This window comes from Triticum dicoccoides, chromosome 1B (assembly GCF_002162155.2).
Source record: "Triticum dicoccoides isolate Atlit2015 ecotype Zavitan chromosome 1B, WEW_v2.0, whole genome shotgun sequence".
NCBI classification, from domain to species: Eukaryota; Viridiplantae; Streptophyta; class Magnoliopsida; order Poales; family Poaceae; genus Triticum; species Triticum dicoccoides.
The window spans coordinates 652,393,038-652,464,921 of record NC_041381.1 but is presented as its reverse complement, the minus strand read 5'-3'; the positions used below and the strand labels follow the sequence as shown (position 1 = coordinate 652,464,921).

At 43.5% G+C, this 71,884-nt stretch overlaps 3 protein-coding genes across 6 annotated transcripts; 1 reads left to right on the top strand and 2 right to left on the bottom strand.

The window, feature by feature from the left end:
• The first annotated feature begins 21,443 nt into the window (after positions 1–21,443).
• On the top strand, positions 21,444–25,801 carry LOC119349404 (sulfhydryl oxidase 1-like). Of its 2 annotated transcripts, none has more exons than XM_037617435.1 (12): positions 21,444–21,728; positions 22,476–22,500; positions 22,590–22,682; positions 23,040–23,221; positions 23,459–23,531; positions 23,649–23,717; positions 23,805–23,878; positions 23,964–24,117; positions 24,453–24,493; positions 24,653–24,799; positions 24,882–25,386; positions 25,472–25,801. In XM_037617435.1, the coding sequence occupies exons 1-11, from the start codon at positions 21,508–21,510 to the stop codon at positions 25,369–25,371; spliced, it is 1,569 nt and encodes a 522-aa protein (XP_037473332.1). In that variant the 5' UTR covers positions 21,444–21,507; the 3' UTR covers positions 25,372–25,386; positions 25,472–25,801. The 2 variants fall into 2 exon arrangements, with proteins under 2 accessions (XP_037473332.1, XP_037473333.1); XM_037617436.1 differs by having other exon boundaries at positions 21,449–21,728; positions 24,882–25,334.
• Positions 25,802–25,940: 139 nt separating this feature from the next.
• On the bottom strand, positions 25,941–27,644 carry LOC119349405 (E3 ubiquitin-protein ligase MARCHF2-like). The gene is made up of 7 exons (XM_037617437.1): positions 27,385–27,644; positions 27,228–27,299; positions 27,011–27,078; positions 26,814–26,931; positions 26,644–26,724; positions 26,432–26,524; positions 25,941–26,353 (listed from the first exon to the last, which is right to left on the bottom strand). The coding sequence occupies exons 1-7, from the start codon at positions 27,625–27,627 to the stop codon at positions 26,255–26,257; spliced, it is 774 nt and encodes a 257-aa protein (XP_037473334.1). The 5' UTR covers positions 27,628–27,644; the 3' UTR covers positions 25,941–26,254.
• A 4,966-nt stretch (positions 27,645–32,610) lies between these two features.
• LOC119349403 lies at positions 32,611–35,207 on the bottom strand. 3 transcript variants are annotated; one of them, XR_005169415.1, is made up of 4 exons: positions 34,785–35,207; positions 34,298–34,679; positions 33,727–34,185; positions 32,611–33,549 (listed from the first exon to the last, which is right to left on the bottom strand). XR_005169415.1 is itself a non-coding variant. In XM_037617434.1 (3 exons), exons 1-3 carry the CDS (start codon positions 34,871–34,873, stop codon positions 33,357–33,359), a joined length of 486 nt encoding a protein of 161 aa, XP_037473331.1. In that variant the 5' UTR covers positions 34,874–35,207; the 3' UTR covers positions 32,611–33,356. The 3 variants fall into 3 exon arrangements, 1 of the variants encoding a protein (XP_037473331.1); XR_005169414.1 differs by lacking the exon at positions 34,298–34,679 and having other exon boundaries at positions 34,785–35,204; XM_037617434.1 differs by lacking the exon at positions 34,298–34,679 and having other exon boundaries at positions 33,982–34,185.
• Positions 35,208–71,884: the final 36,677 nt, after the last annotated feature.

The window sequence follows — 71,884 nt, the reverse complement described above, 5'->3', positions numbered from 1 at the left end:
CATCCCGACTTGTGAGGGAATCATAGTCTCCATCATCCTTTCCTCACTTGGGATAGTGCTCTAATAATCAAGATCATCACACTTTTATTTACTTACAACTCAAGATTACAACTCGATACTTAGAACAAAATATGACTCTATGAATGCCTCCGGCGGTGTACCGGGATATGCAATGAATCAAGAGTGACATGTATGGAAGAATTGTGAAGGTGGCTTTGCCACAAATACGATGTCAACTACATGATCATGCGAAGAGCAATATGCCAATGATGATGTGCGTCATAATAAACAGAATGGTGGAAAGTTGCATGGCAATATATCTCGGAATGGCTATGGAAATGCCATAATAGGTAGGTATGGTGGCTGTTTTGAGGAAAGTATATGGTGGGTGTATGGTACCGACGAAAGTTGTGCGGCACAAGAGAGGCTAGAAATGGTGGAAGGGTGAGAGTGCGTATAATCCATGGACTCAACATTAGTCATAAAGAACTCATATACTTATTGCAAAAATCTACAAGTCATTGAAAACAAAGTACTACGTGCATGCTCCTAGGGGGATAGATTGGTAGGAAAAGACCATCGCTCATCCCCAACCGCCACTCATAAGGAAGACAATCAATAAATAAATTATGCTCCAACTTCATCACAAAGCGGTTCACCATACGTGCATGTTGCGGGAATCACAAACTTCAACACAAGTATTCCTCAAATTCATAATTACTCCACTAGCATGACTCTAATATCACCATCCTCATATCTCAAAAAAATTATCAAGCATCAAATTGATCACAACATCCAATTCACTTTCTATGATAGTTTTTATTATACCCAACTTGGATGCCCATCATTCTAGGACCAATTTTATAACCATAGAAAATACCATGCTGTTTTATAAGACTCTCAAAATAATATAAGTGAAGCATGAGAGATCAAAATTTCTACAAAATTAAACCACCGCCATGCTCTAAAATATATAAGTGAAGTACTAGAACAAAAATTATCTAGCTGAAAAGATATAAGTGAAGCACATAGAGTATTCTAATAAATTCCAAATCAAGTGTGTCTCTCCCAAAAGGTGTGTACATCAAGGATGATGGTGGTAAACTAAAAAACAAAGACTCATATCATACAAGACGCTCCAAGCAAAACACATATCATGTGGCAAATGAAAATATAGCTCCAAGTAAAGTTACCGATAGACGAAGACGAAAGAGGGGATGCCTTCCGGGGCATCACCAAGCTTAGGATTTTGGTTGTACTTGAATATCTTGGGGTGTCATGGGCATCCCCAAGCTTTGGCTCTTGTCAATCCTTATTCCATAGCCCATCAAATCTTTACCCAAAACTTGAAAACTTCACAACACAAAACTCAACAGGAAATCTCATAAGCGACGTTAGTGCAAGAAAGAAAAACCACCACTTAAGGTACTGTAATGAACTCATTCTTTATTTATATTGGTGTTAAACCTACTGTATTCCAACTTCTCTATGGTTCATACCCCCCGATACTAGCCATGGATGCATCAAAATAAGCAATCAACACGCGGAAAACAGAATCTGTCAAAAACAGAACAGTCTGTAGCAATCTGTAACTTTATAATACTTATGGAACTCTAAAACTCCTACAAAAATAGGAAGTCCTAGGAAATTTGTCTATTGATCTACATCAAAAGGAATCAACGCAAAAGCACGTTTCTGTGATTTATTGAATTTGTTTTCGTGAGCGCAAAAGTTTCTGTTTTTCAGCAGAATCAAATTAACTATTCCCGTAGGTTATCCTATAGGTTCTACTTGGCACAAACACTAATTAAAACATAAAACCACATCTAAACAGAGGCTAAATAAATTATTTATTACTAAACAGAATCAAAAAGCAAGGAACAAAAATAAAATTGGGTTGCCTCCCAACAAGCGCTATCGTTTTACGCCCCTAGCTAGGCATAAAAGCGAGAATAGATCTAAGTATTTCCATCCTTTGCATTGGGAAAGGAAAGAGAAAATTTCTTATCTATAGCATTTATCCTTATATTTTGTGAAAGCACATGGCCATTAATGGAGGAAGAAAGATTAAGCACGTTACGGAAATTTGCATCTATGCTAGCCTTCATTTCTTTGATAATTTCATTTTGATAAAAGCATAAGAGAGTGGTGGATTCAACCTTATCATTCATGGGGTGCCCAAATATAGTTTTCATTTTTTCATAAGTATCTATAGCATCCCCCTCAAGAAAACCTTCTTCAAAAATAGAATCTAAAACTTGCTTAAACGAAGAGGGTAAGCTGACATAAAAGCTTTTTAGGTATATCTCAATTTGATATAGTGGCACATAGCTAGCTTGAATCCTTAATAGCCTATCCCAAGCATATTTTAAAGACTCATCAAGTAAATAACGAAAAATTCTGGAATCATCTTCATCAAAATTATTCGAATTCTCATTGGTAACACTGGTAGGTATTTCCATAGCATCATTATGTATGAGCTTAGAGAGGATAGAGGGACTATCCAAGGTACTAAAACCCTGGAAAGGACCCTTAGTTCTTTTTGATTCGGCCATGATAACGGAAGGCAAATGGTAAAAAGAGGGCAAATAAGATGGCAAGGGTGAAGTGGGGGAGAGGAAAACGACAGGCAAAAGGCAAATAATGTAATGCGAGGGAGATGAGTTTGTGATGGGTACTTGGTATGTCTTCACTTGAGCGAAGACCTCCCCGGCAACGGCGCCAGAAATCCTTCTCGCTACCTCTTGAGCATGTGTTGGTTTTTCCCTTGAAGAGGAAAGGGTGATGCAGCAAAGTAGCATAAGTATTTCCCTGGGTTTTTGAGAACGAAGGTATCAATCCAGTAGGAGGCTCCTCAAAAGTCCCTCCTACCTACACAAACATGCAAGAACCTCACAACCAACGCGATAAAGGTGTTGTCAATCCCTTCACGGTAACTTGCGAAAGTGAAACTGATAGAGATAATAAGATAAGATAAATATTTTTGGTATTTTTATGATATAGATTGGAAAGTAAAAGATGCAAATAAAAGTAGATGGAAAACTTATATAATAAAAGATAGACCCGGGGGCCATAGGTTTCACTAGTGGCTTCTCTCAAGATAGCATAAGTATTACGATGGTGAACAAATTACTATCGAGCAATTGATAGAAAAGTGCATAGTTATGAGATTATCTAGGCATGATCATGTATATAGGCATCATGTCCGCAACAAGTAGATCGAAACGATTCTGCATCTACTACTATTACTCCACACATCGACCGACTCCTGCCTGCATCTAGAGTATTAAGTTCATAAGAACAGAGTAACGCATTAAGCAAGATGACATGATGTAGAGGGATAAACTCAAGCAATATGATATAAACCCCATCTTTTTATCCTTGATGGCAACAATACAATACATGCCTTGCTGCCCCTGCTGTCATTGGGAAAGGACACCGCAAGATTGAACCCAAAGCTAAGCACTTCTCCCATTGCAAGAAAGATCAATCTAGTAGGCCAAACCAAACTAATAATTCGAAGAGACTTGCAAAGATAACCAATCACACATAAAAGAATTCAGAGAAGATTCAATTATTCCTCATAGATAAACTTGATCATAAACCCACAATTCGTCGGATCTCGACAAACACACCACAAAAAGAGTTATGTCGAATAGATCTCCAAGAAGATCGAGGAGAACATTGTATTGAGATTCAAAGAGAGAGAAGAAGCCATCTAGCTAATAACTATGGACCCGAAGGTTGTGGTAAACTACTCACAACTCATCGGAGAGGCCTTGGAGATGATGTAGAGGCCCTCCATGGTCGATTCCCCCTCCAACGGAGCGCCGGCGAAGGCTCCAAGATGGTATCTCGCGGATACAGAAAGTTGCAGCGGTGGAAATAGTTTTTCGTGGTGCTCCTGGATGTTTTCGGTGTACATGGATATATAGGAGGAAGAAGTACGTCGGTGGAGCCACGAGGGGCCCACGAGGCAGGGGGTGCGCCCACCCCCTTAGGGCGCGCCGGCCATCCTCGTGGCCTCCTCGGCTGCTTCTTGACGTCCACTCCAAGACTCATGGATTGCGTTTGTTCCAAAAAGATCGCTCCCGAAGGTTTCATTCCGTTTGGACTTCATTTGATATTCCTTTCCTGTGATATACTGAAATAGGCAAAAAACAGCAATTCGGGCTGGGCCTCTTGTTAGTAGGTTAGTCCCAAAAAATGATATAAAAGTGTAAAGTGAAGCCCATAGACATCCAAAACAGGTAATATAATAGCATGGAACAATCAAAAATTATAGATACGTTGGAGACGTATCATCCCCATTGGTAGTTTACTTATTTTTAAGACTTTGGGCATGCTCCTGTTTGTTTGGGGACTCCTTGGGAATCGCCTATAGGGTTGTCATCATTTTTTATTTACTAGCAAAGGTTATATGCAATCATACACTGCAAATAGCTCTATCAAGATATTTGACCATATGTTTTGATGCCCTTTGTTAAGATATTTAATTATTATTAAGATATAAACAATCACACACTCATATATAACTACAATTCATCTAAGTGGTGCAAACTAATTTGTGAGTATATGCATTCTATAAACTTCTCTAGCCTAGAGAATTTCAAGTTAATGAAAGGTTTTAATGTTTTTTACAATAAACATCTAACATGAATTTCCTTGCGCAACAATTTTAAGTTTTGTGCAGATGGACGGATAGTAGAGTTCTAATGAACATATTTTATACTAATATTTATGACTCTTTGTTACATGACTAAAATTGCCCAATTTAATATAATATATATAATTGTGAAGATGGTATGTTGAGAGAATGAGTATAAAAAATAAATAAGTTCAATATAAATAAGTAAAACCATTTATTTTGGCCCTCCCTAGTCTTGAAATTACTTTGATTTTGTTGGTTACAATGATTAGGATGAGACAAACAAAAGCTATGTGGCATTTCCTATCACTGAGTTCCATGAAACTCATTGTTGGGGATATTCCCCATGAATAAGACCCGGAATTAGTGTGACTCAGCTTTGAGCTTGTATGCTCTTGGAGTCACACCACCTTCGGGTCGTGATGAAGCTAAATAAGAGGAAAGACCGAAGGCCCAAAATGAGACCCGACATGTGGGTGCAGACTCTCACATGAGCTTTGTGGGCCGATTCTCAAAGAGACGCAGGAGAGACTTTCCTAACTAGATACGATTTAAGAGTACGACCGACCCAGAATCTTCTGTATAGTCAGGGACTCGTCTTATTATATAAAGGAGAATTCCTAGAACCCAAAGGGGAGGTTACACTCTCTCGAGATATATGGAGAGAAATAACATTCTTGTAATCGGCATCTATATCAATCAAGTAGGAGTAGCCTTTTACCTCCATCGTGAGGGGATGAACTTGGGTAAAACTCGCGTTCCTCGTTTCTAATCAACCCCGTTCAAGCTACCACCTGGTTGCGATGGCCTCATGACTTGGTCCTTTCACGAGGACATCTGCTGTGACAAAACCACGACACTCACCATGTTGAGCAGATCTACAAGTGATGCAGCATCAAAATGACAAGTTCTCACGGTCAAATGAATTAACTGTCTGTTATGCTGTATTCGTGTGATCTTCAAGAAACTGCAACCACCGCTCTCTCCCCCATCACTCATTCTGGTCATAGGAGAGTTGTGACTTGGGAATAGAATATGTGAAACACGAGGACGCACGCTAATATTAGATCGATATGTGTGTTTATTGATGACACTCTTTCAATGGTCATGGACATTGATCTACAAGACATTTATATGAGCACACATTATAGAACTTGGAGTTGCACCGACTTAATTGAGGCACCGTGATAACATATAGGTCTCGTCTAATGTGTATGTTATGTACTTATGCCTGACATTGCCATTTGTACTTATATGCGTAGTGTTTTGCTTGGGTTAGCAAATGCTACTTTGTAACCTAATAGTTATAAAGATTACTCATTTGTTTGTCATGAAGCAAGATGTGAGGTATGGTTAGTTAAGATGGGATTTCCCATTTACTGGATGAGCTTTTTGTTTTTATTTGCTTTGGCCTAGAGGATTTTACTTTAGCATAAGGTTTTAAATAAAAATTTTGAAAATGAAAAGAAAGTAACATCAATTTCCTTGTACAATATGCTTTTGAGTTTTGTGCAAATATCTTTGCTATGTTTGGATATCAGAGTTTCAATGAAAATAGTGTTTATATTAATATTTAGAGACATTTTTACACGACTGTATTTTCTTAATATAATAGAAAAATATAATTATAAAGATGGTATGCTGAGAGAATGAGTAAAAACTAAACATGTTCAATATAAATAATTGATAACCAATATAAATAATATCTCGGTCTACCAGTTACAATGATCATGATGAGAAAAAATACGACAACTAGATGCCATCTCATTCCCGTCCACTACTAGGGTTACCTAGTAGTAGCGCTGGTTTTAGAGCTACTAGTAGCGCTTGTACCAGCGCTACCACTAAGGGGCTACAACTAACTGGTAGTAGTAGCACTGGTTTACCAGCGCTACTGATACACCTAGTTAGCATTAACGCTCTTGTTGGAAAAGCGCTGCTGATATAGGTAAGCAGCAGTAGCGTTTCTTCTGAAAATCGCTACTGCTTAGTTTTTCTGTTTTTTTAGTTGCATCTATTTTTGCTATATTTGTATATGTTTTATATACAGTACTTCCATCATATGATTTTATGACCATGATTAGTTAGTATATACAATAGTGTGTGAAATGAAGGTGGATTAGGTTCAAGTGGAGGCAACATGTGGCCACATGTTTCCTCCACTTGAACCTAATCCACCTTCATTTCACACACTGTTGTCTAAGGTGGATTAGGTTCAAGTGGAGGCAACATGTGGTGCACCACATGTTGCCTCCATTTGAATCTAATTCACTTAGACAAGCTATTTAATCATTATCATAGTCACTACAACCAACACTAGCTATTTAATCATTATAGTCATAGTGTAGCACACATCATCATCTTCAAACTCATTCTAGCTAGCTAATCACCACCAACACTAGCTATGGTAGCTATCTAATCACCACCAACACTAGCTAATAATAATCATCATAGTCATTACCACCAACACTAGCTATTTAATCATCATAGTCATAGTGTAGCACATCATCATCTTCAAACTCATTCTAGCTAGCTAATCACTCCTGCTGCTCTCTCATGTAAAATAGCATAGAACATGTGTAGCACTCCTGATTCATCATATTGGAGCATGCAGATGAACCTGTCTCCTAATTGTGGGGTGCATTTCTGATTGCTGCCCCTAGTACTTCTTTGTGATCCTTCACAATTTTGCTCCAGTCTTTGACTATTAAGACTTGCTTGCTTTTAGAAATCCTGAATGCACTCATGTACAACGTAGGATGTCTTGGCCGTAAGCTAACCATGGACACACGACCTTTAGCCTCGATCCACTTAGGCACAACTATCATTGGGAGTCCCTGGTGAAGAACATCGTAGTAACATACTTAGCAATGAAGTTTAGCTTAAAAAATAATGTATGCAAAAGATGCAACGATGACAAATAGTAAAAATCTTACCATCTTTCTTAAATAGATGTGACCGTAGTTCAGTACGAATACTATTGGTCGCACATTTTGAGTACTAAGATTTTCAAGTTCAGGAAAATAGTTTGTCTTGACAGTATGAAGATCCTCAAGCCATGAAACATAGTGACTTATCTCCTCGCAGTTTAGTTCAGCCCCGGGATAGTAGTAGGTCATGTCTACCAAGCGCCAGACATGTTTGCTTGAATGGAAATAAGCTGTCAATACAGTTTGTCAACTATTTTTGAATAAACAATATCCAAGACATAAATATGGTTGAGAAACTCACATAATGGAAGAACTGGAGGCCTCATCGACCAAGATGTCGATATTGTTGGGGAACGTAGCAGAAATTCAAAAAAATTCCTACGTAACACCAAGATCTATCTATGGAGAGACCAGCAACGAGTAGAAAGGGAGTGCATCTACATACCCTTGTAGATCGCTAAGCGGAAGCGTTCAAGTGAACGGGGTTGATGGAGTCGTACTCGTCGTGATTCAAATCACCGATGATCAAGTGCCGAACGGACGGCACCTCCGCGTTCAACACACGTACAGCTCGACGATGTCTCCCACGCCTTGATCCAGCAAGGAGAGAGGGAGAGGTTGAGGAAGACTCCATCCAGCAGCAGCACAACGGCGTGGTGGTGATGGAGGAGCGTGGCAATCCTGCAGGGCTTCGCCAAGCACCTACGGGAGAGGAGGAGGTGTGGCGGGAGGGAGGGAGGCGCCAAGGGCTCAGGTATGGATGCCCTCCCTCCCCTCCACTATATATAGGGGCAGGGGAGAAGGGGGAGGCGCAGCCTTGCCCCCTACTCCAAGAAAGGGGTGCGGCTAAGGAGGGGGGGAGGAGTCCATCCTCCCCAAGGCACCTCGGAGGTGCCTTCCCCCTTTAGGACTCTCCCCTTTTTCCTTTATCTTGGCGCATGGGCCTCTAGGGGCTGGTGCCCTTGGCCCATGTAGGCCAAGGCGCACCCCCTACAGCCCATGTGGCCCCCCGGGGCAGGTGGCCCCACCCGGTGGGCCCCCGGGACCCTTCCGGTGGTCCCGGTACAATACCGATGACCCCGAAACTTGTCCCGATGGCCGAAATAGGAGTTCCTATATATAAATCTTTACCTCTGGACCATTCCGGAACTCCTCGTGATGTCTGGGATCTCATCCGGGACTCCGAACAACATTCGATAACCACATACAAGCTTCCTTTATAACCCTAGCGTCATCGAACCTTAAGTGTGTAGACCCTACGGGTTCGGGAGACATGCAGACATGACCGAGACGTTCTCCAGTCAATAACCAACAGCGGGATCTGGATACCCATGTTGGCTCCCACATGTTCCACGATGATCTCATCGGATGAACCACGATGTCAAGGACTTAATCAATCCCGTATTCAATTCCCTTTGTCTATCGGTATTTTACTTGCCCGAGATTTGATCGTCGGTATCCAATACCTTGTTCAATCTCGTTACCGGCAAGTCACTTTACTCGTTCCGTAACACATCATCCCATGATCAACTCCTTGGTCACATTGCGCATATGATGATGCCCTACCGAGTGGGCCCAGAGATACCTCTCCGTTTACACGGAGTGACAAATCCCAGTCTCGATCCGCATAAAACAATAGATACTTTCGGAGATACCTGTAGTGCACCTTTATAGTCACCCAGTTACGTTGTGACGTTTGATACACCCAAAGCACTCCTACGGTATCCAGGAGTTACACGATCTCATGGTCAAAGGAAGAGATACTTGACATTGGCAAAGCTCTAGCAAACGAACTACACGATCTTTGTGCTATGCTTAGGATTGGGTCTTGTCCATCACATCATTCTCCTAATGATGTGATCCCATTATCAACGACATCCAATGTCCATAGCCAGGAAACCATGACTATCTGTTGATCACAACGAGCTAGTCAACTAGAGGCTCACTAGGGACATATTGTGGTCTATGTATTCACACGTGTATTACGATTTCCGGATAATACAGTTATAGCATGAATAAAAGACAATTATCATGAACAAGGAAATATAATAATAATATTTTTATTATTGCCTCTAGGGCATATTTCCAACAGTCTCCCACTTGCACTAGAGTCAATAATCTAGTTCACATCGCCATGTGATTAACACTCACAGGTCACATCGCCATGTGACTAACACCCAAGAGTTTACTAGAATCAGTAGTCTAGTTCACATCACTATGTGATTAATACTCAATGAGTTTTAGGTTTGATCATGTTGCTTGTGAGAGAGGTTTTAGTCAACGGGTCCGAACCTTTCAGATCCGTGTGTGTTTTACAAATCTCTATGTCATCTCCTAGATGTAGCTACCACGCTCTATTTGGAGCTAATCCGAATAACTGTTCTACTTGGAGCTATTCTAAATTATTGCTCCATTATATGTATCCGGTCTCTCTACTCAGAGCTATCCGGATAGGTGTCAAGCTTGCATCGTCGTAACCTTTACGACAAACTCTTTTACCACCTCCATAATCGAGAAAATTCCTTAGTCCACTAGTTACTAAGGATAACTTTGACCGCTGTCCTGTGAGCCATTCTTGGATCACTCTTGTACCCCTTGACCGACTCATGGTAAGGCACACTTCAGGTGCAGTACACAGCATAGCATACTGTAGAGCCTACGTCTAAAGCATAGGGGACGTCCTTCGTCCTTTCTCTCTTTTCTGTCGTGGTCGAGCTTTAAGTCTTAACTTCGTACCTTACAACTCAGGCAAGAACTCCTTCTTTGACTGGTCCATCTTGAACACCTTCAAGATCATGTCAAGGTATGTGCTCATTTGAAAGTATTATTAAGCATTTTGATCTATCCTTATAGATCTTGATGCTCAATGTTCAAGTAGCTTAATCCAGGCTTTCCATTGAAAAACACTTTCAAAATAACCCTATATGCTTTCCAGAAATTCTACGTCATTTCTGATCAACAATATGTCAACAACATATACTCATCAGAAATTCTATAGTGCTCCCACTCACCTTTTGGAAATACAAGTTTCTCGTAAACTTTTTACAAACCCAAAATCTTTGATCATCATCAAAGCACACATTCCAACTCCGAGATGCTCACTCCAGTCCTTAGAAGGATTGCTGGAGCTTTGCATACTTATTAGCATCTTTTGGGATTGACAAAACCTTCCGGTTGTATCACATACAACCTTTCCTCAAGTATAACGTCGAGGAAACAATGTTTTGACATCTTATCTGCAAGATTTCCTCAATCATGCAGTAACTGCTAATCCAATTCCAACAGACTCTTAGCATCGCTACGAGTGAGAAAACCTCACCGTAATCAACTCCTTGAACTTGTCGGAAAATATCTTAACGACAAGTCGAGCTTTCTTAATGGTAATTCTTACCATCATTGTCTGTCTTCCTTTTAAAATCCATCCGTACCCAATGGCCTTACGACCATCAAGTATTTCTTCCAAAGTCATGGATCCGTTCTCGGATTTTATGGCCTCGAGCCATTTATCAGAATCCGGGCCCACCATCGCTTCTCCATAGCTCGTAGGTTCATTGTTGTCTAGCAACATGACCTTCAAGACAGGATTACGTACCACTCTGAAGTAGTACGCATCCTTGTCATCCTACGAGGTTTGGGAGTGACTTGATCCGAAGTTTCATGATCAATATCATAAGCTTCCACTTCAATTGGTGTAGGTGCCACAGGAACAACTCCCTGTGCCCTGTCACACACTAGTTGAAGAGACGGTTCAATAACCTCATCAAGTTTCCACCATCCTCCCACTCAATTCTTTCGAGAGAAACTTTTCCTCGAGAAAGGACCTGATTCTCGAAAGAATCCCTTATTGCTTTCGGATCTGAGACAGGAGGTATACCCAACTGTTTTGGGTGTCCTATGAAGATGTATTTTATCCGCTTTGGGTTCGAGCTTAATCCTGAAACCTTTTCACATAAGCGTCGCAGCCCCAAACCTTTAAGAAACGACAACTTAGGTTTCTCTAAACCATAATTCATACGGTGTCATCTCATCGGAATTACGTGGTGCCCTATTTAAAGTGAATGTGGTTGTCTCTAATGCCTAACCCATGAACGATAGTGGTAATTCGATAAGAGACATCATGGTACGCACCATATCCAATAGGGTGCAACTATGATGTTCGGACACACCATCACATTATGGTGTTCCAGGCGGTATTAATTTCGAAACAATTTCCACAATGTCTTAATTGTGTGCCAAAACTCGTAACTCAGATATTCATCTCTATGATCATATCATAGACATTTTATCCTCTTGTCACAATGATCTGCTACTTCACTCTGAAATTACTTGAACCATTCAATAATTCAGACTTGTGTTTCATCAAGTAAATATACTCAACATTTACTCGAATCATCTGTGAAGTAAGAACATAATGATATTCACTGCATGCCTCAGCACTCATTCGACTGCACACATCAAAATGTGTTACTTCCAACAAGTTGCCATCTTGTTCCATCTTACTGAAAATGAGGCTTTTCAGTCATCTTGCCCATGTGGTATGATTTGCATATCTCAAGTGATTCAAAATCAAGTGAGTCCGAACGATCCATTTGCATGGAGTTTCTTCATGCATATACACCAATAGACATGGTTCGCATGTCTCAAACTTTTCAAAAACGAGTGAGTCCAAAGATCCATCAACATGGAGCTTCTTCATGCGTTCTATACCATTATGACTTACATGGCAGTGCCACATGTAAGTGGTACTATCATTACTATCTTATATCTTTTGGCATGAAAATGTGTATCACTACGATTGAGATTCAATAAACCATTCAGGTTTAATACTAATCTTGATGGTAGAGGGAGCGTGCGATGTTTGATCACATCAAACTTGGAAACACTTCCAACACATATCGTCAGCTCTCCTTTAGCTAGTCTCCGTTTATTCCGTAGCTTTTATTTCGAGTTACTAACACTTAGCAACCGAACCGGTATCTAATACCCTGGTGCTACTAGGAGTACTAGTAAAGTACACATTAACATAATGTATATCCAATATACTTCCATTGACCTTGCCAGCCTTCTCATCTACCAAGTATCTAGGGTGGTTCCGCTTCAGTGTCCGTTCCTCTCATTACAGAAGCACTTAGTCTCGGGTTTGGGTTCAACCTCGGGTTTCTTCACTGGTCCAGCAGCTGATTTGCCGTTTCATGAAGTATCCCTTCTTGCCCTTGCCCTTCTTGAAACTAGTGGTTTCACCAACCATCAACAATTGATGCTCCTTCTTGATTTCTACTTTCGCGGTGTCAAACATCGTGAATACCTCAAGGATCATCTTATTTATCCCTGATATGTTATAGTTCATCACGAAGCTCTAGCAGCTCGGTGGCAATGACTTTGGAGAAACATCACTATCTCATTTGGAAGATCAACTCCCACTCAATTCAAGTGATTGTTGCACTCAGACAATCTGAGCACAAGCTCAACGATTGAGATTTTCTCCCTTAGTTTGCAGGCTAAGAGAATCGTCGGAGGTCTTATACCTCTTGACGTGAGCACAAGCCTGAAATCCCAATTTCAGCCCTCGAAACATCTCATATGTTCCGCGATGTTTCGAAAACGTCTTTGGTGCCTCTACTTAAACCATTTAATTGAACTATCACGTAGTTATCAAAACGTGTATGTCCGATGTTCGCAACATCGACAAACGACGTTGGGGTTCAGCACACTGAGCGGTGCATTAAGGACATAAGCTTTCTACTGATCGCATAATCGCTACTATCAACTTTCAACTTTATTTTCTCTAGGAACATATCTAAACAGTGGAACTAAAGCGCGAGCTTCGACATAATTTGTAAAAGGTCTTTTGACTATGTTCAGGATAATTAAGTTCATCTTATGAACTCCCACTTAGATAGACATCCCTCTGGTCATCTAAGTGATCACATGATCTGAGTCAACTAGGCCGTGTCCGATCATCACGTGAGACGGACTAGTCATCATCGGTGAACATCTTCATGTTGATCGTATCTACTATACGACTCATGCTCGACCTTTCGGTCTCCGTGTTCCGAGGCCATGTCTGCACATGCTAGGCTCGTCAAGTTAACCCTAAGTGTTTTTGCTGTGTAAAACTGTCTTACACCCGTTGTATGTGAACGTAAGAATCCATCACACCCGATCATCACGTGGTGCTTAGAAGCGACGAACTGTAGCAACGGTGCACAGTTAGGGGAGAACACTTCTTGAAATTGTTGTAAGGGATCATCTTATTTACTACCGTCGTTCTAAGCAAACAAGATGCATAAACATGATAAACATCACATGCAATCAAATAGAGTAGTGACATGATATGGCCAATATCATATAGCTCCTTTGATCTTCATCTTCGGGGCTCCATGATCATCTTGTCACCGGCATGACACCATGATCTCCATCATCATGATCTCCATCATCGTGTCTTCATGAAGTTGTCACGCCAACGACTACTTCTACTTCTATGACTAACGCGTTTAGCAATAAAGTAAAGTAGTTTACATGGCGTTCTTCAATGACACGCAGGTCATACAAAAAATAAAGACAACTCCTATGGCTCCTGCCGGTTGTCATACTCATCGACATGCAAGTCGTGAATCCTATTACAAGAACATAATCAATCTCATACATCACATATATCATTCATCACATCCTTTTGGCCATATCACATCACATAGCATACCCTGCAAAAACAAGTTAGACGTCCTCTAAATGTTGTTTGCATGTTTTACGTGGCTGCTATGGGTTTCTAGCAAGAACGTTTCTTACCTACGCAAAAACCACAACGTGATATGCCAATTGCTATTTACCCTTCATAAGGACCCTTTTCATCGAATCCGTTCCGACTAAAGTGGGAGAGACTGGCACCCGCTAGCCACCTTATGCACCAAGTGCATGTCAATCGGTGGAACCTGTCTCACGTAAGAGTACGTGTAAGGTCGGTCCGGGCCGCTTCATCCCACAATACCGTCGAAACAAGATTGGACTAGTAACGGTAAGCATATTGAACAACATCAACGCCCACAACTACTTTGTGTTCTACTCGTGCAAAGAATCTACGCAATAGACCTAGCTCATGATGCCACTGTTGGGGAACGTAGCAGAAATTCAAAAATTTTCCTACGTAACACCAAGATCTATCTATGGAGAGACCAGCAACGAGTAGAAAGGGAGTGCATCTACATACCCTTGTAGATCGCTAAGCGGAAGCGTTCAAGTGAACGGGGTTGATGGAGTCGTACTCGTCGTGATTCAAATCACCGATGATCAAGTGCCGAACGGACGGCACCTCCGCGTTCAACACACGTACAGCTCGATGATGTCTCCCACGCCTTGATCCAGCAAGGAGAGAGGGAGAGGTTGAGGAAGACTCCATCCAGCAGCAGCACAACGGCGTGGTGGTGATGGAGGAGCGTGGCAATCCTGCAGGGCTTCGCCAAGCACCTACGGGAGAGGAGGAGGTGTGACGGGAGGGAGGGAGGCGCCAAGGGCTCAGGTATGGATGCCCTCCCTCCCCTCCACTATATATAGGGGCAGGGGAGAAGGGGGAGGCGCAGCCTTGCCCCCTACTCCAAGAAAGGGGTGCGGCTAAGGAGGGGGGAGGAGTCCATCCTCCCCAAGGCACCTCGGAGGTGCCTTCCCCCTTTAGGACTCTCCCCTTTTTCCTTTATCTTGGCGCATGGGCCTCTAGGGGCTGGTGCCCTTGGCCCATGTAGGCCAAGGCGCACCCCCTACAGCCCATGTGGCCCCCCGGGGCAGGTGGCCCCACCCGGTGGGCCCCCGGGACCCTTCCGGTGGTCCCGGTACAATACCGATGACCCCGAAACTTGTCCCGATGGCCGAAACAGGACTTCCTATATATAAATCTTTACCTCCGGACCATTCCGGAACTCCTCGTGACGTTCGGGATCTCATCCGGGACTCCGAACAACATTCGGTAACCACATACAAGCTTCCTTTATAACCCTAGCGTCATCGAACCTTAAGTGTGTAGACCCTGCGGGTTCGGGAGACATGCAGACATGACCGAGACGTTCTCCGGTCAATAACCAACAGCGGGATCTGGATACCCATGTTGGCTCCCACATGTTCTACGATGATCTCATCGGATGAACCACGATGTCAAGGACTTAATCAATCCCGTATTCAATTCCCTTTGTCTATCGGTATTTTACTTGCCCGAGATTCGATCGTCGGTATCCAATACCTTGTTCAATCTCGTTACCGGCAAGTCACTTTACTCGTTCCGTAACACATCATCCCGTGATCAACTCCTTGGTCACATTGCGCATATGATGATGCCCTACCGAGTGGGCCCAGAGATACCTCTCCGTTTACACGGAGTGACAAATCCCAGTCTCGATCCGCATAAAACAATAGATACTTTCGGAGATACCTGTAGTGCACCTTTATAGTCACCCAGTTACGTTGTGATGTTTGATACACCCAAAGCACTCCTACGGTATCCAGGAGTTACACGATCTCATGGTCAAAGGAAGAGATACTTGACATTGGCAAAGCTCTAGCAAACGAACTACACGATCTTTGTGCTATGCTTAGGATTGGGTCTTGTCCATCACATCATTCTCCTAATGATGTGATCCCGTTATCAACGACATCCAATGTCCATAGCCAGGAAACCATGACTATCTGTTGATCACAACGAGCTAGTCAACTAGAGGCTCACTAGGGACATATTGTGGTCTATGTATTTACACGTGTATTACGATTTCCGGATAATACAGTTATAGCATGAATAAAAGACAATTATCATGAACAAGGAAATATAATAATAATACTTTTATTATTGCCTCTAGGGCATATTTCCAACAGATATTACCTTCAATATCATCTTCTGGACGAATATCAAAGGTGATGAGCATATCAGGCTCAAATGCATAAGCCTTACATAGTGCTCTCCATTTTTTGCATTCAAAATGGGTGTATGTGTCTGAATTGTATAATTTTGCGGCAAAAGTATAACCATGCTCTGCCCTCAAGTTAACTCTTTTTACCTCCATAGTTTCCATAGTACTGAAACCAACCTTATCCAAGACATACATTCTTGCATGGCAGGGGATACGCTAGTAGAATAGTAAAAAATTAAAATTATAAGTTGAAGCAAAAGAAGCAGAAGTCATGCTTAATTACTAAAAAAGACTTGTCGTTGTGACTTATGTATCCACTTCGAAGGTGCCATCCAGCTTGATGCTGAAGCGCCTACCACCAACTAGGTGAGGCCCGTCGCACAGGCCGCGCTCGTCTTTGCAGTATTCGCGCATACTGAATTCCTTTTCGTCGTCAGACATTTCATATGTTCATAATTGAAACATTAATTAAAAATCGATCAAAGGCAACTAACAGGAAATTCAACACACAGATCACTATTACTCAATATGCAACGGGTTGACTTTAGGTGTGTCGAGTCTTCCTTCTAAACTCTCATCTCACGTATATGGTGGGCACTCCCTCTCTCATATTGCAATCGTCGGTGATGGTCGCTACTCCTCCTTTCCCTAGTGCATTACAAATATCTAGCACAAGGAAAAGAAGGAGTAGCGACCCCCATGACAACAGTCGGCATTCTTCTTCTCTCATATATGGTGGACACTCCCTCACCGATTTTTCGACCGTCGATGATGGTCGCTACTCCTTCTTCCCCTAGTGCATAACAAAGGTTTAGCATAAAAAGAAGAAGGAGAAGCGACCCCCACGACAACAGTTGGCATTCTTCTTCTCTCATATATGGTGGAGACTCTCCCTCGCCGGTTTTTTGACTGTCATGTATGGAGCCCCGACAAACTTAAAGTCAACTCGAAATGTCGTTTAATTATCTTTCTAGAAAATCCAGTGCACTCGATATTTCCTACATATTCTAGCACAAGTCATGCTTAAATTCACGGAAAAATTCGGCATGACCTTTGCTAAAATAGGACATATCGAGCTCCTGAAATTTGCTGGAACGGAAATAAATCAACACTCCAGCAAAACATAGGCCATTGTGAGGTGTGCCCTGCAAACATAGGCCACTTGGGCAAGCACTATTACTACACAGAACACTACATATCACATGTCTAAATCTCCATCATATTCCATGAAAATTATCACAACTGCTCATGTAGCTACTACTCTACTACAACTATCAAAACATCTACATCATCATCGACATGGGGATTTGGCTGGTCTCACCTCGAGGTCGGAGGTGGTCGGTGACGGGGATGATGCAGGGGTTCCTTGATTTATGCAAAAAAATAATATAAACAAAAACATTATTATCCTCATCTTAGGACTTAGTGAAAACTCTAAATCAAAATATACCTACATTTACTAAAAATTTCCTATTCTATTCAAAAGACCTACATTTACTTATTCTTTTCAATTTCATATATTTTATTCTATTCAAATTTTCTTAAAATTTCCTATTCTATTCAAAATACCTACATTTACTTATTATTTTCAATTTCATATTTTATTCTATTCAAATTTTCTTAAAATTTCCTATTCTATTCAAAATACCTACATTTACTTATTCTTTTCAATTTCATATTTTATTCTATTCAAATTACTTATTCAAATTTGAGGGGAAGGAGGAGAGAGCAGGAGGGGGAGGAGGAGGGAGGAGGAGGAGGGGGCCGTCGGCGGAGAGGGAGGATGCCGACGACGGAGGAGGAGGGACGGAGGGAGGACGACGGCGGCCCCGACGACGGAGGCGACAGAGGCAATGAGAGAGTGTGAGGAGGAGGGGGAGGGGGAGGGAGGGACCTTTGGGGGGAGGAGGATGGCGACGACGGAGAAGGACGACAACGACGAAGGAGGACGACGACGACGGTGACAGAGGCGATAGAGGTGATGAGAGAGTGTGAGGGGGAGAGTGAGAGGACGAGCGGGGACCGGTTTGGATAAAGGCCCTTAGTGGTAGTTCTTGTCTGTAAAATTCAAAAATACATTGGTCACCAATGATCTTTTTGTCTAGAATCTAAATTGTCAATAGGAATCTTCACCGGTTCTTATTGCAGCCACAGATCCTACACATAGAGTTCAGTGAAGACCAAGTGGTTGTGATGGTTTGAGAAGCACCATATTGAAGGTGGTAAAAATTCTATTCGAGGAGCGAGGTGGGACTAAACTTTGGTCTTACTAGGAGGAGACTGGATTTATCAGTAGCGCTGGTTAGGGTAAAAGCGCTATCGCTAAGATCTATTGTAGTAGCGCTTTCTACGAATGAGCGCCACTAGTATCCTAGCATGCCTGTAACGGTCTATCAGTTTTAGTGTAGCGCGTTTTCCAGATTTAGCGCTACTTCTATGCTCATTTTAGCAGCGCTTGTGCTGCCCCAGCGCTACTGCTATTTAGCAGCAGCATTTCCTTTGTAAAAGCGCTACTGATGAACTCCTGTGTATAAGCGTTTCCCTAGTAATGGTCACACTGAGAGAGCTTGGTCAATGAAGCATGCCATCTTCAGCGGGTCTGTAACATGCTCCACCATCAAGGTGGTGACTTTCACATTGTTGATTGCTTCAGTAAGCATATGAATCAACTTATGTCATGCCATATTTGTGTGATCTTCAATCATCCACAGTCACCACTCTCTCCCCAGTAACCCTCTCTGGACTATGCATGGTTGATAGGGCTATCGGGGGATTGTGACTTGGAGAGAGAGACACAACAAGAAACGTTGGGCTTCTGCGGGCCTTGTGGCCTTAAGAGACAACTATTAAACCGTAAGTTCAGCTTGGGACGTCGAACGAATTTTGTGCCTATGACTGACAAAAAAATTGTCTTAAAAAATTTCTATGCAACATGGTAAGAGTGAGCAAGAAAATCGCAAGTTTCAGTTGAAAAATCATAAGTTCCAACGATTGAAACTTAAAACTTATTGTGTCCTCGTGCGACATCCAAGTACTTCGCGAATCGCGAGGCAAACAAGCGGCATGGAGCGCTTGGCAGGTGCGTGCCCTGGCACCTGCATGACCATACGAATTTCCGATTGAGATGAGACTTGCCTAGGTGTAATAAAGGTCGTTGCTTCTTTCACATGCCTAAGATTAAATCAATATATTTTTAAGTACATAGAGGTAGACGCTCACATACACTCACCCATATAAAAGTGTGCATACACACACTTTACCCTTATAAGCGCCTTCAAGATACCAAGCCAACACAACATCTTAAGACTAAGGAGGTCACCATAGATGCCTTTGTAGTTGACGGAAATATCTTCTCCCATTAAATGAACGTTGTCAGAAAACCTGAAATAAATATTTAAAATGCAAGCACCAATATCAAGTCTAGAACTTGAATTCTGGTCGGTTGGTTCTACCACAAGGAATCTAACCATCTAAGTTACTCTCAGTTCGCGAAGAAACATGCTATTGAATGTATTGTTTCTAGGTGTAGAGTTTAGCCTTCTCTTTCCTCTTTTTATAATTTGCAATTAATAAAACAAATAATGAGCTGCTAGTGGAGCCCTCAACAGCCCTCAACAGTAAGACACTTGGTTGAGGATGAAAAAAGGCAGTGATCCTCGAGGTAGGGCATCGACGGTCGACATCGCCATCAAAATAAATAGGAGAAAAATTCGAAGAGCCCATGTCATAGATCCTGTAACGGTGAGAGGTGGAGGACGAAGTGGACAAGGCTTGTTAACATACATGGCGTCCGCGATTGAGACGCAACACAGCCGCCACTTCTTCTTAAAGAAAGAAAAGAAGCTTAGGGTCCATGTGCCTTCCGCTGGCACTGCCGATCCACCTTGTCTCCGGTGGCCCTAGGGCCATGGAGGCGTGGTGGACCCTGGGCCTTGCTAGCGGGATGGATCTTGCTCCATTTCTTGGTATTTTTTGAGTTTCTCTAGGGTGTGTCCTATTCAGGAAGACGAGACGACGACGACGGCTCCTGAAGATGAAATAACGTTCTCCCCATCTAGCCTCCGTTTTCGGTGATTCGTGTAGCATTGTCGGAGGGCGTGTGGAGGTGTGGCGCCGGCGGATCTTGCGGGATTCGGTTAGTGTTCGTCTTCGGTGGATCTGTTTGGATTCAGTCTTTGTCTGTCTTCATTTATGTGTCTATAAGTTGGATCATTTCGACCTACATGTTGGATTCAGTGACAGTTGTTATTCTAGTGTGCTGGTTGTATGGGGTCTTAACATGATGACTTCCCAACTGTCTACCACAATAAATTTGACCAGACTCTGATGAGGGATGCGCGATGACGGTGGCGCGCCTCCGATTCACACCGGTGCTTGTAGCTGTTGCTTGATGGTCTACGGATATGGATATTATCTTTTTTATTTCTGTGTTCTTTATACTGTCATGACATGTCATGATAAATCCCCGCAAAAAAAAAAGATATGTCATGATAAATAGATCGAAAGTCATCTTGGAAATAAAAACAAAATCAAGGTCATACTACAACACAAGGCCCCGTTTAATCAAACTTGCATAAATTTCGGCCATACCTAGAGAGGGCGAACTTGGGCGAAATCGCGACGTTCCTTCCAAACAAAACGGTGCTGCCTAATTCGCACCGTTTGACCTGCGAAAAAGCGTAGCGTGGCACAGCACCCAACACGAACCCCACCCAGCAAAGCCACACGAAACACACTCATCTCCAACCCCGCTACCGGTGGGCCACATGTCCCCCGCCCACCCATCCGGACCCACCGCTCAGCGGACAGATAACTGCTCCCCGGCCTTTTACTCCACTGTAGCACGGCATGATTAGGAATCCGCAGACGTAATTACGGGAAAAAGCTTTCCCCTAACCAAAAGTCTAAACCCCAGGCGGAGGCTACTAGTGGGAATACTACTGCTGGTCTGACCAATCGCAGCACGAGAGCTGCGCGGGTGTCCGAAGCGGATCGCTCCCCGCCGCGCCGGACCGGCGAGATCCAGCCCCCGCCGGCCGATCCCATGGCTCCCGCGGCGGCGCGGGCCCTCCTCCTCGCCCTCGCCGTCGCCTCCTCCCTCGCGGGGCGCGCGGGCGCGCTCCGTTCGCTGGGCGTCGGCGACGGGGCCGGGGCCGGGGCCGCCGCGCAGGGGGACTACGCCGTGGACCTCAACGCCACCAGCTTCGACGCCTTCCTCACCGCCTCGCGGGAGCAGTTCGCCGTCGTCGAGTTCTTCGCCCACTGGTCAGTCGCTCCCCCGGCTTGATTCGCGTGTCTATTTTATTTTATTCCATATACGGATTGCTTCGATTCGATTTGATCCGGAATCGCGGGACGGGTTCGGGATAGCCTGGTGGCCCGAGGTGTGGCGCGTGGCTTCATGCCGTTGTCGATCTGTCGGTCGCAAATCGGAAATGATTAGTTCGCCTCTGATTTCAGCTACTGAGCACGGTATTAACCCCCTTGTGCGTAGTTCTGTGTATATCTCAGAGCAGCGCGGTTGTATTTTCTTCGTTTGTTTCTGAAATCGCCACTGACTGCATCATGATGATTTTGTTAACCCACTGAAGAATTACCCAACACTTCAATGCTCTGCAACACTATGCCGTGTTTCATTCTAGAATCTATGCTCTAGAGTGTTCCCGTCCCGGCCAATCTTATTTTGGGTTGACTTGTTAGGCTATTGGTATTAAACACTTAAACTATTGATCATTATGCCTAGCTACTTAATAGACATGGCCACATGGGTGATACCACTGCCTCTCAGTTAGAGAATATTCACTGATAGAACATCTTTTTTGCCCCTAGTAAATTACTGCTTGCCAAATTTGAAACCATCTTTACATACAAAATTTGAAGGACTGACTGGCTTGCCTCTGTGCAAACATACTCTTAACACCCTGTTGGTACTCCATTTCATTCCTGCTTAGTGTTATTTGTTTCCGGCTTGTTTTATTTCTGCTTACTAAAATGCCCATCATGCTTGTGCAGGTGTCCAGCTTGCAGAAACTACAAGGTATTGAGCCTATGGTTGTAGAGTGTATCATATATTCATATGATCTGAAAAGCCGCTCTTGCTGAGCTTGATTTCTTCCTTACCTGCAGCCCCATTATGAGAAGGTTGCAAAACTTTTCAATGGTCCAGATGCTGCACATCCTGGGAGAATACTGATGGCTAGGGTTGATTGTGCATCAAAGGTACAGTACTTCTCACAAAGGCTGATAATCTTCATCAGTTTGCTCAAGCTAAACAACTAATAATAAGAAGCTTTAAAGGCGATATTATGCAGTTCTGTTACTGCATGGCAAAATAACGTAGAGAAGTATCGATGTGCATCTTCAGTTTATAGTTCTCCTGTTTGTTATTGCCAACCTGAAGGCTAGAAATACAGGAGGTTCTTCTAATGTGAATTTTTTTGTCTCTCATTTAATTTAATTCTCATTCTGTCAGAAACCCAATATACTGAATTTTACTGATAACTTATTAGTCCCTCGAGCAGTGGTGTGCATTGGCATGCAGTGATGTTTTATTTCTTTTGAATGTTGGCAGCACAGGTGAACGTAGATCTTTGCAGTAGATTTTCTGTTGACCATTATCCTTTCCTACTTTGGGGACCCCCACCAAAATTTGCTAACACTAAGTGGGACCGGAAGCAAGAGAAAAGCGACATAAAATTGATTGATGATGGAAGAACAGCAGAGCGTTTACTTAAGTGGATAAATAAGCAACTGGAAAGGCAAGTTTTTCTCCCAACTATTTCACTATTGCTAAAAGTTCGGTTGATATGTCATCTACCGAACTATTAAATTTTTGTGCACCTATTTCTGTTACCTCTGTTTCTTAACTAAGTACATATGTGTGTGTATTTGGGCTTAACATCTTATTCTGTTGCTTAGATGCTTCTATCTTTTCGTTCATTTCTACCATTACAGGCATGATGGATTTATTAATATACCCTCTATGCTATGTGCAGCTCGTTCACTTTGGATGACAAAAAATATGAGAATGAAAATGTGCTTCCAAACAATGCTTCAGATCCTAAGAAGGTACAGCTGCATAATTTATTTGTTGAGCCAATTGCATAAAATCTTATTTCATGCACTAGCAAGCAGTTTATTGAGTCCTTCAGAACCTTCGTTGATGTACTCAATCTGTTGTATTAGGTTGTTCAAGCAATTTACGATGTTGAGGAAGCAACAGCTCATGCGTTACAGATAATTTTGGAGCACAAGGTTCTAGTTAAATGATCAAAATTCACAAATGACATGCTAGTTGCTGCTCTTTTTCTGACTACTGCTACTGTTACTTGCAAACTGTAGATGATCAAAGCAGACACTCGTGACTCTCTTATAAGGTTTTTACAAATTTTGGTGGCTCATCATCCATCCAAGAGGTATGAGGGTGCTCTTTTGAATTTGTAGTGATGAAGTATAGTTATTCTGCATTGTTCATTTTGTAAATGTTTTTGTTGATCATAGGTGTCGAAGAGGATCTGCTGAGCTGCTTATTAACTTGGATGATCACTGGCCTTCAAACCTCTCTTTAAGTTCACAAGACAGTTCTAAATTGTTGGAAAGTGTTGCAGCAGATAACCACAAGATCTGTGGAAAGGAGGTGCCTCGCGGTTACTGGGTATGTCCTCTTTCTTATGCTTAGCCTGATGCCGATTTCTTTTCTATGTGTTCTCTTAAATTGGGATCTTGTTGATATCCCACGCACACATGATCTGAACTAGTGATTTGCTTTATTTAGGTATAGATTGTTCAGTCCTGATTTACTCTAGCCTAATATCTGACGCATTTTGTCAGCAGACCATGCTTTGCTTTAGGCATGTGATTCCTTCCTTGTAGAGCCAATTTCTATTTCCCATAGTTGTTTAACTAAAAGGATACAAAGAATGTATTGTGTATGTGTTTTTCATTTTGTTTAGTTCAGATTTGCTCTTCTTATTTTTGTTTTTGCTGCAGATGTTCTGTCGTGGAAGTAAAAGTGAAACAAGAGGATTTAGGTGACGTCTGCTCTCTGTATAATTTTCATTTGGTGCAATTTTATTTTTTTGGTATTATGCGGACTCTTTTATGTACGTTTTTTTAATTAAAGTAGGCTGTCGGACAGGCAGATGAAAAATGTTGTTATTGACAACTTAATATCTCATGAACTTAATCAGCTGTGGTCTATGGGTTTTGCTGCATTCACTTACTGTCCAAATTGGGGATGGAGAAAGCCAATCAACCTTTACATCAATATGTGATTTCATACACAATTTCTTCATCTGTGAGGAATGCCGCAAACACTTCTATGATATGTGCTCAAGGTTTGCAAAACAAACTTTGTGTTACATTGTTGTTTTAAAAAAAAAAATCTACTACATACCTGACTGTGGCCTTTGCTTGTAGTGTGTCAGTTCCCTTCAAGTCAGCCCGTGATCTCAGCCTCTGGCTATGGAGCACACATAACAAAGTTAATGAGAGGTTGATGAAAGAAGAAAAGGATATGGGAACTGGCGATCCATCATTTCCTAAGGCTATCTGGCCTCCAAAGGCACTCTGCCCATCTTGCTATCGTTCTTCAAGCAGGACGAGTGGCGGGGCCTTGCAGGTTGACTGGAATGAGGATGAAGTGTTTCCATTCTTGGTTAACTACTATGGGAAGACGCTCGTATCATCCTATAAAGAAACCTACACGGAGTCTCTTCAAGGGAGGACCCAAGTAGGGGCGGCACTTGCTGACGATGCCGCCTCCTCGCATGCTGCAAGAGTCCCAATTGGAGCTGCCCTGGGTGTTGCAGTTGCCAGCTGTACATTTGGGGCACTAGCTTGCTTCTGGAGAACCCAGCAGAAGAACAGAAAGTACTCGTACCGTTTACACTCTTTAAAGAAAATATGATTAGACAATTTTTAGGTTGGTAGGATATCATTCTTGCCGTGTGCGTATACGGAATTCAAATCATAGAGAAGTGATTAGGTTCTACTTGTCGATTTTACAGGCAAAGAAAGAACTGGAACTGAAAAACAGCCCACCGGTTGCTCACCGTGCACTTCATCAGAGGTGGCCTCCGTGAATGTATATTTCTTGGATGGGTTAAAAATCTTGGTAAGTAGCTCACAGATGAAAATCCAGTGTTGGAGCTGTCATTTACAGATGAAAAACTTGCAGAAGCATGATGACCTAACTTGCACCTTGTTATAGGGCTCAAAATGTAGTTCTGTTTTTACCATAGAGTTGTGATCTGATTGCTGGACATGGATGAACTGTTGATGCCGTTTGAACCGTGAAATTTTGAACTAAGTGCTAATCCTTAAGTCTTGCGACTTTATATCGGATGTACTCTGTCTATGGTATCGAAATTTGTGCTGTCGACAACAGCATGGTAGTGCACCTAGAGGCTGATATACCTTACACAAGCAGCATTTGGAACTGGCGAATTGTCGAGCAACAATAACAACAACAATGTAGGCGATAGAGTGATTCCTGCATTTTCTCTGCGCATCGAATGTACATTGCACAAGTCTAAAATTCCTACATCATCTTGTACTCCTGTCCCTTGTCATGTACAGCAGGCACACTCCATCTTCATGGCTTCTGAAGCCAGTGTCCATGTATGTACATATGCACATTTTTTCTTTCGATATGTACAGGTATTCCGAAGATCATATACGTACAGCCACAAGCCCACAGCTCACAATTATTATGTACATATCCTCCATCTCTTATGTTAACATGATCATATACTTGAGGACTGATGTCCATATATGTTTTCCTTGGTGCACTACTGGATGGTGATAACCACACGTTGTTGCTGTGGCGGAATTGGCACCGGCTGCGTGCTCCCTGCGGCTTCTGGTTCTGAAACCTGACCATGCATAGCCTGCATTGCGTTCCATTTCCATTTCAGCAAGAAACTTCATACAAATTTCAGCACTAGGATCTAGTTGGTTTTACAAACCTGCCACTCGCTGCGTCGATAAAGCAGTTCGGTCACTGCGACCAAGATGATGTAAACAGGTATCACAATTCCAGCAGTTCTAAGCATCAGCAGCTGGTTCCACAAAACAAAATTTTGCACACATCAGGTTACATTTGCTGGGTTCCATATGTATGCATCTAGTCTAAGGAAAACGTGTGGATTGTATCCAAATTTCCCGGAGCCTCACTTACGGTGACCAGGGCAATGGTGTAGACGCCTTGTTCGCCGAGGTAGACCGAGATGGCGTCGTGGAGCACCAGGAGAAGCATCAGCTGAGGTTGCAACAATGTTTCATCAGGTTGTTAATTTTCCAAGCCGTCGAACGAAACAACGGATGTCTGTATGTTTCACCGGCACTTACAGTTATAGCAATTATGCGACAGCAGATTACAGCTTTCGGGGTGGAAGCTTGGCGATCGTACTCGTAGCTTGTCGAGGTGGAAGAGCTCCGGGCCTGTGCCTGGATGTACGCAGGGGTTCTGCTAATGTAAAGAGCATTAGATGATCCATTTGTGAGATGTCATATGTTTGACAGGTGAAGCATTGGAAGATTGGTACCTGAAGAAGATGGAGTTTCTTCCCTGCTGAAACAGCTTGGAAGGAGCCTTGTAGTTTGGTGTGAATTGCTGTTTTACCATCAACAAACACAAGCTATACATCAGTGGATGACAGCATGACAGCATGCAGTTATCTAGCATATTGTTAGATGATTTGAGATAATAATTTCTCCATGAGTCAGTCATGTGCACAAGTTATCAGGGAAACTAAATTTTACCTGCAAGCATATCTCACATATGGTGTCCCCCTTCTCGTCGCACCACCTCTGGACGCATGTCCGGTGAGCATACTGAAAGACACACCGATTCAATTCAGCTACTGCTTTCAGACAAGAGCAATGTACGTACGTACAGTATATGCCAAGACGTTTTTACCTTCAGGCTGCCCTTGCAGGAGCAAGGGGCCTCCATGCAGGTCTCGTCGCCGTCCTCCTGGCAGATCCTGCATTCCACCAGCACGCCGCTCTTCGGCCTGCCGCCGCCACCTCCGACGACCACGGCCTCCCCACCGCCCGCCGGCGTCGAGGACGAAGCCGCATTGGAGGCCTCGTCGATGGCGGACTGCACCGTGGACGCCGTGAGCAGCCGGCCCGCCATCACCGCGAAATGGTCCGTCATCGACCCCCGGCCTGGAAGGATCACATATAGCTAGCGTACGTCGGCCGATGCAGCGCCCGTCCAAGGCAAGGTAACGTCGGAAGCGGGGGAATTGCCCGAGAAGCGTGGACGGAGATGGCAAGCAAGGTCAGGAGGGAAGGGGAGGGAATGGAAGGTTGAGGAGCTGAGGAGGCTTGCAGGCCGGGGCTTTGATCTGCCGGGTATCTGAAGAAGCGGCGAGGGGGAAGCAAGAGATGGAGTGGGCGCCGTCGCTGTTGCTCTTGCAGTCTTGATTGATTCTGAGACCAAGTACTCCCTCCGTTCGGAATTACTTGTCGCAGAAATGGATGTATCGGACGTATTTTAGTTCTAAATACGTCCATTTCCGAGACGAGTAATTCCGAACAGAGGGAGGAAGTACTAGTTAATGATGAAAAGGAAGCTAACATCCATCGATCATTGTCATATCATATCTTGCTGCAAAGTGAGTTATTCCGGTTTCAACTGCCATATGGCGATCTTTTCTTGCTTGCATTGGGTTGTGGGGTGTGCTTTAATCTTGGAGTGGGAGAGGTTGACAGGTGGAGCTGTTGGAGATTAAGTTTTGGATGAGGCGGCTTTCCATCTCCATGGCTTGGCTGGCTGTTGGGAACATCTGACGACCGAATCTCTCCTGCTTCCTTCCTACACGTTTCTTTGTCTTGTTGCTGATTATTAATTAATTTGAAGAAGAATCTCTCGGCGAGACGGCCGCTTGTATATTGAAAAACTTAAGCTATCTCCCAATATTCAAGCTTTCGAGACCTCTCGGAGGACCCCCACCCGTCCCCCGCGCCCCTCTCCGAAGCGACACGAGGAACCCTAGCCGCCCCCCCCCCCTCGCCCCGCCACCCTCCTCCACCATTCCCTCCTCCTCGCCGCCGCCGAGGGCCACTGCCGGGCAAAGCCCGGGTAGTGCCGGCGACGGCGGGGCGGGGCTTCTCACTGGCACGACTCTCTCTTCTTCCTCGCGGGCGGCGCAATCGTTCTTGGTGGGCTTGGTGGCGCGGTGCCTCGAAGCTCCGGCGGCGGCTCGTTCTGTGGTGGGCTGGAGGGCTTGTCCCCGTCCAGTGGTGCCGCCTCGATAGATTGGATCGGGCCGGGCCGTGGTAGCCTGTCAGGCAAGGGGTCGTCGAGTCTCGCGGCCTCTAAGGTGCCGGCGACGGTGTGTGCTCGGCCTGGTGGTGTTGGTGGTGGTGGAGGCCCATGCACGAGAGTTGGATTTCTTCGAACAGATCTGGATGAAAACTTGCTTTCGGGTACTACCAAGGCCGGCGGTGGCGGCGCTATATGTGTCGTTCCCTTCTTGAATGATGCCTTGGAGAAATTCAAGCCCACTCTTTGCTACCTCCGGGGGAAACCCTGGATCAGTAGATCGGATGACGGAGACGCTCTGGTGTCCTTTCCCCCTTGAGGGCGTCATTCTTGGAGGTACACACGGGCTCGAGGTACCAGAGGACGGCTTTTTTGGTGGAGCGGTGCTTCATCTTACACATTGATGGCGACGGATCTCGGCTGCATGGCGCTGTGGAGACTCGGCGTCCGATGCGCAGAGATGGATTCGCGCATGAGGAGGATGTTGTCCGGTGTCATGGTGGCGTCGATGGCAGAGAGGCTTGGCAAAGTCGGTGCATTAGTTTCTTTTCTGAAGAGGGATTGATGGAAGATGGCGGCGACGATACAGAGAGTGCGTCGGACCAGCTTGTGTCCCAAACCCAGTATGTGGCTTGGTTGGGGCCTCTCGCTTTAGATGTTAGGCATTTATGCGATGTCTGTTTGGTATTAGATTTGGACTATCGGCAGCCCTTCATCAGATGGATAAGAGTAGCGACAGTTGTTGCTTAGATGGTGGCTTCAGGCTACCTGATATACTACTTTGTAAGGTCTTTATGAATAATTAATAAAATGGGCGCATGCGTCGCTCAGATGCAGAGACCAGGGGTTAACCTCCTTTTTAAAAAAAAATCCTGACATTCCCATTCCTCCCAAAGTCTTATATTTTTCCTCACAGTCCTATACCCCTGAACACATTTCCTCTATTCAGTCGTAACCTGCAGCTGGGGGCTCTCTAAACACAGAGAACTATCTAGAGGATGCCAAACCGGAGATGAAAACCGTGAGAATAGCACGTACGTGAGTAGCACAAACGATGCATGACATGCATTGAGCGTGTTATAGTTTGGTCGTTTGATAATATGTTTCCGTTACACAACATTTTTGAAGACTACATATGAACAAAATGAGAGTGTTTGTCATGCGAAACATGTATACCTTTTAGTAGTATTCCATTATAGATAGATGATTTTTCTTCCTCCAGAAATTTTATAGTGATGTTTCAGCTATTAACAAAGGAATGATTTGTAATTGCACAAGGCTACGTAAAGCCCGGAAAAGCTATGTCTCGCTTATTGCGAGATAGAAGAAGCGTCCGCCTTCAGCCTCCGGCGAAGTAGGTCGGCCCAACAACGTTTTCCAGTGTTTTGGGGGACCTACCACGGACCAGTTTGGGGAACCTTCCAGCAAGCGGTTTTGGAACTTTCCCCTGGTTTGAGGGAGGCTTCATTCGATTTTTCTTTAGATATATTTTTCTACTTTTTTATATTGGTTTTATTTACAGTTTTTATTTCTATACTTTTTGTTTTTTCATGTTCGTTTTTATGTTTCCTCTTTTTCTTCATTTCCTTGTTTCTTCTTCTTTTTTTCAAATGTTTTCCTTAAAAAAGAGTGGATATTATTTCACATCTCACGAAATATTTTCATAAAAATTGTATTTTATTTTACATGTTTCTGATCATTTTTAGAACATTTGAACATCTTTCACTGGTTATAGATTTTTTTACATGTCAAGAACATTTTTGTAAAACATTGTGACGCCAAATGTTTACACTTTCGTGAAAAAAATTGAACATGTGCAAATTTATTTTAAATGGTTACAAATCATTGAAAATTTTAAAAATTGCACAATTTTTTTAAAAAATCATAACATTTTTAGTAATGTCATAAACAATTTTTAATTGTGTGAAAATTATTGTTGAATGGTACCAATACTTTTTAAATGTCATGAAACTTTGATTAAAAATGTGAGCACACTTTTTTGATCTGCATGAACATTTCTTAATAAATGAAGAATTATTTTTAGAAAATTTATAAAAAACAAATATTTTAAAATATATTTTACTCCCTAGGAGAATATTTTTTAATATAGAAATATAAAGGTAAAAAATCCAAGAAGAACAGTAGTATTTACTACTTTATAGAAGCTAGCTAGCGTTTCAGTGCTAGGGAAAAGAAACAAAAACAATTTATTTTTTGGCTCCAAAGATGCACAAGGTTTTATAGGGTTTTTAAGGGCTTCAAGGTTTTATAGGTGTGTGCAAAATTTCGGGGCAATTTGCCATTGGAGAAGCTCTGAAAAAAAATGTTTTGAGAAAGTTTCCAATTTTTATGATTTTGGAGCAATTATTTTGTTTTTTCTGTCCCTAGCTCCTCCAATGTCAAATTGCCATGAGATTTTGCACGCCCCTATAAATTTGTTCATCGTTTATGTGCAAAAGAATTAGATTTTAAATACTTTTGCCAGTATTTTCGAGTTTACTGTTCCACGGGGGAGCATATGTGCTCGTGATCAACTATGAATTACTATCATCGCAAAAAAAATTATGAATTACTAGCTAGCGAGGGCTACATAGGTTTGTACGCATCTTGCTAGTCGGGCCTGGACTTATTAACCTGGCCAACACATCCATCGATCTTGCTACAAGAGAGACATAGACGTGTCGGGAAGCGTCTATAAGTCGCTCTTCCCGATATGGCACAGGCATTCACTGACGTCGTGCATGGCGTCACTCACCTATTGGGTTGGTCCACTCATACTCATCTTTAGCTAGCGACACTAATAACTACTAGCCGTAAGTCCTATTCGGCGCTTATAGCGCCAACTACAGTGCATTTGGTATACACCGCCCATACCCCTCGGGTCCACTTTTGTAGTGGGTCGCCCCATCGGAAATTGATAGGCGCGGAGGAGCGCGCACGCTCCCGGTATCGCTATCCATTCAACTCGTTTTGGGATGTGGTCCGTACGTTGAATTGTAGGCTTGCAGGGTATCTGTACGTCATAAAGAGCTATTTATATACAGAACTTGGTCTTGGACGGCCGTTGGTTTCTCACGGCGCGTCATCGCCCCTGCCGTTTACGACCGCGACGCCGTCACACATGGTGGGAGGCAGCGCTTGCTCGGTCCATCGTTGGCGCCTGTCGTTTATTTAGCTGACCCGCACATACTTGCTCACTCGATTCCCCAAATTTGATTTAAGAACCCTAGCTACAGCTCATGGCGAACGCCAACCAAGATGCAAATCTGATCGCCCTCCCTGTAGTCCCCTACCCGGATTGCGGCAGGGTAGTGGTGACATACGTCGCCTGCCAAGGTCAGTTCGCCGGCGAGCGCTTCCTCAGTCGATGGCAGCCGGGACGAGGTGGAATGCATGGCAGGAAGCCTACACAGAGCACCTGGATTCGGTTGGGCCGTGGACAGCTCTGCTGGCGCAAATTGATCCAGGCCAGCAGCAAATCGCACCACCAAATGAAGCTGGGCAGGCACTCCAAAAGCATGCTATTAAGTACTACAGGGCTTGCTGGGCAGGCGTTCCAAAAGCATTCAAAAATCAACTACATGGTACAGTGCTATGCCCCGCCCATGGCCTAAACCACGGACGTGTACACAGCTGTTTGGTCGGTGCCAGCTCGGTTGAGTTGTCTGTCGAGCATATAAGCCTATCTGAACAAAACAATCATGTATCTGATGCTTGAAAAATCACCAGAAAAATGAATAGAAGACAAGAGACCAAAATCATTCTGAAGATTAATAGTGCAATATCGATCTCAGCAGCAGACATAGATAGCATCAGAACCTACTCAGCTAGTAATTCAGGAAAGTTAGATTTAAACAACACATCGCCACATAAGTCAGAGGTTGAGACTAATCGAAGAGAAACATCATCACAATTACTAACCCGACAATGCATAATCCATTTCACACCAATGGCTACTAAGCCTCATCATACAAGGAAAAACAGCCAAATGTCAGTGCTACGCACTGCTTATTCAGTTCAATCACAGAGCTACAGCCCGTACAAGGGCACCTTTCTCGGCAACATGTAGCACAACCTTAGGGTTGTTGCAGGTGTTCTTCCGATCCCTCCCACTCCGCAGTTCGAGCATTTTGCTTCTTTTCATGCCATTTGAGGGAGGTCACCGCTCTATGGATACGTGGTGCTCTTGTGCCCTGGCTGACGACATATACTGCAAAAGCGTGTATGCTTGCTTGTACCAAATTCTCCAGCAACACCCATATGTGGCACCAACTTACATTTTTGGCTCTTTGCACAGCGATCATCATATATGGAGGCTTGTCCCTGCTGCTGGTTGGTCGACCGACCTTCCATTTACGCTCTGTAGCAGTTAACCCAATGAAATTTCCAACTGCACTACCTACAACATCAGCCCATATCCATTGTGTGGTTCATGCAACACAATCACTTCTTTACCTTTCGACTTGTTCGACTGAATTCTGTCTTCTAAACACATTGCGTCGTGCACAACAACTACATGTGATGCACGGTGGCGATTGTGTTCTTGAAATATGGTTCTGCACGGAGTAGATTTGAGTAAGGTAAGGGTGTTTTTGCAAACCATGTGTTTCTGTCAATCAATTCCATCCAGTCTCAAACACATCAGCTGTCAGCACGTGGTGTATTATCTTGTGGAAGTCCGTTCTAAACTTGCTTCTCTTTGTGCAATTTGAGCCATGAGATTCTTTTGCCTTCTTCAGGCCATGCCACTTGCACCAGCGATGTCTGGTATTTGGCATCACCTTATCTATTGCTACAACCTCCATGGCTCTGCATTGATTTGCACGGACATAACAAGACACAGTTTTACAATCATCAGACCGATACACAGAGAAACCTAATGTAAAGCAAAATTCAACCCCGCGAACAGGGAAATGATGAAAAGTGGCAAAGTGTGGAAACACAAGATAATAAAACTTGAAAATACAAATGCATGTTTTTGCCCACCTGTGAGCAAGTTCTGTGGATGTTTGCCGCCCATCATGCAGATAAATCCAGTGAACACCAATGTAAATGTTTCCACTGTCTCATCCCTTACTAAGACCCCCACCGAAAATCACACTTTGGAAGTGATTGTTGACTCCCACAAACAATACAAATGTTCAACACTTTAACTACACTATTGTATTTTTTGAGGGAACATACATGCCAGTCAAAGTTGGCATATGTTCGAAATAGAAACACGCATTGACACTTGTATACCTCTTTGTCCAGCCAGGTGCTTGCGGGTTATCTTTGCTTGTTGAATGTTCTGAGTTTGCCAGGGATAGGGCCACTCCATTGCAAGTGCTGTTGACATCTACTTGTATTGTCTCTTCTGTATCGCCCACATCACCAATGCTGGATTCAGTGGCTGTGCACACCAAAGTTTGAATTGCTTCGCCATCCAGTAATGATTTACTGCCGCTGAGGTCCGGGAAGCGAAAACCATGTTTCACATAATAGTAGGAATTAGTGACATATAATTGTAACCAAATTTTCGAATGCATTGTTCAGAAATATGTATCAGTTTCAATACCAAGTCAGAGTGCTACACTGGTCAAGGTATCATGAGTATAATTATAAACCACTCTTCTCTGGGATAATCAAGAAAGTTCATTATATGTCAACCCTCTAGGATCATGCACAACAATCAGAATTAGTATGTGCTTCAAGTAGAACCACTCCGTCGCATATGTATACTTGTTGGGCAAGTCAGATGCTTGTCCATCGTCTCTGTCTGTCGAATGCACTGAACTCGACAGGGCGATCCTTTTGAAACGACTGTCATATTCTTGTTGTACCGTGACTGCCGCATGGCCACACCACTATTGCTGGATTGAGCGACGGCGCATAGCAGAGATTGATCTGTTTCGCCGCGCAGCAAATACTCGTCTACGGCGAGATCCGACAATGGGAATCTATGAAAAAACAAGGCTCTGGAGTCTTTACTCTTTACTGATAAGATGACCCTCTAACTGCAGGGGCCAATTCTGAGAACAAAAAACGAGGGGAACCAAAAATACCTGTCAGTTGGATCTGATAGGAACTGAAATCCGTCGTCTGCCGCCTCCGCCATCGCCATAGCGCTGAGCTTCGAGCGCCGCATCGCCATAGCGCTGAGCTTCTCGCCCCGTGCGGCGCTCGAAAGGATAGACTTCTCTTTTCCCTTTATTTACTGTCGGGCACGAGTGTGGACCCACATTGCAACCCTTGACTTATCCGTCCGGATAGCGTCGTTTCCATGCCGTCCCGGTTTTCACGCGTGCTGTAATGTACCACCGGGACAGGAGCATGCTGTACCGATAAGCCAGTGTTACTTCGCACGGCTCCGTCACCGCCAATCACTGTTCCACTGTTTGTATACGTTGGGTATATATACGATCGCATTCAATCTTGTATGGAACGCGTCGTTGTCTGATTGGCAAACGTTCCGAGAGCAGGCGAGCCCGTCCGCACAATCGCCGTTCTCCCCGGCCCATATAGTGTTTTATTTTGCTTAGAGCAACTCTAGCAGACCCCGCATCCCGCCGGTCCGCAAAACGCATTTGCAGTTCGCGCAAAACAGCTTTTACGGGCTGGCTCGGGCTGACACAGATGCAGACCCCCCAAACGGATCCGTAAAAAAGTATATTCGTGGAATATATTTTTTTACGGGTCGGCTTTGCGGGGTCTGCTCTTTGCGCCGCTGCATCCGCATATCATCAGCCCGCAAATATCAAATACAACATAATTCAACAATCGAAAACAAACTGAATTATTTGAATCAAACATAATACAATAATCATCCGCATTACAAATAATTATTCAAATAACCGTAGCAAACTTAAATAGTGCAATACAAAACTTGTCATGAATACAAATACAAATGAATACAAAACTTGTCTGCATTTTCAATCTCCTTGTATGTCTGAAGAAAAGCTCTAATGCAGTTTGGGTCTCTAGCTGGTTTGACACGGCTACCCACATTGTCGTAAAAGAATTCTAAGTTCAATCCTCTCTCATCTTCAAGAATCATATTGTGCAGGATAACACAGCATGTCATGATGTTCTTCAAGGTTTTCTTATCCCAAAAAATGAGCAGGACCACGGACAATGGCAAACCTAGATTGCAAGACACTGAATGCTCTTTCAATGTCTTTTCGGGCTGCCTCTTGCACCCTTGCAAATTCACATTGTTTTTTTGTTTTGGATTCTTTGATGCTCTTGACAAATGTGCATCAAGGAGTGAAGGAAATATGCCCTAGAGGCAATAATAAAGTTATTATTTATTTCCTCATATCATGATAAATGTTTATTATTCATGCTAGAATTGTATTAACCAGAAACATAACACATGTGTGAATACATAGACAAACATAGTGTCACTAGTATGCCTCTACTTGACTAGCTCATTGATCAAAGATGGTTGAGTTTCCTAACCATAGATATGAGTTATCATTTGATCAATGGGATCACATCATTAGAAGAATGATGTGATTGACTTGACCCATTTCGTTAGCTCAGCACTTGATCGTTTAGTATGTTGCTATTGCTTTCTTCATGACTTATACATGTTCCTGTGACTATGAGATTATGTAACTCCCGATTATCAGAGGAACACTTTATGTGCTACCAAACGTCACAACGTAACTGGGTGATTATAAAGGTGCTCTACAGGTGTCTCTGAAGGTACTTGTTGAGTTGACGTATTTCGAGATTACGAATTGTCACTCTGATTGTCAGAGAGGTATCTCTGGGCCCTCTCGGTAATGCACATCACTATAAGCCTTGCAAGCAATGTGACTAATGAGTTAGTTGCGGGATGATGCATTACATAACGAGTAAAGAGACTTGCCGGTAACGAGATTGAACTAGGTATTGAGATACCGACGATCGAATCTCGGACAAGTAACATACCGATGACAAAGGGAACAACGTATGTAGTTATGCGGTTTGATCGATAAAGATCTTCGTAGAATATGTGGGAACCAATATGAGCATCCAGGTTCGCTATTGGTTATTGACCAGAAATGTGTCTCGGTCATGTCTACATAGTTCTTGAACCCGTAGGGTCTGCATGCTTAAAGTTCGGTGACGATCGGTATTATGAGTTTTTGTGTTTTGATGTACCGAAGGTAGTTCGGAGTCCCGGATATGATCATGAACATGACGAGGAGTCTCGAAATGGTCGAGACGTACATATTGATATATTGGATGACTATGTTCGGACACCGGAATGGTTTTGGGGAGTTTCAGACATATACCGGAGTACCAGGGGGTTACCGGAACCCCCCGGGGAGTTTAATGGGCCAAGATGGGCCTTACTGGAGAAGAGGAGGGCCGGCTAGGGCTGGCCGCGCGCCCCCTCCCCCTCTAGTCCGAATTGGACAAGGAGGGGGGCGGCGCCCCCTTTCCTTCCCATCCTTTCCCCCTCCTACTCCAACTAGGAAAATAGGGAGTCCTACTCCCGGTGGGAGTAGGGCTCCTCCCTGGCACGCCCTCCTCCTGGCCGGCCGCCCCCTCCCCCTGGTCCTTTATATACGGGGGCAGGGGGCACCTCTAGACACAAGAATTGATCTCTTGATCTCTTAGCCGTGTGCGGTGCCCTCCTCCACCAGATTCCACCTCGGTAATATCGTAGCCGTGCTTAGGCGAAGCCCTGCATCGGTAGCATCATCAACACCGTCATCAAACCATCGTGCTGATGGAACTTTCTCGCAAAGCTCTGCTGGATCAGAGTTCGTGGGACGTCATCGAGTTGAACGTGTGTTGAACTCAGAGGTGCCGTACGTTCGGTACTTGATCGGTCGGATCGTGAAGACGTACGACTACATCAACCGCGTTGTGCTAACGCTTCCGCTTTGGTCTACGAGGGTACGTGGACAACACTGTCCCCTCTCGTTGCTATGCATCACCATGATCTTGTGTGTGTAGGAATTTTTTTGAAATTACTACGTTCCCCAGCAGTGGCATCCGAGCCAGGTTTTATGCATAGATGTTATATGCACGAGTAGAACACAAGTGAGTTGTGGGAGATACAAGTCATACTGCTTACCAGCATGTCATACTTTGGTTCGGCAGTATTGTTGGATGAAGCGGCCCGGACCGACATTACGCGTACGCTTACGCGAGACTGGTTCTACCGACGTGCTTTGCACATAGGTGGCTGGCGGGTGTCAGTTTCTCCAACTTTAGTTGAACCGAGTGTGGCTACGCCCGTTCCTTGAGAAGGTTAAAACAGCACTAACTTGACGAACTATCATTGTGGTTTTGATGCGTAGGTAAGACCGGTTCTTGCTCAGCCCATAGCAGCCACGTAAAACTTGCAACAACAAAGTAGAGGATGCCTAACTTGTTTTTGTAGGGCATATTGTGATGTGATATGGTCAAGACATGATGCTAAATTTTATTGTATGAGATGATCATGTTTTGTAACAAAGTTATCGGCAACTGGCAGGAGCCATATGGTTGTCGCTTTATTGTATGCAATGCAATCGCCCTGTAATTGCTTTACTTATCACTAAGCGGTAATGATACTCGTAGAAGCAATAGTTGGCAAGACGACAACGATGCTATGATGGAGATCAAGGTGCCGCGCGGGTGACGATGGTGATCATGAAGGTGCTTCGGAGATGGAGATCACAAGCACAAGATGATGATGACCATATCATATCACTTGTATTGATTGCATGTGATGTTTATCCTTTATGCATCTTATTTTTCTTTGATTGACTGTAGCATTATAAGATGATCTCTCACTAAATTTCAAGGTAAAAGTGTTCTCCCTGAGTATGCACCGTTGCCAAAGTTCGTCGTGCCGAGACACCACATGATGATCGGGTGTGATAAGCTCTACGTTCATCTACAACGGGTGCAAGCCAGTTTTGCACACGCAGAATACTCGGGTTAAACTTGACGAGCCTAGCATATGCAGATATGGCCTCGGAACACTGAGACTGAAAGGTCGAGCGTGAATCATATAGTAGATATGATCAACATAGTGATGTTCACCATTGAAAACTACTCCATTTCATGAGATGATCGGTTATGGTTTAGTTGATTTGGATCACGTGATCACTTAGATGATTAGAGAGATGTCTATCTAAGTGGGAGTTCTTAAGTAATATGATTAATTGAACTTAAATTTATCATGAACTTAGTACCTGATAGTATTTTGCTCATCTATGTTTGTTGTAGATAGATGGCCTGTGCTGTTGTTCCATTGAATTTTAATGTGTTCCTTGAGAAAGCAAAGTTGAAAGATGATGGTAGCAATTACACGGACTGGGTCCGTAACTTGAGGATTATCCTCATTGCTGCACAGAAGAATTATGTCCTGGAAGCACTGCTAGGTGCCAGGCCTGCTGCAGATGCAACTGACGATGTTAAGAACGTCTGGCAGAGCAAAGCTGATGACTACTCGATAGTTCTGTGTGTAATGCTTTACGGCTTAGAACCGGGACTTCAACGACGTTTTGAACGTCATGGAGCATATGAGATGTTCCAGGAGTTGAAGTTAATATTTCAAGCAAATGCCCGGATTGAGAGATATGAAGTCTCCAATAAGTTCTATACATGCAAGATGGAGGAGAATAGTTCTGTCAGTGAATATATACTCAAAATGTCTGGGTATAACAATCACTGCCACCAAGCTACAAGAGCTTCGTGATGAACTATAATATGCAAGGGATGAACAAGACAATTCCCGAGCTCTTCGCAATGCTAAAGGCTGCGGAGGTAGAAATCAAGAAGGAGCATCAAGTGTTGATGGTCAACAAGACCACCAGTTTCAAGAAAAAGGGTAAAGGGAAGAAGAAGGGGAACTTCAAGAAGAACGGCAAACAAGTTGCTGCTCAAGAAAAGAAACTTAATTCTGGACCTAAGCCTAAGACTGAGTGTTTCTACTGCAAGCAGACTGTCACTAGAAGCGGAACTGCCCCAAGTATTTGGCGTATAAGAAGGATGGCAAGGTGAACAAAGGTATATGTGATATACATGTTATTGATGTGTACCTTACCAGAGCTCGCAGTAGTACCTGGGTTTTGATACTGGTTCTATTGCTAATATTTGCAACTCGAAATAGGGACTATGGATTAAGCGAAGACTGGCTAAGGACGAGGTGACGATGTGTGTGGGAAATGGTTCCAAAGTCGATGTGATCGTCGTCGACACGCTACCTCTACTTCTACCTTCGGGATTAGTTTTAGACCTGAATAATTGTTATTTGGTGCCGGCGTTGAGCATGAACATTATATTTGGATCTTGTTTAATGTGAGACAGTTATTCATTTAAATCTGAGAATAATTGTTGTTCTATTTATATGAGTAATATCTTTTATGGTCATGCACCCTTGAAGAGTTGTCTATTTTTATTGAATCTCGATAGTAGTGATACACATATTCATAATGTTGAAGCCAAAAGATGCAGAGTTGATAATGATAGTGCAACTTATTTGTGGCACTGCCGTTTGGGTCATATTGATGTAAAGCGCATGAAGAAACTCCATACTGATGGACTTTTGGAATCACTTGATTATGAATCACTTGGTACTTGCGAACCATGCCTCATGGGCAGGATGACTAAAACGCCGTTCTCCGGAACAATGGAGCGAGCAAAAGATTTGTTAGAAATCATACATACTGATGTATGTGGTCCGATGAATATTGAGGCTCGCGGCGGATATCGTTATTTTCTCACCTTCACAGATGATTTGAGCAGATATGGGTATATCTACTTAATGAAACATAAGTCTGAAACATTTGAAAAGTTCAAAGAATTTCAGAGTGAAGTTGAAAATCATCGTAACAAGAAAATAAACTTTCTACGATCTGATCATGGAGGAGAATATTTGAGTTACGAGTTTGGTCTACATTTGAAACAATGCAGAATAGTTTCGCAACTCACGCCACCCGGAACACCACAACGTAATGGTGTGTCCGAATGTTGTAATCGTACTTTACTAGATATGGTGCGATCTATGATGTCTTACTGATTTACCGCTATCATTTTGGGGTTATGCTTTAGAGGCGGCTGCATTCACGTTAAATAGGGCACCATCAGAATCCGTTGAGACGACGCCTTATGAACTATGGTTTGGCAAGAAACCAAAGTTGTCATTTCTTAAAGTTTGAGGCTGCGATGCTTATGTGAAAAAACTTCAACCTGATAAGCTCGAACACAAACCGGAGAAATGTGTCTTCATAGGATACCCAAAGGAAACTATTGGGTACACCTTCTATCACAGATCCGAAGGCAAGACATTTGTTGCTAAAAATAGATCCTTTCTAGAGAAGGAGTTTCTCTCGAAAGAAGTGAGTGGGAGGAAAGTAGAACTTGATGAGGTAAATGTACCTGCTCCCTTATTGGAAAGTAGTTCGTCATAGAAACCGGTTCATGTGACGTCTACACCAATTAGTGAGGAAGCTAATGATATTGATCATGAAACTTCAGATCAAGTTACTACCGAACCTCGTAGGTCAACCAGAGTAAGATCCGCACCAGAGTGGTACGATAATCCTATTCTGGAGGTCATGTTACTTGACCATGGTGAACCTACGAACTATGAGGAAGCGATGATGAGCCCAGATTCCGCAAAATGGCTTGAGGCCATGAAATCTGAGATGGGATCCATGTATGAGAACAAAGTATGGACTTTGGTTGACTTGCCCGATGATCAGCAAGCCATCGAGAATAAATGGATCTTCAAGAAGAAGACTAACGCTGATGGTAATGTTACTGTCTACAAAGCTCGACTTGTTGCGAAAGGTTTTCGAAAAGTTCAAGGAGTTGACTACGATGAGACTTTCTCACCCGTAGTGATGCTTAAGTCTGTCCGAATCATGTTAGCAATTGCCGCATTTTATGATTATGAAATTTGGCAAATGGATGTCAAAACTGCATTCCTGAATGGATTTCTAGAAGAAGAGTTGTATATGATGCAACCAGGAGGTTTTGTCGATCCAAAAGGTGCTAGCAAAGTGTGCAAGCTCCAGCGATCCATTTATGGACTGGTGCAAGCCTCTCGGAGTTGGAATAAGCGCTTTGATAGTGTGATCAAAGCATATGGTTTTATACAGACTTTTGGAGAAGCCTGTATTTACAAGAAAGTGAGTGGGAGCTCTGTAGCATTTCTAATATTATATGTGGACGACATATTGTTGATTGGAAATGATATAGAATTTCTGGATAGCATAAAAGGATAATTGAATAAAAGTTTTTCAATGAAAGACCTCGGTGAAGCTTCTTATATATTGGGCATCAAGATCTACAGAGATAGATCAAGGCGCTTAATTGGACTTTCACAAAGTACATACCTTGATAAAGTTTTGAAAAAGTTCAAAATGGATCAAGCAAAGAAAGGGTTCTTGCCTGTAATACAAGGTGTGAAGTTGAGTCAGACTCAATGCCCAACCACTGTAGAAGATAGAGAGAAAATGAAAGATGTTCCCTATGCTTCATCTGTAGGCTCTATCATGTATGCAATGATGTGTACCAGACTTGATGTGTGCCTTGCTATTAGTTTAGCAGGGAGGTACCAAAGTAATCCAGGAGTGGATCATCGGACATCGGTCAAGAACATCCTAAAGTACCTGAAAAGGACTTAGGATATGTTTCTCGTTTATGGAGGTGACAAAGAGCTAGTCGTAAACGGTTACATTGATGCAAGCTTTGACACTGATCCGGACGATTCTAAATCGCAAACCGGATACGTGTTTATATTGAACGGTGGAGCTGCCAGTTGGTGCAGTTCTAAGCAAAGCGTCATGGCGGGATCTACATGTGAAGCAGAGTACATAGATGCTTCGGAAGCAGCAAATGAAGGAGCCTGGATGAAGGAGTTCATATCCGATCTAGGTGTCATACCTAGTGCATCGGGTCCAATGAAAATCTTTTGTGACAATACTGGTGCAATTGTCTTGGCAAAGGAATCCAGATTTCACAAGAGAACCAAGCACATCAAGAGACGCTTCAACTCCATCCGGGACCAAGTCCAGGTGGGAGACATAGATATTTGCAAGATACATACGGATCTGAATGTTGCAGACCCATTGACTAAGCCTCTCCACGAGCAAAACATGATCAACACCAAGGCTCCATGGGTGTTAGAATCATTACTGTGTAATCTAGATTATTAACTCTAGTGCAAGTGGGAGGCTGAAGGAAATATGCCCTAGAGGCAATAATAAAGTTATTATTTATTTTCTCATATCATGATAAATGTTTATTATTCATGCTAGAATTGCATTAACCGGAAACCTAATACATGTGTGAATACATAGACAAACATAGTGTCACTAGTATGCCTCTACTTGACTAGCTCATTGATCAAAGATGGTTGAGTTTCCTAACCATAGATATGAGTTATCATTTGATCAATGGGATCACATCATTAGAAGAATGATGTGATTGACTTGACCCATTTCGTTAGCTTAGCACTTGATCATTTAGTATGTTGCCATTGCTTTCTTCATGACTTATGCATGTTCCTATGACTATGACATTATGTAACTCCCGATTACCGGAGGAACACTTTGTGTGCTACCAAACGTCACAACGTAACTGGGTGATTATAAAGGTGCTCTACAGGAGTCTCCGAAGGTACTTGTTGAGTTGACGTATTTCGAGATTAGGATTTGTCACTCCGATTGTCGGAGAGGTATCTCTGGGCCCTCTTGGTAATGCGCATCACTATAAGCCTTGCAAGCAATGTGAGTGATGAGTTAGTTGTGGGACGATGCATTACATAACATGTAAAGAGACTTGCCGGTAATGAGATTGAACTAGGTATTGAGATACCGACGATCGAATCTCGGACAAGTAACATACCGATGACAAAGGGAACAACGTATGTAGTTATGCGGTTTGACCGATAAAGATCTTCGTAGAATATGTGGGAACCAATATGAGAATCTAGGTTCCGCTATTGATTATTGACCGGAAACGTCTCTCGGTCATGTCTACATAGTTCTTGAACCCGTAGGGTCCGCAAGCTTAAAGTTCGGTGACGATCGGTATTATGAGTTTTTGTGTTTTGATGTACCGAAGGTAGTTCGGAGTCCCGGATATGATCACGGACATGATGAGGAGTCTCGAAATGGTCGAGACGTAAAGATTGATATATTGGACGACTATGATCGGACACCGGAATGGTTTCGGGGAGTTTCGGACATATACCGGAGTACCGGGGAGTTACCGGAACCCCCCGGGGAGTTTAATGGGCCAAGATGGGCCTTAGTGGAGAAGAGGAGGGGCGGCTAGGGCTGGCCACATGCCTCCTCCCCCTCTAGTCCAAATTGGACAAGGAGGGGGGCGGCGCCCCCTTTCCTTCCTCCTCTCTCCTTCCCTTCCTTTCCCCCTCCTGCTCCAACTAGGAAAAGAGGGAGTCGTACTCCCAGTGGGAGTAGGACTCCTCCCTGGCGCGCCCTCCTCCTGGCCGGCCGCCCCTCCCCCTGGTCCTTGATACGTCTCCAATGTATCTATAATTTTTGATTGTTCCATGCTATTATATTACCCGTTTTGGATGTTTATGGGCTTTACTTTACACTTTTATATCATTTTTGGGACCAACCTACTAACCGGAGGCCCAGCCCGTATTGCTGTTTTTTTTGCCTATTTCAGTGTTTCAAAGAAAAGGAATATCAAACGGAGTCCAAACAGAATGAAACCTTCGGGAGCAATCTTTTTGGAACAAACGTGATCCAGAGGACTTGGAGTGGAAGTCAAGAAACAATCGAGTAGGCCACGAGGGTGGAGGGCACGCCCCCCTACTGGGCGCGCCCCCTATCTCATGGGCCCCTCGGGCATCCACCGACCTACTTCTACCTCCTATATATACCCATGTACCCCGAGAACATCAGAAGCGACCACGAAAAACTATTTCCACCGTCGTAACCTTCTGTATCCGCGAGATCCCATCTTGGAGCCTTCGTCGGTGCTCCACCGAAGGGGGGATAAACCGCGGAGGGCTTCTACATCAACACCATAGCCTCTCCGATGAGTTGTGAGTAGTTTACCACAGACCTTCGGGTCCATAGTTATTAGCTAGATGGCTTCTTCTCTCTCTTTGAATCTCAATACCATGTTCTCCTTGATCTTCTTGGAGATCTATTCGATGTAACTCTTTTTGCGGTGTGTTTATCGAGATCCGATGAATTGTGGGTTTATGATCAAGTTTATCTATGAGAAATATTTGAATCTCCTCTGAATTCTTTTATGTGTGATTAAGTTATCTTTGCAAGTCTCTTCGAATTATCAGTTTGGTTTGGCCTACTAGATTGATCTTTCTTGCAATGGGAGAAGTGCTTAGCTTTGGGTTCAATCTTGCGGTATCCTTTCCCAGTGACAGCAGGGGCAGCAAGGCACGTATTGTATTGTTGCCAACAAGGATAAAAGGATGGGGTTTATATCATATTGCATGAGTTTATCCCTCTACATCATGTCATCTTTCTTAATGCGTTACTCTGTTCTTTATGAACTTAATACTCTAGGTGCATGCTGGATAGCGGTCGATGTGTGGAGTAATAGTAGTAGATGCAGGCAGGAGTCGGTCTACTTGTCACAGACGTGATGCCTATATACATGATCATGTCTAGATAATCTCATAATTATTCGCTTTTCTATCAATTGCTCGACAGTAATTTGTTCACCCACCGTAATACTTATGCTATCTTGAGAGAAGCCACTAGTGAAACCTATGGCCCCCAGGTCTATCTTTTATCATATAAGCTTTCAATCTACTTTTATTTGCATCTTTACTTTTCCAATCTATATCATAAAATACCAAAAATATATTTATCTTATCATATTATCTCTATCAGATCTCACTTTTGCAAGTGGCCGTGAAGGGATTGACAACCCCTTTATTGCGTTGGTTGCGAGTTCTTGTTTGCTTGTGTAGGTGCGTGGGACTTTTGAGGAGCCTCCTACTGGATTGATACCTTGGTTCTCAAAAACTGAGGGAAATACTTATGCTACTATTGTTGCATCACCCTTTCCTCTTCAAGGAAAACCAACGCAAGCTCAAGACGTAGCAAGAACGATTTCTGGCGCCGTTGCCGGGGAGGTCTTCGCTCAAGTCAAGACATACCAAGTACCCATCACAAACTCATCTCCCTCGCACTTACATTATTTGCTATTTGCCTCTCGTTTTCCTCTCCCCCACTTAACCTTTGCCTTTTCTTCGCCTTCTTCCCGTATGTATTTTTGTTTGTCTTTCCATGTGCCTTCTATTTGCTTGCATCTTTGCTTGCTAAAAATCTATTGATATGGATTCACTTAAAGTGTTCTACTTGGATCATCTTCGATCCTTATGCGCTCGTGCTGAAACCCCAACTAGTCTAGTTGAAGGGAAATCATTAGATGAGCATGCTCATTTTGTGCGTCATCGTGTGTCACAAAAAGGGGTACTCTTATGGGATCAAATAAACCGTTTGTCTTGTTATGCTTGGAATCTTTGTGAAATTTGTGATATTACATGTTGCTCTAAGAACCCTAAAAAACACCTTGCCTACCTATGTGAGTTTAATGAAAATGAAATCTTATCTTCTTATGCAAAGGGTGTTTATACTTACTATGATGTGACAGCCTGGATTTTGCTTTCTCTCTTTTTACCGGACTTGCCTTCTCTCTCTTTCCGGACTTGGTTTTCATCGTGGTTTTTGCCCTGATTTGATTTGGTTTTGGATCAATACAAATGGACTTGTCACTTGGGCATATCCTTGGATTTCACCCAAGTGACCTATCTACCATATTCCTCCCACAAATCCCCAAAATAATAAAATGAATATTTTTCCAAAAAGGAAAATATTCATTTTCCTCTCTTAAGTCCATTTCAGAATCTTGTGCTCCAAAGCAACCTCATTTTTTCTTGCTCATAAAAATCTGAGATAATTCATAAATATTCTTAGGACCATGGCACATCTTTCCATGCAACAATATTGCATCACTTTTTGTAATATTTTTGCCGTAGAAAATCTTTTCACTTCTCGGCCAGAAATGCACTTTGTACAGCAAGTGCATTTTCCCCTAAGCTTTTAGCCTTGAGCTTTCTTGAGCTTAAACACCCTCCTAAGAAACCCTAAACCCCAGGAGATCAGCCCTAATGGCCTTCTAGAAGGTGGCCAAACTTGGCGACCAAGTTTCTGACCAAAAACTTGCCAGCTTGGTAGAGTCACGTCTGGTCGGCCTGGGTATGATCCATCACCTCTCCTAGAATAAACACTGCACGGTCGATAGCGTGGACAAGGTTTGGCAGCTCCTGGGGGTCGTTTTGACCATGCTAGCATGGTGACCGCGCGTGGACACGGTGCCTGGCATGTGTCTCGACGCGCTCTGGCTGGTGCTTTGCGTTCTGTTTCGCGCGTGTGCATGCCAGCGCTCTCCTCCGACTACTGCAACGTGCCACAACCGTCGACGCATCACCCTTGACCCCTCCCTGGCGCTTGCCGATGCCGGAGCCGCCACAACAAGCCAGTCCAGTCGCGGCCAAAACGGCACAGTGCGCGCGTGTGCTTGTCCCCATCTCCAACCGCCTCTTGTGCTCGTCCACGAGCATGGGCAAGCACCGGCGTTGACGCTGCGCCCTGTCCCCTCGCGTTGGAGCCTCTCGTCGACATTCGCCGCGTGTCCAGAGCGCTCCGGCAGTGACACGTCCCCCCCCTCTTGCTCCGGCTATATAAAGCCACCCCGACTCGAATCCTGGCCACGCACCACTCCACTCAACCACCACGAACACGTAGATAGACCGCAGTTTGGTCGGGCAGGCCTCTGGCCCTCGCCTCGATCCGAGGACTCCAGCGATCCCCGCAGTTCAGCCGCCGCTCTCCAGGGCCTCTTGAGCTCAAGCAGCCGCTTGGGCAGGGCCTTGGTGGTCTGCTGGAGCTGCCTAGATCCCGCCAAACCCTCTAAGTTGCCTCTCGCCGCCGTCTTCTTCTTTCCCGGCGAACCCCGCCCGCCACCGAAGCTTGCGAGCTCGACTGCGACCAGCTCCGTCCGCCTCTCGCCAAGCCACGGGTACAGGCAGGTGCGCCGCGAGCCCGCTTCCAATCTATCCCTCTAGCCTAGCCCCAAACCCCCTCATCGCCTGCATGAGCCCCGGCGAAGCACCGCCCCTCCTCTGATCTCGACCCCCCCTCTCTCTCTCTCCTGACTGGTGAGGCCCTGTGTCAGCCTCACCACTCGCGCCCTAAGCGGTACGAGTGGAGGCGCAATCCCTCTTTACGCCTTTGACGTCACCCCCCTGGAATTTATGTTTAATTCAAAATTATTCAGAAATTTGACCAAACTTTGACCAACCATAACTTTTAAACCACAAGTCCAAATGAATTGATTCTTTTTGCATTGTCTTTGTTACAGAAAGCTCTAGTAGCACCCCAAAAGGTGGAATTTTCCTTGCTGCCTAGAATTTCTGGTGATTTTCAGAAGGTGTTTTGACATTTATTTTTGTGGTTTTTAATTATTTTCAGAAGAAGGATCTTGCCTTGAAGATAACCAGGAGGAGTGTGACCCTCCTCTGCACTAAGGCAAGCCACATCATCATTTAGATGGTGTTCTTTCAATATCTATGATTTTCTTCTTGAATATGAGTCTTTATTTGCATTTAAAATTTGATAAATAACTTTGGTTAATTGCTAGTTACTTTACCATGCTTGATATGCTTGTTTTAGCTTCTAGTTGAATGCACGAACTTGTTTGGCTTAGTAGAGTAATATTTTGCACTATGAAAATTGCTATGGAAAGTAATGATAGTTATTTTACTTGTAATGGTTTCATTTAAATAATGAACTAATAAAAATATTACTTGGTTATAAAAATGAGTTATAACCAGAGAAGTTTGATTCTTAGTATTGCAAGATGCATATGTTATTAAGTTTGATCCATGATTATGAGTTGTTTGATTTGCCTGACGAGTAGTTGCATGATCATTTCGATTATATCATGTTAGTAATAAAAAGTTTTTCTGAAAGTTAAAACTTGATTAAGTTCAACTTGAATATGATGTTGATCACATCATGGTGCCACTGAATCGGGTTTTTAATTCAGTGCGACCACATTACCTAATGGGAAGGTCTTGATTCGGTCTTTTGCCGTGGCTCTCACTGGTGCCTCCTGCGAGGGAAGGTTATGGGCGTGCATACCCTGGCCCGGTAGGCAGACATAACCTTGTGTGCTCGTTTTGTTGTTATGGTACCTTGTCCCTGTTTGGGACCGTTTTGCCACGACGGTGGCCATTAGTGTCTTTGGTAGACACGGGGCCACCTAAGACCTAGCCCTGAGAGGGAGATGGTTGGAGTGGCCGGGGAGAGTACATACAAAGGGAGGGTTTCATTAGAATGCTTTGGTCCACCTGAATGGGACTGTGAGGCCAGGTATTCCGTAGTGTGGGTAAAGTGCGCTACCTCTGCAGAGTGTATTTAATCTATCGATAGTCGTGCCCTCGGTTATGGGCAAGACTCAGGAGTAAGTCACACCATGGATCAACTTTTATTACTAATCTTGCAAACTAGTAATTGTTGTGATGCATTATTTCGTGGTGAACCTTGAACATTCGAGGTGTTCATGAGTGATTGATTTCAGGTGTGACCCGGTGTGGTCACCGTTTGGTTACGAGGTAACCGTCTGGTAAGCGAGTCCGTGTGACTCGGTGCGTTGTTTGGTTGTGCTGCCTAGCTTTGCATTTTGTAGTAACTTCTTGCATTGATTTAACTTGATTAATTATCATGATATTGTTTGTCATCGTGCTTATGTTTGTTGTGAGCTTGCAAGTACATTCAATGTACTGACCTAGCGTGCATGCCAGCTTTCAGGCAAGTTGATTCGCATCGAAGCGCATCTCGTGTCTAGGCCGTGTCCACATCGGTGTCCCTGTGCCATGGAGTTCCGCTACGTCGTTCTTCCGCTGCCGCATAGTTTCGTGTGATCGAGGCCCCAACCATGTTTATTAAATAATGTACATACTGCCCAGCAGCACCGTCTGTGCCGCTTGGCCTCAAATCTCGATGTAATATCAGACCTTTGTACCACACTAGTATCAATAAAGCGGTTATTTCTATACCATGTTGTTGTGTATTGCCAGAAAACTCGATCTCTGGGCTGGCAATGCAGGGTAAACCGATTGCTCTAAGCCGGGGTGTCACAACGCTTGGTATCAGAGTCGCGCTGATTGTAGGACACGCTAGACCGGTAGTACGTTAGTACAATGGTAGATAGTTTCGCTTGAGTGCCAGTAGACATAGGGATTGGTTGTTGCATTGAATGCATGACTTATTGTTGTTATTACTAACCGTATGGTTTGTGAGTGTAGATGGCACCTGTACCAATCTTGTACCATCCTGAGCCAGCTCCGTGCACATCGCCGCACCTGCTTCAGAACGTGTGGCGACGACTCTATCCAGAGGGTTCTGATCCAGAGTATCGGGTGTATCGCGAGCAGCTTGCCAGTGTAGAGTATGAGTATTATGTTGAGGTTACTCTACACCACAGTTCCCCATCCGGCGCTTACACTCGTTCGTCTAAGGGTGGTCTTGCTTCTACGCCATCTCAGGCGGTTCAGTTTGCTGCTATCGAGGCTCTTGTAGACTTGCGCTACAATGAGGTTCGCATGCACACCCACCCTGGACTTTTCTTCTACCTATCTCTGCACGAGAATGGGCGTATCCACTTTCCTTTGATTAATCCGACGTGCGATCGTCCCACTAGCCACCTTGCACGCTACATCACCGCTAGCTATCTCCTTAACTACGAGTTAGCTCGGGAGCTCTCACGCGCTCGCGCCGCTCTCGCTGCTACTCGTATAAGGAACCCTCTTCCCACTGTCATCTACACTTCTACTCCTCCCACCTCCGTTCCTACGACGACCTCACAGGGTACCGTTAACCCTTTGATGGTGAACCCTCGCAGCGGTCCTGCTGCATGGTCTTCTCTTGTCGCTACTCCTGCCGCTCCTATGCTTAGATCCCATCCCCCGCCTGCCCCTGAGGGAGAGGCCTCAAGGCTAGCGCACCTCTCTTCCCCTGGAGGTCTCTACTATCAGTTCATGATCTGTGTCCGGCTCAGGAGACCAGCCTGCAGCAGCACCATCCGAGTAGTAGATCGTTAGAGTATCGTGGTAGTCATGAGCATGATGTATGGCTGTAATCGCACTTGTCATGATGCATAGTTTCATGTACGAGGGTAGTAGACCCATTGTGATGTTTATTTTCATGTTGGGACTATGTCTAAGTATGTTGGATTTTCTTTCCGACGTGGTTTTATTTGCGGCTTTCTTCCGGGATTTGTCATTGGTTTTTCCCCCATTTTGGAATTTTCTCATCATGGTTGCTATATATTGGGAAAACGAAAATAGCATGCCGCGTGGAGGCAGCAGCAGTCAAGCTGGTGAGGATGTTCCTGTCCGTCGTTCCGCAAGACAGGCAGGACATTCCCCTGAACCATACCAGCCACCTCCGCCTCCACCGCCACAACCGCCTACCACCGAGCAAATCCTGCGAATGTTTGAAGAAAGAAGGAGCAACGATCTGCTGGAAATACTGAAAAGTGTACAAGTTATGGTTGGGCAGAATGGAAACCAGAATGGCCATCATTCCAAGCTATCAGATTTTCAGCGAACCAAGCCTCCCAGTTTCAGCCATGCTACTGATCCTTTGGACGCCGACGACTGGCTAAGGACTATTGAAAGAAAACTGGAAATTTCTCGCACAGATGGCGGAGACAAGGTTCCCTTCGCGACGCATTATCTCAAAGGAGCTGCCACGATATGGTGGGATAATGCCAAAGCAATATGGCCTGGCGACGAAGAAATTACTTGGACAAAATTCAAGGATCTCTTCCGCAAATATCATATTCCCACCGGAGTCATGAAGATCAAGCAACGCGAATTTCTCGCCCTCACTCAAGGCAGCATGACCGTCGCCGAGTATCCGAATAAATTCAACCATCTGGCCCGCTATTCTCTCCACGATGTGGCCACCGAAGAGCGGAAGATCGACCGATTTCTTGGAGGCCTACATTAACATCTCCGGTGCACTCTCAGTATGTTTGATTTCCTGGACTTCCTGACTCTGGTGAACAAGGCCCTAATCGCCGAGAGGGAACACAAGCTCCTGCACAACAACAAGCCAGCCGCTAATGACCACAAGCGCAAATTCGAGCCCAAGAAGGATATGCAACCAGTGCAAAAGGCTCGTACATGGAAACAGACTCAGGTGGAGTACAAACTCAATTGGCAGCAGAACTTCAACAAGACTACTACACAAGTCAAGAATGTCGTGACCAGCCCGGTGCGCGACGATTGCCAGCACAACAATTCATGCTTCAGTTGTGGTCAAACCGGACACTACGCCCGACAGTGTCCCAAGAACACCAAGCACGTCGCTCCATTTCAGCCACAAGTTAACTACATGGAGCAGTACTCCGCCCCCGATATAATTCAAGGGCAAGTTCATCACATCTCCGCAGACGAAGCCGAAGAGGACCCGGAAGTCGTCATTGGTATGTTTCCTGTTAATGACATACCCGCCGTAATTTTGACTCTGGGGCTTCCCACTCTTTTATTTCGCGGAGTTTTGCTTCCCAAAAGAATTTTCCTTGCTCGATTTTGGGAAAGCACATGCTGGTACAATCCCCGGGATCCATACTCAGAAGCAATTTCGTCTGCCGAAATTTGGAGATTGACATCAAGGGCGTCAAGTTTCCAACATCATTGATGATCATCGATTCCAACAAATTGGATGTCATTTTGGGCATGAATTGGTTAACCCAATAGCAAGTCTGCATCAGCTGTGCGACCAGAGAAGTTACCCTGAAAAATATGGAAGGTCGCACCACTTGTTTCTATGCCCTCGATCGCATCCCCTCGAAGGATATGGTTTTCGCAGCCGTGGCAGAAGAGGTGGAATTGATTCCAGTGGTCAGCGAGTATCCAGATGTATTTCCTGAAGAATTACCCAGCATGCCACCAGACCGAGAATTGGAGTTTGCTATTGACCTGGTGCCTGGAACCACCCCTATACATAAGAAATATTATCGGATGCCCTCCTCGGAATTGGTGGAATTAAAGAAACAACTGGATGAGATGCTGCAAAAAGGATACATTCGTCCAAGCTCTTCACCATGGGGATCACCAGCAATCTTCGTGGACAAAAAGGATGGCAGTCTATGAATGTGTGTAGACTACCGACAGCTGAATGACGTCACCATTAAAAACAAGTATCCACTGCCAAGGATTGACGATTTGTTTGATCAACTCAGTGGGGCCAAGGTGTTCTCAAAGATTAATTTGAGGACGGGATATCATCAACTCAAGATTAAGAAGGAAGATATTCCTAAGACCGCGTTCACCACTCGGTACGGTCTTTATGAATACACTGTTATGTCTTTCGGCCTCACCAACGCTCCTGCATTCTTTATGCATATGATGAACAAGGTGTTTATGGACTTCTTGGACAAGTTTGTGGTGGTGTTCATTGATGACATCCTCATTTATTCCAAAAGCAAGGACAAACATAAGGAACATCTTCGCACAGTTCTGCGACGACTTCGCGATCATCAATTGTATGCCAAATTTAGCAAATGTGAGTTTTGGCTCTGATGACCCACAAGTATAGGGGATCTATCGTAGTCCTTTCGATAAGTAAGAGTGTCGAACCCAACGAGGAGCAGAAGGAAATGATAAGCGGTTTTCAGCAAGGTATTCTCTGCAAGTACTGAAATAAGTGGTAACAGATAGTTTCGTGATAGGATAAATTGTAATGAGCAACAAGTAACAAAAGTAAATAAAGTGCAGCAAGGTGGCCCAATCCTTTTTGTAGCAAAGGACAAGCCTGGACAAACTCTTATAATAGGAAAAGCGCTCCCGAGGACACATGGGAATATCGTCAAGCTAGTTTTCATCACGCTCATATGATTCGCGTTCGGTACTTTGATAATTTCATATGTGGGTGGACCGGTGCTTGGGTGTTGTTCTTACTTGAACAAACATCCCACTTATGATTAACCTCTATTGCAATATCCGCAACTACAACAAAAGTATTAAGGTAAACCTAACCATAGCGTGAAACATATGGATCCAAATCAGCCCCTTACGAAGCAACGCATAAACTAGGGTTTAAGCTTCTGTCACTCTAGCAACCCATCATCTACTTATTACTTCCCAATGCCTTCCTCTAGGCCTAAATAATTGTGAAGTGTTATGTAGTCGACGTTCACATAACACCACTAGAGGTTAGACAACATACATCTTATCAAAATATCGAACGAATACCAAATTCACACGACTACTAATAGCAAGACTTCTCCCTTGTCCTCAGGAACAAACGTAATTACTCACAAAGCATATTCATGTTCATAATCAGAGGGGTAATAATATGCATAAAGGATCTGAACATATGATCTTCCACCAAATAAACCAACTAGCATCAACTACAAGGAGTAATCAACACTACTAGCAACCTACTAGCACCAATCCCGGACTTGGAGACAAGAATTGGATACAAGAGATGAACTAGGGTTTGGAGATGAGATGGTGCTGGTGAAGATGTTGATGGAGATTGCCCTCTCCCGATGAGAGGAGCGTTGGTGATGATGATGGTGATGATTTCCCCCTCCCAGAGGGAAGTGTCCCCGGCAGAATAGCTCTGCCGGAGCCCTAGATTGGTTCCACCAAGGTTTCGCCTCGTGGCGGTGGAGTCTCGTCCCGGAAGGTTGCCTTCTATTTTTTTCTCATCGAAAGACTTCATATAGGAGAAGATGGGCGTCAGAGAGCCACCAGGGGACCCACGAGGTAGGGGGCGCGCCCAGGGGGGAGGGCGCGCCCCCACCCTCGTGAGCAGGGTGTGGGCCCCCTGGCCTTCATGTTTGGCGATGATTTTTCTTTATTTATTTTAAGATATTCCGTGGAGTTTCAGGACTTTTGGAGTTACGCAGAATAGGCCTTCAATATTTGCTCCTTTTCTAGCCCAGAATTCCAGCTGTCGGCATTCTCCCTCTTCATGTAAACCTTGTAAAATAAGAGAGAATAGCCATAAGTATTGTGACATAACGTGAAATAACAACCCATAATGCAATAAATATTGACATAAAAGCATGATGCAAAATGGACGTATCAACTCCCCCAAGCTTAGACCTCGCTTGTCCTCAAGCGAAAAGCTGATAACAATAAATATGTCCTCATGTTTAGAGGTAGAGGCGTCGATAAAAATAAAATACGGACATGAAAGCATCATGATTATTTCATAACAACAACATATATAGATTTTGTCATATGATTACTCATGTTCAAGTGATGATATTTTCACAAAGCCAAAGTATGAATCAGAAACCTTATTGAGCACCAACAATTTATACCCTCAGTCATTGAAGCAATTGCAATTTATCATAACATCGAAAAGAGTCTATGTCAGAGCTTAAGAGCAAGTCCACATATTCAACTATCACTTAGTCCTTCATAATTGCTAACACTCACGCAATACTTGTGGTTACGGAGTTTTAATCGGACACAGAGAAAGATAGGGGCTTATAGTTATGCCCCACAACCTTTTACCTCAAGGGTAATGTCAACAATAATAATTCATGCTCCCCTACATCAAATTAGGTATATATATCATGTTCTTTCCAACATGTTGAGCTTGCCAAAGGATAAAATAAAAAGGGAAAGGTGAAGATCACCGTGACTCTTGCATAAGGTAGAGGATAGTAATAAAAGATAGGCCCTTCACAGAGGGAAGCAGAGGTTGTCATGCGCGTTTAGGGTTGATGCACAAAATCTTAATGCAAAAGAACGTCACTTTATATTGCCCCTTGTATGTGGACCTTTATTATGCAGTCCATCGCTTTTATTGCGGCCACAACAAGTTCGTACAAAGTTTATTTTCTCCGCACTAATAAGGCATGCATATTTAGAGAGCAATTTTTATTGCTTGCACCGATGACAACTTACTTGAAGGATCTTACTCAATCCATAGGTAGATATGGTGGACTCTCATGGCAAAACTGGTTTTAAGGGTATTTGGAAGCACAAGTAGTATTTCTACTTGGTGCTGAGAATTTGGCTAGCATGAGGGGGAAAGGCAAGCTCAACACGGTAGAGGATCCATGACAACATACTTTATCTCAGATGTAAGAAAACATAACTCATTATATTGTCTTCCTTGTCCAACCTCAACTCTTTAGCATGTCATATTTTAATGAGTGCTCCCAATTATAAAACATGTCAATGATAATATATCTATATGTGAAACCTCTCTTTCCTTATTACTTCCTATTAATTGCAACAATGACCAAAGCTATATTTGCCAACTCCCAACAACTTTTAATCATCATACTCTTTCTATGTGAAGTCATTACTTTCAATAAGATCAATATGAACTCTTTGATTCTTTTTATTCTTTTTCTTCTAATCACCCAAGATCATGGCAAAATAATGAAGCCCTTGACTCAACACTAATATTTATTATATAGCTCACGGACTCGATTACAAAGAAGGATCATGAAGCAAAACTCAAAACTAGATCATGCCATAACTTTATTCTTCTAAATCAAGATACTACTAAAAGGATCGAACTAAGAAAAACGGTAAAGATAGGAGTTGTGATGGTGATACGATACCAGGGCACCTCCCCCAAGCTTGGCAGTTGCCAAGGGGGGTGCCCATACCCATGTGATTATATCTCCTTCTTTGTTGTTGGTATAATATTCTTGACGATGATTCCCCTCAAGATACGGTTCTCCTCCTCGAGCTTATTGACTTGCTGCTTGAGGTCCATTATTTCCTTGCGAAGTTTTCCTGTAACGGCTAAAGCTCCTTGCACCCAAGGGTGTTGCATAGCTGCGGGAGAACAAGATACACTCCTCCTCATATTTTCATAGGAAAGAAATCTAACATTGGAAGGGATAAACGAGTTTGGAATAGCTGAGCTTTGTAGTTCCCCCATCGTAAACCCAGCTCGGAGGCGGGAGGTGACTTCTTGATCTTCCATGGCATCTACCCTCATCAGGTCAGCCTCCATCTCTTCCTCCGTTGCTGGCCCAAAGTGGTCAGCGTTGCTGTTTGCCCTTGGTTCCAGTGCCGGGTTAGATACCCGGCTCTCCCCGACTGACTCTTGAGAAGACTTCTTGCTCTAATCTGCAAGAACAACAACTCGAAACAAAAACAGAGAATATTTGCGTGATACGAGAGTCAAAACCTTCAAGAGTATATATAATGAATTTTTACCGACCAAAATACGTGTCGTGCAAGAAAACGGAGTCCGGAGGGCACACGAGGTGCTCACGAGGTAGGGGGGCGCGCCCTCCACCCTCGTGGAGGCCTCGTGTCCTCCCCGGGCTGCTACTTATTTTTCTATTTTTCTAAATATTCCAAAACGGAGAAATATTGCTTTTAAAAACTGTTTTGGAGTCGGTTTACTTACCGTACCACATACCTATTCCTTTTTGGAGTCTGGAACGTTCTGGAAAGTGTCCCTTATGTATTCCTCCGGGGTTACGGTTTCAATAATATTGGTTTCAACATTTATAGGATTACCTGAGATATAGTGTTTGATCCTTTGACCGTTTACCACCTTCGGATTTCTGCCTTCGAAGTTGTTGATTTTTATGGCACCGGAACGATAGACCTCCTCGATAACGTAGGGACCTTCCCATTTAGAGAGAAGTTTCCTGCAAAAAATCTTAAACGAGAGTTGTATAGCAATACATAATCACCTACATTAAACTCACGCTTTTGTATCCTTTTGTCATGCCATCTTTTAACTTTTTCTTTAAACAACTTGGCATTTTCATAAGGTTGGGTTCTCCATTCATCAAGTGAGCTAATATCAAATAACCTCTTCTCACCGGCAAGTTTGAAATCGTAATTGAGCTCTTTAATAGCCCAATATGCCTTATGTTCTAGTTCGAGAGGTAAGTGACATGCTTTTCCATAAACCATTTTGTACGGAGACATACCCATAGGATTTTTGTATGCAGTTCTATAGGCCCATAATGCATCACCAAGTTTCTTGGACCAATTCTTTCTAAACCTATTGACAGTCTTTTGCAAAATTAATTTGAGCTCTCTATTGCTCAATTCTACTTGACCACTAGACTGCGGGTGATATGGAGATGCAATTCTATGATTAACATCATATTTAGCAAGCATCTTACGGAAAGCACCATGAATAAAGTGTGAAGCACCATCAGTCATTAAATATCTAGGAACTCCAAACCTCGGAAAAATAACTTCCTTAAGCATTTTAATAGAGGTGTTATGATCACCACTACTAGTTGGGATAGCTTCTACCCACTTAGTAACATAATCAACAGCAACTAAAATATGTGTATATCCATTGGAGGCAGGAAAAGGTCCCATATAATCAAAGCCCCAAACATTAAATGGTTCAATAACAAGTGAATAATTCATAGGCATTTCTTGACGTCTACTAATATTACCAATTCTTTAACATTCATCGCAAGACAAAACAAACTTACGGGCATCCTTGAAGAGAGTAGGCCAATAAAAACCGGATTGCAATACCTTATGTGTAGTTCTGTCTCCAGCGTGGTGTCCTCCATAAGCTTCGGAGTGATACTTGCGTAGGATCTGTTCCTGTTCATGCTCAGGTACACAACGTCTAATAACACCATCTACTCCTTCTTTATAAAGATGTGGGTCATCCCAAAAGTAATGTCGCAAGTCATAGAAAAACTTTTTCTTTTGCTGGTATGTGAAGCTAGGTGGTATAAATTTAGCAAGAATATAATTAGCATAATCAGCATACCATGGAGTGCTACGAGAAGTGCTTATGAAATTTAATTGTTCATCGGGAAAGCTATCATCAATAAAAGGTAGTGGGTCATCAAGAACAATCTCTAACCTAGATAAGTTGTCTGCAACAGGGTTCTCAGCTCCTTTTCTATCAACAATATGCAAATCAAATTCTTGCAGCAAGAGAACCCATCTAATGAGTCTAGGTTTTGCATCTTTCTTTTCCATAAGATATTTAATAGCAGCATGATCTGTGTGAAGAGTTACTTTAGAACCAACAATATAGGGTCTGAATTTATCACAAGCAAATACAACTGCTAAAAGTTCCTTTTCGGTAGTAGCATAGTTTCTTTGAGCATTGTCTAGAGTCTTACTAGCATAATGGATAACATTTAATTTCTTATCAACTCGTTTCCCTAGAACAGCACCTACAGCATAATCACTAGCATCACACATAATTTCAAAGGGTAAATTCCAATCAGGTGGCTGAACAACAGGTGCAGAGACTAATGCTTTCTTAAGTATTTCAAATGCTTCTACACAATCATCATCAAAGACAAATGGTATATCTTTTTGTAATAAATTAGTCAGAGGCCGAGAGATTTTTGAGAAGTCCTTAATGAACCTCCTATAAAATCCGGCGTGACCAAGGAAGCTTCTTATACCTTTGATGTCCTTGGGACATGGCATCTTTTCAATAGCATCAACCTTGGCTTTATCAACTTCAATACCTCTTTCAGAAACCTTGTGCCCCAAGACAATACCTTCATTAACCATAAAGTGGCACTTTTCCCAATTCAAGACAAGATTAGTTTCTTCACATCTCTGCAAAACTCGAGCAAGATTGCTCAAGCAATCATCAAAAGAGGAACCATAGACGGAAAAGTCGTCCATGAAAACCTCACAAATCTTTTCGCAAAAGTCAGAGAATATAGCCATCATGCATCTTTGAAATGTAGCAGGTGCATTACATAAACCAAAAGGCATACGTCTATAAGCAAAAGTACCAAAAGGGCATGTAAAAGTAGTCTTAGATTGATCTTTAGCCGACACAGGTATTTGAGGAAAACCAAAATAACCATCTAGAAAGCAATAATGTGTATGTTTGCATAATCTTTCTAGCATTTGATCAATAAAAGGTAAGGGGTAATGATCTTTCTTGGTAGCCTTATTTAATTTGCGGAAATCAATTACCATCCTATAACCTGTGATAATTCTTTGTGGAATCAATTCATCTTTATCATTAGGGACGGCAGTAATACCTCCCTTCTTAGGGACACAATGGACATGACTTACCCACTGGCTATCAGCAACGGGATAAATTATACCTGCCTCCAGAAGCTTGAGTATTTCTTTTCTTACCACTTCTTTCATTTTAGGATTCAAACGTCATTGAGGATCACAAACTGGTTTGGCATCCGCTTCCAAATTTATTTTATGTTGACATAGAGTGGGACTGATGCCCTTAAGATCATCCAGAGTATATCCAATAGAGGCACGATGCTTCTTCAGAGTTTTAAATAATCTTTCTTCTTCATGCTCTGAAAGGTTAGCACTAATAATGACAGGATATATTTTCTTTTCATCAAGATAAGCATATTTAAGATCATCAGGCAACGGTTTAAGCTCAAACACGGGATCACCCTTGGGTGGAGGAGGATCCCCTAGGATTTCGACAGGCAAATTGTGTTGCAGAATAGGTTCTTGTTTAAAGAATACTTCATCTATTTCACTTCTTTCATTCATGAACATATCATTTTCATGGTCTAGCAAATAGTGTTCTAAAGGATCACTAGGAGGTACAGCAATAGAAGCAAGACCAATAATTTCATCCTTACTAGGCAATTCTTCCTCACGATGTTGTTTACTAAATTTAGAGAAATTAAACTCATGAACCATATCGTCCAAGCCAATAGTAACAACATTCTTTTCGCAGTCTATCTTAGCATTAACAGTATTCAAGAAGGGTCTACCAAATATAATAGGACAAAAGCTATCTTGTGGAGAACCAAGAACAAGAAAATCAGCGGGATATTTGGTTTTTCCACACAAGACTTCAACATCTCTAACAATTCCTATTGCAGATATAGTATCTCTATTGGCAAGTTTAATTGTAACATCAATATCTTCTAACTGAGCAGGTGCAATATCATGCATAATTTCTTCATACAAGGTAATAGGTATAACACTAGCACTAGCACCCATATCACATAAGCCATGATAACAATGATCTCCTATTTTAACAGAAATAACAGGCACGCCTACCACAGGTCTATGTTTATCTCTAGCACAAGGTTTAGCAATTCTAGCAGTTTCACCAGAGAATTGAATAACATGCCCATCAATATTATCAGACAAGAGATCTTTAACAATAGCAATATTGGGTTCTACTTTGACTTGCTCAGGAGGTGTATAAGTTCTAATATTGCTTTTACGAACAACAGTTGAAGCTTTAGCATGATCCTTCCTTCTAACAGGGAAAGGTGGTTTCTCAACATAAGAAGTAGGAACAATAGGATCATTATAAGTTACAGTCTTTTCTTCAACTTTAATAGGTGCAGCTACTTTTACTTCTATGGGAGGATGATATTTAAACCACTTCTCCGTGGGGAGATCAACATAAGTAGCAAAAGATTCACATAAAGAAGCTACTATCTAAGAATCAAGTCCATATTTAGTGCTAAAACTTACGGAAAATATCGGTATCCATAAAAGATTTAACACAATCAAACTTAGGTGTCATACCTGACTCCTTACCTTCGTCGAGGTCCCAATCTTCAGAGTTGTGTTTAATTCTATCCAATAAATTCCATCTAAATTCAATAGTCTTCATCATAAAAGAGCCAGCATAAGAAGTATCGAGCATGGTGCGATTGTTATCAGAAAGCCGAGCATAAAAACTTTGCATAATTATTTCTCTTGGGAGCTCATGATTAGGGCATGAATATAACATTGATTTAAGCCTCCCCCAAGCTTGAGCGATGCTTTCTCCTTCGCGAGGCCAAAAATTATATATATAATTGCGATCAAGATGAACAAGATGCATAGGGTAATACTTTAGATGAAATTCCAATTTCAATCTTTTATAGTTCCATGATCTCATATCATCACATAGCCTATACCATGTCAATGCGTCTCCCTTCAAACATAAAGGGAAAGCCTTCTTCTTAACAACATCATCGGGTATACCTGCAAGCTTAAATAGTCCACAAACATCATCCACATAGCGTAGATGTTCATCAGGATGCTTTGTTCCATCTCCTGTAAAAGTGTTAGCTAGCAGTTTTTCCATCATACCCGAAGGAATCTGAAAAGGAGTTTCATTTTCAATAGGTTTAGTAGGTTCAGTAGGTTGAGGAGCAACTCTTTGCTCTACTAGACGGGGTGAAGATACCCCGAACAAGCCCCTCAGACAATTACTTTCCATAGTAACAAGTGACAAAAAATTTCAGCACACTATATAAATTTTTCCTTACCAAATTCCACCTATCAAAGGCGCTTCACTCCCCGGCAACGGCGCCAGAAAAGAGTCTTGATGACCCACAAGTATAGGGGATCTATCGTAGTCCTTTCGATAAGTAAGAGCGTCGAACCCAACGAGGAGCAGAAGGAAATGATAAGCGGTTTTCAGCAAGGTATTCTCTGCAAGTACTGAAATAAGTGGTAACAGATAGTTTCGTGATAGGATAAATTGTAACGAGCAACAAGTAACAAAAGTAAATAAAGTGCAGCAAGGTGGCCCAATCCTTTTTGTAGCAAAGGACAAGCCTGGACAAACTCTTATAATAGGAAAAGCGCTCCCGAGGACACATGGGAATATCGTCAAGTTAGTTTTCATCACGCTCATATGATTCGCGTTCGGTACTTTGATAATTTCATATGTGGGTGGACCGGTGCTTGGGTGCTGTTCTTACTTGAACAAACATCCCACTTATGATTTACCTCTATTGCAAGCATCCGCAACTACAACAAAAGTATTAAGGTAAACCTAACCATAGCATGAAACATATGGATCCAAATCAGCCCCTTATGAAGCAACGCATAAACTAGGGTTTAAGCTTCTGTCACTCTAGCAACCCATCATCTACTTATTACTTCCCAATGCCTTCCTCTAGGCCCAAATAATGGTGAAGTGTTATGTAGTCGACGTTCACATAACACCATTAGAGGTTAGACAACATACATCTTATCAAAATATCGAACGAATACCAAATTCACACGACTACTAATAGCAAGACTTCTCCCTTGTCCTCAGGAACAAACGTAATTACTCACAAAGCATATTCATGTTCATAATCAGAGGGGTAATAATATGCATAAAGGATCTGAACATATGATCTTCCACCAAATAAACCAACTAGCATCAACTACAAGGAGTAATCAACACTACTAGCAACCTACTAGCACCAATCCCGGACTTGGAGACAAGAATTGGATACAAGAGATGAACTAGGGTTTGGAGATGAGATGGTGCTGGTGAAGATGTTGATGGAGGTTGCCCTCTCCAGATGAGAGGAGTGTTGGTGATGATGATGGTGATGATTTCCCCCTCCCGGAGGGAAGTGTCCCCGGCAGAATGGCTCTGCCGGAGCCCTAGATTGGTTCCGCCAAGGTTCCGCCTCGTGGTGGTGGAGTCTCGTCCCGAAAGGTTGCCTTCTATTTTTTTCTCATCGAAAGACTTCATATAGGAGAAGATGGGCGTCGGAGAGCCACCAGGGGGCCCACGAGGTAGGGGGCGCGCCTAGGGGGGAGGGCGCGCCCCCACCCTCGTGAGCAGGGTGTGGGCCCCCTGGCCTTCATGTTTGGCGATGATTTTTCTTTATTTATTTTAAGATATTCCGTGGAGTTTCAGGACTTTTGGAGTTACGCAGAATAGGCCTTCAATATTTGCTCCTTTTCTAGCCCAGAATTCCAGCTGTCGGCATTCTCCCTCTTCATGTAAACCTTGTAAAATAAGAGAGAATAGCCATAAGTATTGTGACATAACGTGAAATAACAACCCATAATGCAATAAATATTGACATAAAAGCATGATGCAAAATGGACGTATCAACTCCCCCAAGCTTAGACCTCGCTTGTCCTCAAGAGAAAAGCTGATAACAATAAATATGTCCTCATGTTTAGAGGTAGAGGTGTCAATAAAAATAAAATACGGACATGAAGGCATCATGATTATTTCATAACAACAACATATATAGATTTTTTTCATATGATTACTCATGTTCAAGTGATGATATTTTCACAAAGCCAAAGTATGAATCAGAAACCTTATTGAGCACCCACAATTTATACCCTCAGTCATTGAAGCAATTGCAATTTATCATAACATCGGAAAGAGTCTATGTCAGAGCTTAAGAGCAAGTCCACATACTCAACTATCACTTAGTCCTTCATAATTGCTAACACTCACGCAATACTTGTGGTTACGGAGTTTTAATCGGACACAGAGAAAGATAGGGGCTTATAGTTTTGCCCCACAACCTTTTACCTCAAGGGTAATGTCAACAATAATAATTCATGCTCCCCTACATCCAATTAGGTATATATATCATGTTCTTTCCAACATGCTGAGCTTGCCAAAGGATAAAATAAAAAGGGAAAGGTGAAGATCACCGTGACTCTTGCATAAGGTAGAGGATAGTAATAAAAGATAGGCCCTTCGCAGAGGGAAGCAGAGGTTGTCATGCGCGTTTAGGGTTGATGCACAAAATCTTAATGCAAAAGAACGTCCCTTTATATTGCCCCTTGTATGTGGACCTTTATTATGCGGTCCGTCGCTTTTATTGAGTCCACAACAAGTTCGTACAAAGTTTATTTTCTCCGCACTAATAAGGCATGCATATTTAGAGAGCAATTTTTATTGCTTGCACCGATGACAACTTACTTGAAGGATCTTACTCAATCCATAGGTAGATATGGTGGACTCTCATGGCAAAACTGGTTTTAAGGGTATTTGGAAGCACAAGTAGTATTTCTACTTGGTGCTGAGAATTTGGCTAGCATGAGGGGGAAAGGCAAGCTCAACACGGTAGAGGATCCATGACAACATACTTTATCTCGGATGTAAGAAAACATAACTCATTATGTTGTCTTCCTTGTCCAACCTCAACTCTTTAGCATGTCATATTTTAATGAGTGCTCCCAATTATAAAACATGTCAATGATAATATATCTATATGTGAAACCTCTCTTTCCTTATTACTTCCTATTAATTGCAACAATGACCAAAGCTATATTTGCCAACTCCCAACAACTTTTAATCATCATACTCTTTCTATGTGAAGTCATTACTTTCAATAAGATCAATATGAACTCTTTGATTCTTTTTATTCTTTTTCTTCTAATAACCCAAGATCATGGCAAAATAATCAAGCCCTTGACTCAACACTAATATTTATTATATAGCTCACGGACTCGATTACAAAGAAGGATCATGAAGCAAAACTCAAAACTAGATCATGCCATAACTTTATTCTTCTAAATCAAGATACTACTAAAAGGATCGAACTAAGAAAAACGGTAAAGATAGGAGTTGTGATGGTGATACGATACCAGGGCACCTCCCCCAAGCTTGGCAGTTGCCAAGGGGGGTGCCCATACCCATGTGATTATATCTCCTTCTTTGTTGTTGGTGTAATATTCTTGGCGATGATTCCCCTCAAGATACGGTTCTCCTCCTCGAGATTATTGACTTGCTGCTTGAGGTCCATTATTTCCTTGCGAAGCTTTCCTGTAACGGCTAAAGCTCCTTGCACCCAAAGGTGTTGCATAGCTGCGGGAGAATAAGAGACACTCCTCCTCATATTTTCATAGGAAAGAAATCTAACATTGGAAGGGATAACCGAGTTTGGAATAGCTGAGCTCTGTAGTTCCCCCGTCGTAAACCCAGCTCGGAGGCGGGAGGTGACTTCTTGATCTTCCATGGCATCTACCCTCATCAGGTCAGCCTCCATCTCTTCCTCCATTGCATCATAACTTTTAAACCACAAGTCCAAATGAATTGATTCTTTTTGCATTTTCTTTGTTACAGAAAGCTCTAGCAGCACCCCAAAAGGTGGTATTTTCTTTGCTGCCTAGAATTTCTGGTGATTTTCAGAAGGTGTTTTGACATTTATTTTTGTGGTTTTTAATTATTTTCAGAAGAAGGATCTTGCCTTGAAGATAACCAGGAGGAGTGTGACCCTCCTCTGCACTAAGGCAAGCCAGCTCATCATTTGGATGGTGTTATTTCAATATCTATGATTTTCTACTTGAATATGAGTCTTTATTTGCATTTAAAATTTGATAAATAACTTTGGTTAATTGCTAGTTACTTTACCATGCTTGATATGCTTGTTTTAGCTTCTAGTTGAATGCATGAACTTGTTTGGCTTAGTAGTGTAATATTTTGCACTATGAAAATTGCTATGGAAATTAATGATAGTTATTTCGCTAGTAATGGTTTCATTTAAATAATGAACTAATAAAAATATTACTTGGTTATAAAAATGAGTTATAACCAGAGAAGTTTGATTCTTAGTATTGCAAAATGCATATGTTGTTAAGTTTGATCCATGATTATGAGTTGTTTGATTTGCATGACGAATAGTTGCATGATCATTTCGATTATATCATGTTAGTAATAAAAAGTTTTTCTGAAAGTTAAAACTTGATTAAGTTCAACTTGAATATGATGTTGATCACATCATGGTGCCACTGAATCGGGTTTTTAATTCAGTGCGACCACATTTACCTAATGGGAAGGTCTTGATTCGGTCCTTTGTCGTGGCTCTCACCGGTGCCTCCCACGAGGGAAGGTTATGGGCGTGCATACCCTGGCCCGGTAGGCAGACATAACCTTGTGTGCTCGTTTTGTTGTTATGGTACCTTGTCCCTATTTGGGACCGTTTTGCCACGACCCCAAGACCTAGCCCTGAGAGGGAGATGGTCGGAGTGGCCGGGGAGAGTGCATGACAAAGGGAGGGTTTCGTCGGAATGCTTTGGTCCACCCGAATGGGAGTGCGAGGCCAGGTATTCTGTAGTGTGGGTAAAGTGCGCTACCTCTGCAGAGTGTATTTAATCTATCGATAGCCGTGCCCTCGGTTATGGGCAAGACTTGGGAGTAAGTCACACCATGGATCAACTTTTATAACTAATCTTGCAAACTAGTAATTGTTGTGATGCATTATTTCGTGGTGAACCTTGAACACTCGAGGTGTTCATGAGTGATTGATTTCAGGTGTGACCCCGGCGTGGTCACCGTTTGGTTACGAGGTAACCGTCTGGTAAGCGAGTCCGTGTGACTCGGTGTGCTGTTTGGTTGTGCTGGCTAGCTTTGCATTTTGTAGTAATTTCTTGCATTAATTTAACTTGATTAATTATCATGATATTGTCTATCATCGTGCTTATGTTTGTTGTGAGCTTGCAAGTACATTCAATCTACTGACCTGGCGTGTCATGCCAGCTTTCAGGCAAGTTGATTCGCATCGGAGCGCATCTCGTGCCTAGGCCGTGTCCACATCGGTGTCCTTGGGCCATGGAGTTCCGCTACGTCATTCTTCCACTTTCGCATAGTTTCGTGTGATCGAGGCCCCAGCCATGTTCATTAAATAATGTACATATTGTCCAGCAGCACTGTGTGTTGTGACACTCCAAAATTTTTATTTGGTTTTCAGCAAAAACTTTGTGGTTTTTGAAAAGAGGCCATTTAAAATTTTCCAGAAAACCTTCCTCTTAAAAACTTCCTTTTCTTTGGCAAGGATTTTATTTTTCTTCAAACTATGGTGTTTGATCTTTTGAAACTTCTTCCCTGTTGGTTCCCTCTCAAATTTATTTTGGGAGTTTAATCTTTTTTTTTCTTTTAAAAAGAAACTCTATGAAAATTTGGGATTTTCATATCTTGGAAACCACCCATGACTTTGTATTTTTGCCCATGTGGTAAAACCCCTCCAAAACCTCCCCTCCTCCTTGTAATCAACCTAAGTTCTCTGTCCCAACTAATCCAAGAAAGTTTTGGATTTTATTCTAATTTTCTTTCCCCTCAAATCTTTTCTGCAAATTTTTGGAGCCTGAGAGATTTTCAAAGCAAGTACCCTTTTGCATTTGAGTTTTGACCTCAAACCAACTCTCCTGGATGGTCCTTTGTACCCACAACCCAGAACCATCTTGATCCACTCCTCCTCTTTTCAAAATTTTCAAATTTCAGTCTCTGCAAGTTTGGACCAGATTTGCCAAATTTGGTGAAATTCATATCTACACTTCTTCTAAAAATCCACCAAAATTCAGGCAGCCTACTGGAGCAATGAGTAGCCACTCCACCAAGTTTCAGCTCAAGGAAAAATCCCTAGATGCCTAGATCATTCTGTCGAACACCTTGCATGCACTGTTCTGTTCATCTTCAGTTAAGTTCAGAAATTCAGTGTCGTTTTTCCTTCGTCAGACTCGGTCACGCGGCCACAGTGCGCCCCGGCGCGTTGCACGCAGCCTCTTCCCCTTGACCAGCACCCCGCACGCATGCTTGGCCGATTCCTGGCGTCGGTAGCGACGAGCCTCGCCGGCGTTGGAAGCTTCTGCGGTGGCTGCACCTTCCGTGGCGGCCAGCGAGGGCCCGAGCCCGCTCGCCATGCCACCCGGCGCCGCCCAACGCCCCCTGGCTCTCCGCGTGTCCCTGCCATGCCAACGCACGTCCGTGGCACCGTCGCCGTGGCCTGGCAAGCACGGAACATGCTCCCTGCCGCCGACGGGCCGCACCACCCCCGTTCCATCGAGCTCGCCCTAAACACCCAAATCCCGGCTAGTTTAGCACCCAAACGGACCCAGTGAACCCCCACGACGGCGCTCGACCCCTAAACCTCCCCGACCAAAGCACTGCACCGCCGTAACCTTCACCGGAGATCCCCGTTCACGGCCACCGCCTCGGATCGCCTATAAAAAGGACCCCGAGCTCGCTCACGACCCCCACACCCTCACTGCACCTCTCCAAGACCCTGCCAAGCCACCAGGAGGACCTCGAGGAGGTCTCCTCCCCCGACTCCGGACGCCCCGTTCCGCCTCGGCCTCCACCTCGATTCGCTCCGGTGAGGCCGTCGCCGGCGCCCAAACCCCGTCAGTTACCCCCTCTAGCTACCAGAAGTCTAACCCCCTCCTCAATTTGGCCTTCGCAGCTCCATCCGACGAGACTCTCGACCACCCGAACCGCCGTCCGCCGGAGCAAGGCTCGCCGTCGACGTGGTGCTCGCCGACCGCCACCACCACCACCAACTGACACGTAAGGGCGCCCTGAACACGGAGGTACCCTCTGATCTTCCTGCCACGCCGTGGATCGCCACCGGCGACCACCGCGGCTCTCGGGCGCCGACGAGCTTCGTCCCCCGTTTGAAAGTTTAAGCCTGACGAGTGGGACCCGCCCGTCAGCCTCTCAGATCCTTTTAAATGAATCGTTTTCTGAAAACGCCTTCGGGCAAAATACGCTTTCCCCTCTGGGCTGGCGTATTCAAGACTGGAACGTTTTCTGTTTTTATAAGCTAGCCCCTGGAAATCTTCTGTTTCATTACAGATGAGTCCCTGGACAAAAACCTTTATAACTTTTAAACAGAAAAGTATTTTTGATTGATCCTTTTTCTGTCCTCTTTAAAATTTTGTCTAGTTTTTTATCAGATTTATTTGAAAAACATTTGGAATACTTTTTGTGCACCTCTTGGTATTTACGATAGCGCATATATTTTCTTTATACCGTAGATACCGAAGGAGGTGACGGAGCCGCGAACTTCACCGAGCTAGGCTCCGACTACTCCGAACCAGGCAAGCATGTTTGAACTTTTGATATGATGATTTTTTTGGCATGTTTGCATTAAGTAGTTTATGGCATGTTGATGAACATACCGACGAATGTCCTGTTACCTGAGACGATGAGGCAAGTGAGTTTCGAAAATCCATGAGTGGATGGATGTGAGTATGCATGGCCATGTGTTGGCATGAGGATGGGTAAGATGGCAGTGTTGTAGCATGCCAGGCTTATGCCAGACTATGTGACTTCAATGTCAACTCGTATCATTCCAGTTCCTTCCATTCTTCCTTCCTTGTACTACCACATGTTTTCCGCAAGGAATATGGCTTAGTAAGTTGTAAACCGCTTTCCTGGTACACACCAAAAAGGAGAGGCCGTGATGATGGTTCCATGGCCCTGGATTAAAGCCAGTCATCCGGTCAGGGGGCATGGGTGTTTTCGGTTGGGACCGAGAGGGGGGCACCCCTTAGAGCGCGCGTATATAAATTTGATCCCATGCTATTCGAGATTGTGATCTCCCCGTCTCAAAAGTTTTTCTTGGACGATGTCTAGGGTGATTCCTAGCATCGAGAGGTAGGATGGGTGTGTACTGGTTAGCTGTGTTTTCTTCCGAAATACCATAAACGGAACTAGTCCTTCGTGACTACGGAAATCCGTTGGCTGTGGGAAAATTTTTGTACAAACTCTGCAGAGTCATATATTCCTTCGAATCATCTATTCCATGTCCAAGTTCGATATTAACTTATCTTGACCAAATGTCAGCTTTGATGACAGAGACTCCGGTGAACCGTATGAGTGCTAAGTCCGGTTAAATGATTATTCCTGTGGATGGACTAACCCGTTTATTCTCATGAATTGAATATTTATTATGAGCATTATTTCCTTGTGAATAAAAGCCCTTTATGTGGTGTCGCTAAGACGCCCGACTGTGGCATCTCTTTTAAAGCCCTTTCTGTGATGTCGCCCCGACGTCCGACTGTGGCATTTCTTTTAAAGCCCTTTATGTGGTGTCGCTAAGACGCCCGACTGTGGCATCATTTCCTTATATTTATTTGTTCACCTTTCGAGGCGTCGCTTCAGACACCCGATCGGTCTTCATTTATGTTTTGTGGGATTTCAGGTGGACTACCGCCGTTTCCCTTTTACTTACCTCGTTATGCTAATTTTTGAATGTACATTTGGTGAATTAATCATGACGCATTCATGCATGCATTTGTTATATCTTACGTCCAAACTTTCTTGCGAGTACTTTCAAAGTACTCACTGGCTTGTTGATTTGGCCAGATGCTGACGAAGGCGATCTCATGGATGAAGAATTTGATAGCGAGTCCGACGCCTAGAGGAGTCCCAGCCAGTCTCGTATGACCCTGGATTTGGTCATTGTATTATATCCGCTTCCGCTACCAAATAAATTCATCGAGCCTCACCTCGACGCTCGATGAGATGACAGTTTTAGAGACTTGTATCTCTCTCCCCGCTGTGTTTCTCCACCACCGCCCTATCCTCGAGTCAGTAGTATGCCTCCACACCACTGTGTCATGTCCGCCATTATGTATATTTATTGGCGTGCTTGTAATAATTTGGTTGAGCAACCGTAGTTCGACCCTGTAATATATTTTATGCTACTGGCTTATTGTATCAAGAATTTGTCTACCAGTGAGGAGGATTTCTCTCATACTGGACTCAAAAGATTGGTTTCTCAATAAATATTTTTATTGGAAAACCGGTCGTGACAAGCTTGGTATCGGAGCCAGGCTGACTGTAGGAAGCCACTAGGTGCAATCGCTAATTGGTTATTAGCTTGATTGAGCCTTTTCATATTTTCTTGATTGTAGTCATTTTCTGTCAGTCAGCATAAATTTATGATCTGACCATGCAGAATTTTTGCCTACTTTTGTAGATGGCCGACAACAGCTGCGAGTCTCAGACCTTCACCAACGTGCCCGATGGGTTCGTCAAGCTTTTTTCCTTCATCGTTCAGGTCGCTATGGGGCCATCTGTGCACCCAGTCTTCACACTCTGCCAGCACCGAGTCAACGACAGTCTGACCATGCACCAGGCCGCGGTGTAGTTCAAGGGAGGGCGTGGTGAGTTACGCCGCTTCCGGTTCTTGGGAAGAGCCATGCCTACGGAGAGGCATGCTATGCAGATGGCAGCCCGCGAGGCGATAGCTCGTCTCAGGGATGTCCTCCCCGTGATGAAGACTCGTCGTTATCGTTATCTTCCATGCCATGTGCCTTACACCTGTCACTACGCATTCTCCTGCCCCAGAGGAGAACGAGACGAGGCTTTTGAGATGCTCATTGAGTATCTCCGGGCCCTGGAGGCAGCCTTCGACAACCTGGTGGACGACTTCGTGGCTGCCCGCATGGACTCAGTTCATGGCTGTGCTGCCAACAGGAGGGAGCTCCTACCCACCGCACTGCCACTAACTTTGGTCTCGTCCTCAGCATCTTATACGCCTACTCGTCGCCTACCTTCTACCGAAGAATTCAACCAAGTCATTGCGCCCACTCCAGCGCGCACTGCACCACCCTTCGCGCCCACTCCTGTTCGTGTTGTTCCGCCCCTGGCACCCGCTCCGTCCACTCTGCGCAACACTACACGTATGGAGCCTATTAGCGAGGAGGAAGTCGAGTCCC

Excerpts from the sequence above, each read along its gene's own strand:
- LOC119349403 (XM_037617434.1), bottom strand. The coding sequence starts at position 34,873 with ATGGCGATGCGGCGCTCGAAGCTCAGCGCTATGGCGATGGCGGAGGCG. Across the intron at positions 34,186-34,784 it reads CTATCAGATCCAACTGACAG|CGGCAGTAAATCATTACTGG; the intron begins GTATTTTTGGTT and ends CCCGGACCTCAG. Across the intron at positions 33,550-33,981 it reads GCACCTGGCTGGACAAAGAG|AGCCATGGAGGTTGTAGCAA; the intron begins GTATACAAGTGT and ends AAATCAATGCAG.
- LOC119349404 (XM_037617435.1), top strand. The coding sequence starts at position 21,508 with ATGGCTCCCGCGGCGGCGCGGGCCCTCCTCCTCGCCCTCGCCGTCGCC. Across the intron at positions 23,532-23,648 it reads ATGCTTCAGATCCTAAGAAG|GTTGTTCAAGCAATTTACGA; the intron begins GTACAGCTGCAT and ends CTGTTGTATTAG. Across the intron at positions 24,494-24,652 it reads AGTGAAACAAGAGGATTTAG|CTGTGGTCTATGGGTTTTGC; the intron begins GTGACGTCTGCT and ends GAACTTAATCAG.
- LOC119349405 (XM_037617437.1), bottom strand. The coding sequence starts at position 27,627 with ATGACGGACCATTTCGCGGTGATGGCGGGCCGGCTGCTCACGGCGTCC. Across the intron at positions 27,079-27,227 it reads TATGTGAGATATGCTTGCAG|CAATTCACACCAAACTACAA; the intron begins GTAAAATTTAGT and ends ATGGTAAAACAG. Across the intron at positions 26,354-26,431 it reads ATCGACGCAGCGAGTGGCAG|GCTATGCATGGTCAGGTTTC; the intron begins GTTTGTAAAACC and ends AACGCAATGCAG.